The sequence below is a fragment of the Apostichopus japonicus genome, chromosome 19 (genome assembly GCF_037975245.1).
Source record: "Apostichopus japonicus isolate 1M-3 chromosome 19, ASM3797524v1, whole genome shotgun sequence".
NCBI classification, from domain to species: Eukaryota; Metazoa; Echinodermata; class Holothuroidea; order Aspidochirotida; family Stichopodidae; genus Apostichopus; species Apostichopus japonicus.
The window spans coordinates 32,288,911-32,357,665 of record NC_092579.1 but is presented as its reverse complement, the minus strand read 5'-3'; the positions used below and the strand labels follow the sequence as shown (position 1 = coordinate 32,357,665).

The 68,755-nt window shown below is 38.7% G+C and overlaps 1 protein-coding gene across 20 annotated transcripts; it reads right to left on the bottom strand.

Annotated features, from left to right (window-relative positions):
• Positions 1-10,220: 10,220 nt before the first annotated feature.
• LOC139959805 (gamma-adducin-like) lies at positions 10,221-62,515 on the bottom strand. Of its 20 annotated transcripts, none has more exons than XM_071957665.1 (26): positions 62,251-62,515; positions 59,664-59,821; positions 59,030-59,320; positions 58,253-58,451; positions 57,917-58,139; positions 57,134-57,226; positions 54,802-55,040; positions 53,968-54,156; positions 52,070-52,187; positions 51,751-51,933; positions 50,314-50,550; positions 49,778-49,957; positions 48,737-48,888; positions 48,293-48,437; positions 43,016-43,096; positions 41,105-41,883; positions 36,852-37,003; positions 35,681-35,995; positions 34,397-34,506; positions 33,461-33,553; positions 20,234-20,337; positions 19,791-19,985; positions 18,453-18,603; positions 17,436-17,650; positions 12,708-12,780; positions 10,221-11,515 (listed from the first exon to the last, which is right to left on the bottom strand). In XM_071957665.1, exons 16-18 carry the CDS (start codon positions 41,115-41,117, stop codon positions 35,687-35,689), a joined length of 474 nt encoding a protein of 157 aa, XP_071813766.1. In that variant the 5' UTR covers positions 41,118-41,883; positions 43,016-43,096; positions 48,293-48,437; positions 48,737-48,888; positions 49,778-49,957; positions 50,314-50,550; positions 51,751-51,933; positions 52,070-52,187; positions 53,968-54,156; positions 54,802-55,040; positions 57,134-57,226; positions 57,917-58,139; positions 58,253-58,451; positions 59,030-59,320; positions 59,664-59,821; positions 62,251-62,515; the 3' UTR covers positions 10,221-11,515; positions 12,708-12,780; positions 17,436-17,650; positions 18,453-18,603; positions 19,791-19,985; positions 20,234-20,337; positions 33,461-33,553; positions 34,397-34,506; positions 35,681-35,686. The 20 variants fall into 20 exon arrangements, 15 of the variants coding, with proteins under 15 accessions (XP_071813766.1, XP_071813776.1, XP_071813769.1 ...); XM_071957675.1 differs by lacking the exon at positions 57,134-57,226 and adding an exon at positions 13,013-13,105; XM_071957668.1 differs by lacking the exon at positions 57,134-57,226 and having other exon boundaries at positions 41,105-41,333; positions 41,684-41,883.
• Between the last annotated feature and the right edge of the window lie 6,240 nt (positions 62,516-68,755).

Sequence of the window (68,755 nt, the reverse complement as noted above, 5' to 3'; positions counted from 1 at the left end):
TATACATATATACATATATATATATATACATATAAACAATTGTACAATTGTGCTATGAAACCAACTGTGGCTGGTCTCGAACTCGACCGAGTCGTCGGGAACATGATGCATTTTCAGTATTAGATCAGGATCTATATGCGAACTGCACTAGACATATGTCCTTCGATGCAACACTGCCATCCAGAGATAAAATGTTATACTCCGACCTGAATGCTAATTGTTACCCTAAACCTCGTACCGTAACTCATACAATGAATCTAAAAATAAATTCCGCATGTGATTAGAGAATTGAGCACTTCTCCTGTGAATATCATGTAGTGCATGGGGGGGGGGGGGACAGGCGGACGCACCTATCACTTCTTGAGATTGTTCCAATCTGCGTGAAAATGCCCCACCACCCACCCCCACAACCCCTACGCCCAACCCCTCTTATCGCTTCCCAATGGGTTACAAAACTTAAACAATAACCTTCGCCCGTAGTACTAAAACCTTGACAAAATCCGGCAACACACCACTTCATCGATAGATAACGAGTCTAGTGATCGGGCTGTGTATATATATATATATATATATATATATATATAGAGAGAGAGAGAGATCGTGCATATGGCAAGCCGTTTTAACATTTACTTCGCAATTAGACTTCAGTCGAATACATTTTACTTTATTGGAATACATTCTACTTAAGTGAAATGTTATTCCACTTAAGTGGAAATGTATTCCACTTAAGTGGAGTTCAATTTCCCTAAAGTAGAATTCCATTCCACTTAAGTGGAAATGGACATTTCTATTTCACTTAAGTGGAAATGCCTTCCACTTAAGTGGAATTGTATTTCACTTTAGTGGAAATACATTCCACTTAAGTGGAATTGTAATTTACTTAAGTGGAATACATTTCCACTTTAGTGGAATAACATTTCACTTAAGCTAAATAGTCCATCTATTTCACTTAAGTGGAATACAATTCCACTCAAGTGAACTGCTTTTCCACTTAAGTGAAATACAATTCCAGTTGAGTGGAATGCATTTCCACTTAAGTGGAATTGTATTCCACTTAAGTGGAATACAATTTCATTTAAGTGGAATAATATCTTTTGGGTGTCAATTTCACTTATGTGGAATTCTATTCTGCTTAAAAATACAATTCCACTTAAGTGGAATGCATTTCCACTTAAGTGGAATTGTATTCTACTTAAGTGGAATACAATTACACTTTAGTGGAATAATATCTTTTGGGCGTCAATTTCACTTAAGTGGAATTCTATTCTGCTTAAGTAAAATACAATTCCACTTAAGTGGAAATGTTGATATGTGGCTTATATATAAATACAATTTAGGGTAATGTTCGTCGTAACGCATTCAATTGCTCATCACATATGATGATGTAGTCGATCCTCGTTGCACGTGTACATTATGGCTATGGCTAATCATTCACATCTAACATTGCTGGAATGCGATCAAATAATTGTTGTTGTTACAGACACAATTCGAAGTGTTGTTTTCTCACTTGCACAGGGGAACAATCAGTATGATGCACAACAGAGGCCGCTTACATCTTGTTTAAGTAACATAGGCAGAATTCGTAACTTTTTAGATAGTGAAACTTTTGACGAAGTAAAAGATTCCATCCAAAATAAAAAAAAAGTAATACGTTCTCTAGCCCTTGTCAATGCGTTTTCGGCTGTAGCTCCAACCACTTGTAATGTATTTGCCATGGCTTTATTTTGGTAATCGTATTCGTCAGGTACCAGGTCAGGTACGTACGTACTCACCTTGCACAAATGTTAAGTGCTAACTGGATCCAGATGGACAGCCGATATTCATTGTGCACATATCGACACCACGTACGTACACGTATCGCGGCAAGTTGTTTATAATGGCGCGCAAAGGCATGGGCAAAGTTTGGCGTTGAATGAACTAGCCAATCACATTCCATTTAAGTGGAATATACTAGCCAATCACATTCCACTTAAGTGAAATAGACTATCCAATCACATTTCACTTAAGTGGAATTGTATTCCACTTAAGTGTAATTGTATTCCACTTAAGTGAAATAGACAGGACATTCCACTTAAGTGGAATTGTATTCCACTTAAGTAGAATACAATTCCACTTAAGTGAAATGCATTTCCTAAGTGAAATACAATTCCACTTAAGTGAAATAGATTTAGCTTAAGTAAGATGCAGTGACAAGTTGATGAATTCAGCTTAAGTAAAATACAATTAAGCTTAAGTGGAATGGTATTCCACTTAAGTGAAATAGAATTCCACTCAAGTTAAATAGTATTCTGCTTAAGTGAAATTGAATTCCACTTAAGTGAAATGTATTCGACTTAAGTCGAATTGCGAGGTAAATGTTAAAACGGCTTGCCATACGTGCACTGACCTAAATGGAGTGTAACCACTCCCGATTTTGCAATTTCCCAAGATCAGGCCCGAAAAATCCCAAGAAATACCAAGAACACTGTGCTGTATGGATTTCTAGCAATATCCAGCGATATCTAGGGATGAATATCCCAAGATCTTACCTAAACTGAAGGCAGATAGAGAATCGAAACCTTCAGTGAACTGAACTTGAAACTGTGCGTCTTTCGAAATGAAAAGAATGTGGGGAATTGCACAATAAACAGATCAAAGTTATATATTTCAGTCTCATTTCAATTATTCGAATTTGTTAAGCAAACAGCAGATATCACATCATATCAGTGAGCATGAAAATGGCGTTCCAGGATGAACAGCCTTCAAACCATGGGCGCAGATCCTGGTGGGGACAGCAGGACGCGTCCCCATCAACTTTTTTTCAGTAGTGGGGACATAATATACCGTGTCCCCACCAATTTTTCTTGACCAATAGCTGCATTTCAAGTTCCCCTGTATTGAACTTTGGCGCAGTTAGATCCAGCCCAGCCCCTCGGTTCCTACGCCCTTGCTAACCACTGCGTCACTGCAACTGTTGAGAAATAATGCTAATTTTTCTTCAAAATGGAACGGAGGGTGATGTTCAAATGCTGTACAGGATAACTCAAAACGTACACCTTTATTGAACTTCATATTTCAAATGGTCTCAAAATTGGCATTATTTTCAGTGATTTATACTACATGACTCTAGGTTTGGCAGTAACTTGTGAAAATGTTTCATAGTGAAAATAAAACAATGTCATGTTACTCATTAATTATTAAAGGGTTGGCAGAGCTGCTTTTCTTGCTCAAATTGATCAAAGAATATGTCCATGTGCTCATACATAGAGCATCTGTATGTCTTTATATCACATAGGAAGACTGTTCTCTCTGGGTATTGAAACATTTTGGAATATATATTCTACATTTTGAGTCCTTAAAAGATCTTAATTCTTTTGATTGCCTTGTTGCTAAAGTAATGGTCAAGACAACGTTTCCTGAATCTGCATAGCTCATGTCGCGGAGCGGTTGAAAACTATTAATATACAACAACCAGTTAAAACAACAGTATCAGGCAGTATTTTATCACCCTCCGTTCCATTTTTGAAGAAAAAATTACGATTAAAACATTGAACACTTCTATCGCTTAGCATACAATTTCCGAGGAAACAACACCGTGAAACTGGAGAACATTTATGAATAAGAAAGGTTTGATTTGACTGCGTTGAAATAACTGGCAAGATGCGTGGAGCGCTCTCTATCGGCCTCTTTTTTGGTCAGTTTGCAACTTCAGAGGAACAATAGAAACCCGAAAAAACTTTTAAAACGAACAAAGGATTCACAAACCTTTGTTCTGCCTAAAAGATAAGCAGAGGCCAAAAGAGGCCTAAAAGATAAGCAGAATGAAACTGTTAGCAAACTGCTTATCCACTAGAGAGCCTGTGTAATAGAATGTGTAAAAGTTTCGATCCTAGCAAGATCTTCTTCAGAGGCTTAAAAAATAAGATCAGCAGAAAGTTTGGTTTATTGTAGATTTGTGTGCGCGGAATTAGCCCGATTGATACGGGGAAAGGTGATTAATTTGCTCTAGGTGGGATCTGGTACGGTTATCTATAATTCTTTCGGAAATCTTACATACGGCTGGGAGGAGACTATTGGTCGATAGTTTTGAATTTTGGTGCGGTCTTTACTTAGTTTCGGTATTAAAATCTTTTTGGCGGATTTCCATGGGGCTGGGAAATAACCCAGTCTAAGGAGTTCGTTAAATAGTGGGAAAATATGAGAGTTAATGAATATCGGAGGGGAGTTTTTAGGCATTTGGTCATTTATGTTGTCAGGACCAGTGGAGGATGCATTTTTTAGTGGCACTATACCAATTGTTTATATCTATTTTATTGAGCAGAGGGATGTTTTTTGTTGAGACATCCTAATGGGTTGGTGTTAAAGCTGGTTGCATTTCTGATAATTGTACGGTCTATTTCGTGTTTACAGCTGATATCGTATCGGGGGCCATCGTAGATATTGAATATACTTTTAAAGTACGATTCAATTAGCTTTATTTGGTCTTGAGTTTTTGTGATGAGGTTACCTACGTTATCTCTAAGGCCTTGGTCTGTTTTACCTGTGTTTGGGGTTGTAATGGGGTTAATGATTTTTTTAAATTTTCCAAAAGTGTTTCGGGTTTTTATCATTACTTATTAAATCGCAGTTGTTTGGGACGCGGTTTTGTTCATCCGCCAATATTTGTCTGTTTATTGCTATTTAAGTTGGTTAATTTGGGTTTTTAGAGTTAGGTCTCGGGAGATGATATAGGTTCTACGTAGGCGACGTCTGAGTTTCATAAGTGTAAGGATTTTCTTATTTAGTTTTCGTTTTCTGTTTTGTTTTTAAATGACAGTGTCTTTTGAAAGTATTGAAGATATGATTGATGGGCAACGCTGTCACAGTAATTGTCGATGTAATTTAGCCAGGCGCGGCGGAACGGGAAAATTATTGGGGTGCTAATGTGTTAAGATTATCTAAGCGGAGCGCCACCATGGGTTGATGCGGAGCGTACAAGACAATTTTGGGGTTTTCAAACCCCCAGATGCCCGGAAACGGCACTTGCCGAGTGTTTTATGCTGCGAATACCTAGCCCTAAGATATGGGTCTCAAGCCTGCAATTTCTCAGATTGCACCAAAAAATCTGTAAAAGCATTGTAATTTGTATATTCGAGGGTGTTTTAAGAGAGTAGCTATTACTCGTAGTGTACTCGCAAAGACGTTTTTGAGTGTAGTAAATTACTACTTGCAATTAAATGCAATAATTAAATAAATGTCCTAAGAAAAAACAGAAAGCATTTCTTAATGTCAACAAATGGGTAATTCCAAACCATGTGCAGTTGCCAACAAATTTCTATGAACCAAGCACAGTCACGAATGCATGTACCCTATACAGTACAGGTGAAATGCTAATATTGTGTTTTTGTTCGTTTAATAATTAATTGCGCACATAGAGTCATGTTCCACGCCTTGCGTGTACTCGTAGTGTAAACGCAAATTTTGATGAGTGTATAGCGTTTAGCTGATTACACTCTTATTTAAAACACTAATATTCGATGAGGCATGATAGAGACAATCAATTATCATATCGTTTGAATGCTCTGGCTGCAATGCTCCGCACCTACCCTCCCCCCCCCCATGTCCCTGAAGGATATATCCATGGGAAATGTGCTACCATTGGAAGGATATATCTTTCAGGGGATGTTGGAGAACTGGCTGAAATGAGGCAAATCATTGGCCTAAGACGTAGTTGTGTTGCGCTTACCCCCCCCCCCCCCCCCCCGGTTCCGCCGCCACTGAATTTAGCTCGTTGTTTTGGTTGTTGTATTTTGGGAGTCTGTTTTATTGTAATTATACGTCACTTCGTTATTTGGTATGCGGTTGAGGTTTATGTCTAGCTCAAAAACGAGTGGAAAAATTGTCACTGATTTAGTCATCTTCTAGGATTTGTATCGAATGTGTTTAAGTTGCGAGGTGATTTGAGGTTACATGGGTAGTCAAGTAGTTCTGTAATATTGTTTATTGGGTTTATCCTAGGATTGGTACTTTGGCTAATTATCGTTAAGTTGTATTTATCACATATTTCTAAGAGATTTGCCTTTTTCAGAAAAAATAATGTGGGCAATTACTAGGAGTTTTGTATTTTTATTAGAACATATATATGCTATGCTGGATATGGGCTCATTTGGGGGACTATAATCATACCACGAAAGTGTCCATTAGGTATAGGTTGCATTGAGGGTGTGTTATTCTTTCGTCAAATGGCGTACCATGGGGGAGGGGGTGGTCTATCTGGCAGTGGCGGAGCGTCCATACAGTCAGGGGGCGGATACCCCCCCCCCTGACGGACTCAAATAGACTGCTGGCGCCTTTTTTTAGCTTTTTACCACTTTATATGCTATTATTGACGTTTTTATTGCGCTCTCATCTACCTATTGACATTTATCCTTTATCTGCAAATTAGCAAGGCCCGGAAAGTGTCATTTCCGCCGATCTAAGGAGCATCTTTATTCAAAATTTTCGGTACGCTCCGCGCCAAACCCGTGGTGGCGCTCCGCTTAGATAGTTTCGAAAGCGCCCCTACAGACCGTTCTCGCCCCCCTCGACCAATACCCTTAGCTCCGCCACTGCAAATGACCCGATAGAAATACGTGTTCTTTATAAGTGCACAATTTTGAAAAACCCCTCTTTTCAGCCCCCTCTTGTCCTCTCTGAAACACCCATCGACATTAAAATTAGACGTGGAATAGAAGACACCCTTGTCTTTGTTATACACTAATTTCGTGTAATTATCTGACCGGGAAAGGCTTTTTGTTTATATGATTTCTATTTTTTTCATAAATCACAAATCATTTTTTTCCCCTGCACGCCCCCACACAGCACCCAATTCCAAAATAAACTTCAGATTCGTAATCAGCGTGTCGCGAACTACCAGAAAAGATACACATTTATCGCCTTTGCGACAAAAAGTTTTTTCACCTTTAAAAACCGTAAGCAGTTTTTTCCAAAATTTATGCCAAAATTTGACCCATTTATTCATAAATGTCAAGATAAAACTCAAGATGACAAACAAAGGTTTGATTTGACTGCTTTGAAATCACGTATCACTGGCAAGATGCGTCGAGCGCCCTTTTATTTCGCTCAGTTTGCAACTTTTCAGAGGAACAATAGAAAACGGAAAAACTTTTAGGGGCAACAAAAGATTTTAATCCTTTGTTCGTCGTAAAAGTTTTTCGGTCTTACTTTTTCAAGTTTGAGGTGCAAAAACTTGTTGTCGCAAATTCGATAAATGTGTATCTTTTCTGGTAGTTCGCGACACGCTGATTACGAATCTGAAGTTTATTTTGGAATTGGGTATCAAAAAGAAGTACTTTTTAAACTTTTCAGACAAAAAACCTATTTTTGTCGCAAATAAAAATTGCCAAAAATTGACCCCAAATCGATTTCGCCCATATGACGTGACAGGGGGTAACCGATGCTCAGGAGCCCAAATCTGCAACTCCCAGGTCCATATCTGCTTCCGTTCGGGAGATACGTGGTCTCAAAGGACCCGATAGAAATACGTGTTCTTTTTAAGTGCACAATTTGGAAAACCCCCTCTTTTAAGGCCCCTCTCTTGTCCTCTCTGAAGCACCCATCGAAATTAAAATTAGACGTGGAGTAGAAGACACCCTTGTCTTTGTTATACACTTATTTCGTGTAATTATCTGACCGAGTGACCGGAAAAGGCTTTTTGTTTATATGATTTCTATTTTTTTCATAAGTCATAAATCTGGACTTTGAAGTTTAAATATTAGAAACGAGCATTAATTCTCAACAGTTCTAGTGGCGCAGTTGGTAGTGCTCTGGACTGACAAAGTCCGTGTCTCAGGTTCGATTCCCAGACAGAGCATTTTGATTTTTTTCTCTTTTCCTTCTTCCATTCTGGACTTTGAAGTTTAAATATTAGAAACGAGCATTAATTCTCAACAGTTCTAGTGGCGCAGTTGGTAGTGCTCTGGACTCACAAACTCCGTGTCTCAGGTTCGATTCCCAGACACAGCATTTTGATTTTTTTCTCTTTTCCTTCTTCCATTCTGGACTTTGAAGTTTAAATATTAGAAACGAGCATTAATTCTCAACAGTTCTAGTGGCGCAGTTGGTAGTGCTCTGGACTCACAAACTCCGTGTCTCAGGTTCGATTCCCAGACACAGCATTTTGATTTTTTTCTCTTTTCCTTCTTCCATTCTGGACTTTGAAGTTTAAATATTAGAAACGAGCATTAATTCTCAACAGTTCTAGTGGCGCAGTTGGTAGTGCTCTGGACTCACAAACTCCATGTCTCAGGTTCGATTCCCAGAGAGAGCATTTTGATTTTCTTTTCTTTTCCTTCTTCCATTCTGGACTTTGAAGTTTAAATATTAGAAACGAGCATTAATTCTCAACAGTTCTAGTGGCGCAGTTGGTAGTGCTCTGGACTCACAAACTCCGTGTCTCAGGTTCGATTCCCAGACACAGCATTTTGATTTTTTTCTCTTTTCCTTCTTCCATTCTGGACTTTGAAGTTTAAATATTAGAAACGAGCATTAATTCTCAACAGTTCTAGTGGCGCAGTTGGTAGTGCTCTGGACTCACAAACTCCATGTCTCAGGTTCGATTCCCAGAGAGAGCATTTTGATTTTCTTTTCTTTTCCTTCTTCCATTCTGGACTTTGAAGTTTAAATATTAGAAACGAGCATTAATTCTCAACAGTTCTAGTGGCGCAGTTGGTAGTGCTCTGGACTCACAAACTCCGTGTCTCAGGTTCGATTCCCAGACACAGCATTTTGATTTTTTCTCTTTTCCTTCTTCCATTCTGGACTTTGAAGTTTAAATATTAGAAACGAGCATTAATTCTCAACAGTTCTAGTGGCGCAGTTGGTAGTGCTCTGGACTCACAAACTCCATGTCTCAGGTTCGATTCCCAGAGAGAGCATTTTGATTTTCTTTTCTTTTCCTTCTTCCATTCTGGACTTTGAAGTTTAAATATTAGAAACGAGCATTAATTCTCAACAGTTCTAGTGGCGCAGTTGGTAGTGCTCTGGACTGGAGAGACACCGACAAACTCCATGTCTCCGGTTCGATTCCCAGACAGAGCATCATGTCTGCGGTTAATGTCTAGACAGAGCCTTTTACTTTTCTGTTCTTTGGAGGGAGTGGAAGTATAAATATAAGAAACGAAGTTTTTCCAGAGGGAACCGAAATGGTGTAATTGGTTATTCCATCGTTCAGTAAGCGATTGGTTTGGATTGCATCGGTTCAAGCCCCAGGTGAGTATTCACAAAAGGAGTTCTGACAAGTGGATAAGGTGAATCCCGAAGGCGGGCGGTCCCCCTCCTCCTGGCAGGTGGACAAGGTGAGCACCGAGGCTGAGAGGGGGGAGGATGAGAGGGGGTGAGGGTGCGGACAAGGTGAGGTCACCGCCCCCTCCCCCTGACAAGGTAAAGGCGCGGACAAGTGGAGTTCGCCGCCACCCCTCCCCCTGACAAGGTTCAACGCGGACAAGGTGAGTTCGCCGCCACCCCTCCCCCTGACTAGCTAATCGGGGGTGAGGGAGTAGTGGAGAAAATGTTTTTACAAAAAAAGACTAAGTCCAAACAGCAGGATCTTTAAATATTTGTAAAGCTTTAGAAACCAGAGGCCCACCTAATGGTCTAGTGGTAAAGACTTTTGCTTTTGCATCTCAAGGTCCCTGGCTCAAACTCAATCTTTGCTTTTCCTTTTACAATACTCATGTAAAAGGAAGAAAAAAAGGAACAAAAAGAATGATACTTTGAAATAACTTCTTCTTTTTAATGACAAATCAGTTCATGGACAGGATATACCTTCATCCCTCCCACCATAGTTAATACCCTTCAACTACCTGTCCAGAAACAGGTTATCCCTCATCAAATTATTATGCAAATACTAATCAAAACATGCAATACATATTTCATAAACATTCTTAGTGATACCTGCATCTACTATTGAGATGGTTGGGTGACAACAGACAGTTTCTATAATGTTTCTATTATTTATAATATCAGCCTGGAGGGCAGTTATTTAATGATACTAAGCAGTCACATGTACATATGGGATAAGCCTATGGCCTTTTTACGTCACACCAGGTGGCTATCCAATTCACACCAGTACATTCTTTTTGGACATTTTTTTTTAAACATTTGGAAGACCATTTCAACATGAGGGGAAAAAGAATTGATTTCTCCTAGATAAAAATAATAACCCCATCTTACTTTAGCCAGATAGGGCTTGAATCCATAGGTTTGCTTGACGACAAGTTCCCAACAAAAAGGAGTTGGCCTTCCATGGCTGATTGCTGATTCAGTTTACAATACCATGGCGCCCCTGCTACCATCAATAAAATTGTCTTTAACTTTCATTTATTAACTAAACCTGATTTTGAATTAATTTTAGATAACTCAATTTTTACATTTTTTGCCCTCCAGTTTGAAAAAGGAAACGTTACTACCATAGCACAAACAACATATATGTGGAAAGGTTGCTCCCTTTCATTGCTGTCTCAATCACCCCCCCCCCCCCCCGGCTCCGACTACCACACCCCAAATTATATACACGAAGAGTGCATTATTGAAAGTTTCTTTAAATATAGCCTTATCATGCAGCAAACCTGTGCTACTGCAAACTGAAAATTCAATTCAAAGATTCTCCCTCTTCACTTTCATTTCTCCTTCTCTATCCTTCGCCTCACCACCCCCCACCCCACCCCTGGTCCTTCCAACTACCATCCATAACTCCTGCCAATACTAAATTCAGTCACCTTATCATGCCCCCATAAAGTGTCAGTCAGTCAAGCACCACAATGTTTGTAGACCAAGAAATCAACAACCGAAACCCATTTTTAAAACTTTAAAGCCCCATCAAATAAAGATGCTGTTTTTTTCTTCTTTTTCTCTAAACAAGATAAACAAGATAAACACACAAACACCAAATCCAAAATATATAAAATTCCAATTCCCATTTTGAATATTCTTCAAATTTTGTTTGCCAAGCCAGGTTAAAAAAGTGAGTGTTATTCTTTTTGGCCTTCCTTTGTTGCAATGCAAACACAGAGGTGTTTGCATTGCAACAAGGTGTAGTTTTCTATACTAAAAAACAAATAAAATCAAATAAAACTTAAATAAAAGATGATTATAGCACATGCAGGAGAAGAGTGAGAGCCCTCCCAAATACTACCGGCTTATGTATACAAAAGACCTTTTTCCGAAATCCTTTTTCCGACATCGTGGCAAATCGAGAGTTACTTTTCACCCCCGCTCCACCATCCACGCAGGAACCCACCCAGACCCCCCTGCGGGGACGATTTATTCTGTTCCAGTTTCTCATCCAAGGAGGGTAACTCTATATGGTTCAGAGCTATGTCAAAGAAGAGCGGTTTGCACGGTGACGGCTTAAAGTCCAGTGGAAATGTGGTGAAGTTGGGCTTGGCGGCCAGGTCCGGCTGGTTGGCGTTGTACCGGTCAAGCCATTCCGCCAGCGGTCGATTGTCCTTCAGACCGAGTTGCGCCATTCCTTTGCTGATGAAAGGTTCATTGGAATCTGAAAAATGAACGCAGAGAGGTTCTTGGTAAGCCATGTTTTTTTTTTATGTATTCTTGGGTGGAGGGTATTTTCTATGGGTGAGGATAATCTGGAGGGTGGGGGAAGTCAATTCAATTAACTGTGAGAAATGTCATTGAATTAGGAACCACCTAAGGCCTATTCTCATCTTTGTAGTAAGTTTGTCACCTTGAGCTACGTGACAGTTCATAAGTAGGGGGGGGGGTATATTCGAGTGGAATTTGGGATTCAAATCCCTGAATAGAGAAAGTTTACAAAAACTTGTTAATTTGCAGTCATTTTTTGTTATTGCTGTCACAAACAGAAATGGATACCCACTTTCTATTATTTGTAGATGACAGAGACTGGTTCAATCGCAGTCTACAAGGCCAGATAAACTCTTTATATTTTGGCTTTCAATTTCTTTATTCTGACAAATTTCGATAGTACAAAAGACGGCAGTTTTGATCAGGCTTTTGATACTTCCTTGTGATCCCTGAACATCATACATTCAGCTACAAGCAAAAATAACTGTTGTCTGTCCTGTCCACCACAATAATCCTATTGTAATATTTTCAGACCCTAAGGGCTAATAGGTCTCTTCCCCCCCCCCCCCCCCCAAAAAAAAGGTGTGAAAAGGGGCGGTGCTGCTTCCAACCGAATGAATCTTTTCACTCATTGTTTAACCAAAGAGAAAAATTTGGGAAAGAAAACAACAGATTATTAATATAAAGGCCATATTTCTCTGAATCATTGTCTATGCTCTGATGGAATACATTTGTTCCAGTAGCAGGGTTCAATTCCAAGGTTCCAAATGGACACGGCAGTTTAATCTGCATTTTCCTGACGATCAGACCCAAAAGAGAACATCGATATGTCTCTCCACTGTTATCCCAAAGAAGAAACCTTTCAGAAACTCAAGGGTACTAAAGGATTTCTTCCTTTTAAATTAACCAGTGTCCTACACAAAATTAACAGGGTAGTAACATGATGGTCTCTGCCTGATTCCCCCTCCCCCCCACCCAATTTCTTTTCTTAAAGTTTTGGTATTCATCCTTTCATATATAGTCCATCTTGCATTTTGCCTTTTGAAAAACAAGAATCCTTAATCTTCATCCAAAGCAGCAAAAAGTTTCTTTCCAAACACAGTACATTGATTATTATTATTATTATATTATTATTAAGTACATACCTAGAATGGAGGCCGCCTGAGCAGAGTACTTCAAGTCGTTGATATCTTGCGCAAGAGTGTCCAATTCCTCTACCTATTGATTAAATGAAACCAAAATCTAATCATGATGTCTTTAGGGAGTTTAGAGTTTAGGGAGTTTTTAGGGAGTGTCACTACCCGACAAGCCCTATAGGGTTTTTTAATACACTTCCTTTCACAAGTTTTGTTTCTTATCTCCTTCTATGTCATATGTCATACTTATGTCATACTTATGTTAAAATAGAACAAAAATCAATAAATGAAATGAAATAAATGAAATTAGTTACCTTTTTTTTTTAATTCGAGTAAAAGGTTTGTCTTTGTTGTTGTTGATATCAAATCAAAAGGAGTTTAACCCCTGGTCGACCTGGCGAGAGGTCCTACGGGGGATAATAAGTTTGTTTTTATAGAATAGACATTTTTTTTTTTTTTCTTGGAAAGGTTGTCTATGTTCAGTCAGGGAATTGCTGGTAAATGAAGTCTTATATATTTATATTGGACAGGATAGCCATAATCATACCCGAGGTCAGAGTCAAAGAGTCACTTAGGGAGGGATTTCTAAAGGAGAGGAATTTTTTAAGTACTGAGAATTGTGGAGACGGAGTGGTTTCTATTGTTTGGGTAGGGAGTGGTTGTGGTTTCTATTGTTTGGTAACAATATAATCTGTATATATAAGTATACTTGGGCCTAGAACCATTTAGGAAAGGATTTTTTTAATGGAATGAGACTTTAAGTAGTAACAATTGTGAATACAGAAAGGGTTTGGTTTTGGGGTAGTGAGTTGTTGCGACTTTGTATTTCAGGGGGAGGTCTTCAATCAAAGGGTCGTTCTCGAGGTTGTTTTTGTATAACTTGGTGTTGAATTCTTCAAGTCGGGTGAAAGTAGATTTTGTGTTTCCTGCACGGAGAACGTACAAAGTAGCAATATAGGTAGGGATTTTGAGTGCGAGTCGATAAGCTGTGGTGTGGATTCTGTTTAAAATTTGTTTATTGGGATTAGAGATGGTAAGCAGGGAGATGCTCCCGTAACTGAGAATCATTTTTACTTTGGATTTATAGATTTGGATAATGGTTTTCGGAGGGAAGTTATATTTGTGTGAGAGGATTTGAATGGATTTAAGTTGGAACCAGCAGCGTCCTGCAGTTCTGTTACAAAGTAGATTAAACAATAATTTGCTATCGAAAGTGGTACCAAGGAAGGTTGCATTAGGAGTAGCAGTGATTGAGGTGTTGAAAAGATTCATTTTGGCAATATGGTTATGGTATTTTGAGTTTATTATGGAGAAATTGGCTAGGTTAGATATTGAGGGATATATTTTTGTTCTCCACATCGAGCACCACTTTTCGAGATGTGTAATTGCTCTTTTAATATTTAGTTCCGTCATATAGATATTTTTACTGGTGCTCCAAATGGCTATGTCGTCAGTGTACTGACTATAGCTGCATTTAGATAGAGGGGGGATGTTCAAATCATTAACATATAGGGTGCAGGGGAGGGGGCTGAAAACAGCGCCCTGTGGAGTCCCTGCACCAAGTGGAAAAGGTTTTGATTGTTGGTTTTTGTAGCATATTTTGGCATTGCGCTCACTAAGGAAAGAGGAAAGAAGTCTGGTGTAATTGGAGGGGAGATTAAAGTTAAGTAGTTAAATTCTTATGCCGTTGTGCCAAGTTTTGTCGAACTCCTTTTTGGCATCAAGGAAGAGGGCAGTGGTATCATGTTTTTTTATGAAGCCGATGCGAATTTCTTTGGAAAGGTGGAAAGTTTGGTTTATTGTAGATTTGTGTGCCCGGAATTAGCCTGATTGATACGGGCAAAGTGATTAATTTGCTCAAGGTGGTTTCTGGTGCGGTTATCTATAATTCTTTCGAAAATCTTACCTAAGGCTGGTAGGAGACTAATTGGTTGATAGTTTTGAATTTTGGTGTGTCTTTACTTAGTTTCGGTATTAAAATCATTTTGGCGGATGTCCACAGGGTTGGGAAATGACCCAGTCTAAGGAGTTTGTTAAATAATGGGAAAATATGAGAGTTAATGAATATCGGAGGCCCACGGAGGGGAATCTTTTAGCATTAGGTCATTTATGTTGTCAAGACCAGGGGAGGAGGCATTTTTGCATATTCAGTGGCACTATACCAATCATTTATATCTATTTCTTTGAGTAGAGGGATGTTTTTGTTGAGACATCCTTAGAAGTTGGGGATAAAGCTGGTTGCATTACAGATAATTGTACGGTTTATTTTGTGTTGGAATCTGTTATCGTATGGAGGGCCATCTAAGATATTGAATATAGTTTTCAAGTATGATTCACTAAGCTTTATTTGGTCTTAAGTTTTTGTGATGAGGTTACCTACTTTATCTCTAAGGCATTCGTCTGTATTACCTGTGTTTGGGTTGTAATGGGTTTTCGATATTTCTTTAATTTTTCCAAAAGTGTTTTGGGTTTTTGTCATTAATGATTGAATCGCATTTGTTTTGGACTCGGTTTTGGTCGACCGCCGATATTTGTGTATTTATTTGTTTTTCAAGTTGGTTAATTTAGGTTTTTAGAGTTGGATCTGGGGAGATCATATAGGTTCTATGTAGTCGACGTCTGATCTATTTAGTGTAAGAATATTCCTATTTAGTTTTGGATTCCTGTTTTGTTTTTAAGGGGCAGTGTTTTTTGAAGGTATTAAAGATATGTTGGGCAATGCTGTCACAATATATGCCGATGTAATTTAGCTTGTTGTTGTGGTAATTGGCAATAGTGTTGTTTGTTATGATCCCTTTTTAAATGATGTCCAGTCTGCTTTATTGTAATTATACGTTAATTCGTTATTTTGGATGCGACTGAGGTTTATGTCTAGCTCAAAAAGGAGTGGAAAATGGTCACTGATTAGGTCATCTTCTAGGATTTGAATCGAATGAGTTTTAGTTGCAAGGTGGTTTGAGGTTATGGCGTAGTCAAGTAGTTCAGTATTATTGTTTATTGGGTTTATCCTAGTTTTGGTATTTTGGTTAATTATTGTTAAGTTGTGTTTATCACATATTTCTAAGAGGGATATGCCTTTTTCAGATATTTTGGTGCTACCAAAAATGATGTGGTGGGCATTTAAATCTCCTAGTAGTATTGTATTTTTATTAGAACTGTTTTTGATTGTGGATATGGGCTCATTTGGGGACTATAATAGCTAATAATGTGGAGAGATTTATTGTCTCTTTCGAGTACAATTTCAATTGTTTGGGTTTGTTTGGGAGGAGGGTGGCTTTGAGGTTGTTTTTTTCAGCAATAAGTACTCAAACCATATATCGAGAGATATCATGTCTGAAAGTTTGGTAACCAGGGATGCTAAGGTGGGAATTTGTATTTAGTTTAGTTTAAAGAAATGATATCCGGGGAGTGGTTGGCGAATATACTAAGTAGGAGGCTTAATTTTGGAAGGATACTGTTGATATTTAGGTGGAGGAACTTGACCGAAGGAGGGAGTGTGCTTGTCATGTAGGTGATTGAGGAGGGCTAAATATTGAAGGATGGTGGAGACGTTCCATAATTACAGTTTCTGGGATATTTAAGTTTAGGTGTTTTAGTGCTAACACGGTGGCGTAACTGGCAAGGTCGTCAGATTTAATATTAATGTTGGCTGTTTGGAAGGTGTATTGTACTAATTCAATTACAAAGGTTGGGATATTAAGTTTTTTTTCAGTGACGATTTTATTTGTTATTTCAATTTTAGGGGTAAAATTGGTTACATTCGCGTAGGTTCTTTGTTCTTGTTGTTTGTTATTAGCTTCAGTTTTAGCTTCTTTAAATTTTGGGCATCCTTTGTAAAGGGCGACATGAGTCCCTGAGCAATTGGCACATTTTGGGTTTTCTTTTGGTTTGGGACAGTCTTTAACTCTGTGGTTTTTGCCACATCTGAGACATCTGGTTTGATTTTTGCAAGTATGGGGGGTGTGTCCAAAGAGTTGACATTTGAAACATTGAGTGATTTGGGGGGGTTCGTGGTATTCTTCTGTTTTGTGTTTAGAGTATCCTAAGTAGAAACCTTGTTTGATTAGGGGTTGTTGAGGCTCTTGTTCTTCAAACGTCATTTTTACTTTCCAAGCTGTATTGTTTGTGGCATGACTAATGAGTCTTTTAGCTTGTATTGGGGTGTATTCTTGGTCTTTGAGTTCTTGTTCAATATCTTTGATTTGAATTTCAGGGTTTATGCCACAGGCTACTACGGAGAAGTTTCTTTGTCATACTTTTTTGGGGATTCTTGGTTTGGGGTTGCCTAGTTAAGTCTTTTGATTCCATGGTTTCAGGAGGATATTTGCAGTTTTAGGGTCATGGGGGGTGATTAGGATGTTGTTACTACGAAGACGGTTTATATTTGAGATCATGGCATTTGGTTTTTCTTCATTGATTAGTTTAGCAAGTGTTTATTGGGTTTTTTGATAGTTCTGGTAAGATTCCTGATACAATGATTGTTTGAGCGGACTTTTTGGTGGTTGGTTTGGAGTTTGGAGATGGGTTTATTTCAACGTATATTGGACGTTGTCTTTTTCTGCTATTTTTGTACAGGGATCCAGTCATTAATGTCTATGTCAAAATCAGAGAGGTTTAGGTTTTCGACTAAGGGGGCGGTTATAGGTGGGTAAGGGGTTGTCATATTGGCAAAACAGCCCCTCCCTACGGGTTTTAAATGGCTTTTATACAATGAAATTGATCATAAACTTTACTTACTAGAAAGAATTAGTCTCCAGCCTAAGACGGCGGACGGAAAGAATAGGAACTCCTTTTGAAGAGACACACTATGAATCGAAAGTGTACTCTGCAGCGTTGTGTTGGTATCCAAGGAGGCGTACGTTTTGTAAATGGCGGGTAAGTCATAGAGTGAAGGATGATGGGGTGGCGCTATGTCAAAAAGCTAACTGTTGATCAATATAGTCCACAGAACCCTAAGGAAAGGAGAGGAATGCACAAGAAATAGCCAGTTTTCTTCAAAGTAAGTCTCGTACATTTAGCACAAAACATAAAAAACTAATTAGCAACTAATTCCAACAAAGTTTAGACTGTGATTGAAACTTTACTGGTGGAAACATAATTAAATATGTATTTTTATGAACCTTTCTTTCTTATGACTAACCTTGACTGTATATTGCAGCTTTCCAGCTTAGCTGGTGTTTTTCCTTCAAATGAGTTTTCTTGAGTCATCTTCGAGTTTTCTGATCTTGACAACAATCAACTGTCTTTTTAATTTACCACAACCCAGACCACACTAATTGGCAACTCTTTCCAACAATATAAGGCAACAATCATCAATTTAAGACAACCAAATTACTAATTACAAAATGATTCCAACAAACTAAGGCACCGGGTCTCATTAATTTAGCACAAAACAGACCACACTAGTTAGCAAATCATATCAATAAACTAAGGCAAAACTTATAAATTTAATACAAACACACCACACTAACTACCAACAAATTATCACAGTACTCCTCTTCAATTTAGCACAAATAGACCACACTAATTAGCTACTCATTCCACCAAACTAAGGCACAATGTCTCTTTAATTTATCACGAAACAGACCACACCAAAGTACCGACTGGTTCCAACAGGCTAAGGCACCATGTCTCGAACATTTAGCACTGATCTTTACAAGCAACTGTTGAGAGGACAAGACTGATGTTCATGATACTGGCTTACAATGATGTTTCCCTTGAAACTTAATTTTTCTCCAATTTCTGTTAAATCACCTCCAGATAGCACTTCCAGATCTCTCTGTAGAGGACAAGCTTGAAGGATCTTCTCGTATTTGGTGGAGTTGAGATCTTTACCAAACAGAACGTTTCCTCTCACGGTATCATTTTGGATCCAAGCTTGTTGAGCAACATAGGCCAGAGATCTCTGATGAAAGGAGAGGAATACAAAACAAATTAGTCATTTTTCTTCAAAGTAACAGCAAAAGTAAAAAAGTCAAACCCTGTTAACAACCAAACTGTCAGCCGTGAGACAAAACATGTATACTCTTCTAGAGGGGCAATTTGTGAAAGAAATGAAATTTTATGGTCAGATCAAAGTTATTGGACACTGGTTTGAACAACTCTCAAAAAAGACCTCACTAAATACCAACTCGTTCCATCAAACTAGGTACAATGTCTTATTAATTTTAGACAACAAAAATACTTATTACAAATTCATTCCAACAAACTAAGGCAACAGGTTTCATTAATTTAGCACAAAACAGACCACACTAATTAGCAACTCATATCAATAAACTAAGGCAGAACTTATCAATTTAATACAAACACACCACACCAATTACTGACTGGTTCCAATAGGCTAAGGCTGAGGTCTTATACATTTAGCACAAAAATGTCTCCTACATTTCTAATTAAAAACTAATACCAATAAACTAAGGCACCATGTCTCAATAATTTAGCACAAAAACAGACTACATCTCATGCCAATAAACTAAGAAACCAATTAGGTTCATTTTGATGTTGTCATGGTTGCTTGGAATGAGTGGAATGTGTCACTCTGTTCAAACTATATCATGGAATTTGTTCAGCCTTTCTGTAAGAATAGTAGTTTAGCACACAAAAAACATCAAATACCAACTGGTTCCAACAGGCTAAGGCACCATGTCTCATACATTTAGCACAAAAACAAGAACACACCAAATACCCACTGGTTCCAACAGGCTAAGGCACCGTGTCTCGTACCTTTAGCACAAAAACTGACCACACCAAATACCAACTGGTTCCAACAGGCTAAGGCACCGTGTCTCGTACATTTAGCACAAAAACTGACCACACCAAATACCAACTAATTCCAACAGCCTAAGGCACCGTGTCTCATTCAATTAGCACAAAAACACACCACACCAATTACCGACTATTTTCAATAGGCTAAGGCACCGTGTCTCGTACATTTAGCACAAAAACAGACCACACCAAATACTGACTGGTTCCAACAGGCTAAGGCACCGTGTCTCCTACATTTAGAAATGATCTTGACAACAATCAACTGTTGAGAGGACAAGACTGATGTTCATGATACTGGCTCACACTGATGTTTTCCTTGAATCTTACTTTTTCTCCAATTTCTATTAAATCACCTCCAGATAACACTTCCAGATCTCTCTGTAGAGGACAGGCTTGAAGGATCTTCTCGTATTTGGTGGAGTTTATGATCTTTCAACCACTTGTTCTAAACCTGATCCAGCTTCATTACAGACATCCAAGACTCACAATTTTCCTTCAATTTTCTTCATCTTCTTCTTTCACCTGAGACAGTATTGTAAAAGATAAGAAGATTTCATATATTGGAAAGCAGATAGACATTGCAACTAGACTCATTTTTATACACTCCCTTCCTCCCCTCCCTCCCCCTGACTACCTAAACAACCCTGACTGCTGCCTCATTGATATAACAATATATAAACAAATGTATATGATTGTGGTTTAATGGCAGAAATAAACGAAACAAATACCAGAGCTTAAATATTTCTGTGTTACTATAGTAAACTGCATACCCAAACGGAAGCATTACAGAATCTTCAATGTCTCAGACCTCCAGCAGGATGTTACAGTCACAGTTCATGGAGTCTCCTTGTGAATCAGTGTGGCCAATGCAATGCTGTAAAGACAAATATCAAAGCAATATGTACAGTATATATATATACCTTTGGTGTGACATAAATTTAAGTATTTTTTTTAAAGTAGTTTTACATAAGATCATCTTCCTGTTTGCATATGCAGATACCTTTTTGATGAATGTTTACAAACATGAATAAACTGTACCTCTATTTGTTACTAAGTGCCTGTTTATTTTTAATACTTGCAATATGACTCTTTAATAAACCTTACTAGACATTGCTATCAAACCTATGGAGTACTTCGTAAAATGCCAAAACTTCCTTTGATGTATATTGTTCACTATAATGGTCAAGCTGATTGAAAGGAATGGATTCAACACAATTTGAGAACATTTCATCAGTCAAACAATTTGGAGAGCATGTACTAGTTTAAACAAACTTAGCAAGCACATTCATGAGGAACTGGAAAATTGAAAAATGTCTGAAATAAACATCATTCTTGAAACGAGAAACTTGACAAGTGAAATAAGGACCGACACTTAAGCTACAACAAGTACACTTAGCAAAGATGAAAACTGGCTTTTCAGCCAACACACAAGTACCAACAACATATTAGTATATTCATGGTAAACCATCATGTGCTTCCATGACTTCTAGCACCTGTGTAATAATATTCTATATCAACAAGGACAGAGATACTATATATTGTACTTATCTCTCAATACTCTTAATATGTGTTTACCATGAGTTGTGTTCCTCACAGCTTTCAATCAATGTTTTCAAATTGAAAACCAAATCAAAGACAATTACTCAACAATGAGAGGTCGACTTAGCAAAGTTTGAATTCGGTTTAATAATAATCAAAGTTTCAGTGAAACAGTTCTGCAGACCATAAAATCATGCCTTAGGCATCAAAGAAGGCTATGATCTGATAAAGATATGCCAAGAGTTGGACCAATACTGTTAAGCCTAGCTTCAGGTCAAAATTATGCTAGTTGATCAAATTAATACATGTATATCAATTTAGTTGCCTACGCTAGGTAACATCAGCTTTCATGGAGAGTTTTCTCCATACTTGAACCATCACTAACATCAATTAGACCACAGAGCTAGGCCTAATTGCTTGAGAATTTCATTTTACAAAGTACTGTTGCTTGTATAAGAAGCCTAGGATAGGCTAGTTAGTCCTCATCTCTATCTAGCCTTCGCTTTGGTAGGCTAGCCTAGGTTTCCCATTTTCATTTGGTGGTAGGCCTAGCCTGGGGCCATCTGTTCCCTCCCCTAACAACATTATTTTCCTCCCACTTAAAAGTTGAACAACTTACATTAACATTTTCAGGGGAGTTAACTAAGGTTTTTCATGGGAGGCATATTGGCTAGGCTATGTGGAAAGAATAGATGTTGTAAGTGGAATAACTGTAAGAAAAGATTTAAAGGGAGAAAGGTAAAGTTAAGGGTGAAAAATAACACGGTTAAGGAAACTAACATACTATTTTCAAGGGAGGAGACTGTTGTTCTGTAGGCTCTGACTGCATATTCTTGTAGAGTAAGCTAAAGAAAGTTGTGATAGTATGAAAATAGAAAATGTGACCAGGTATCTTCCTTGTGTAACTGTTCAGTGATTGGAAGATAAAAAAGTGTTTGTGAATAGGCCGGATTGTTTGCATAGGATTGTATGCGAACATGGGGTAATATACATGCGTGGAATTCATAGTGGTAATGGGTCGTTTGCTTGTAATGGCATTCATTGTGGGAATGAAATAACATAGAAAATTTAGCCTATAGGTATGCCCTCCTTGGTTCCTCTCCTTGTTTTCCTATTTACCAGTTTCTTCAATTACTACAGGTACAAGTGTCTCTTGAAATATGTTCCTTTCTTTCACCAAACTCTCCTAAATCACAAGACACATTTACTACGTGCAGTTGCTTCACTACCTAAATTAATTCTTTCCACAGCCAAGCCGTCTTTCTTTCCTCCCCTGAAAAACATTGGTTTCAACCCCTAAAAATAATTTCAGGGAGGAAACTATTGTTTTTATTCTTGGAAGTTGGAGAAGAAACCAACGGACTTGCCTGTCATGATGGAAAAAAAAAAAAGGAAAGAGAGCTTTCATCCTAAGCTAATTTGTCCGGCTGCGAGTTAGTTTCTTGTGGATGTGTTACTGTTATTGTTAAGTGCTAGATGGCATAGCCTAGGCTATGGTAGGCTACTCTGGTAGGAATTTAAAGACATTTAGGCCTAGGCTAATTAAGTTAGGCCTAGCCTAACTGTACTAGCCTTAACCAGAAAGTAATTAGGCCCAACCAGCTAGGTCTAGTATTTTGTCGGAAGATATAAAGTGACCTACTTTACTTACGTTAATTGTCTAGTGAATAATCATATTAGGCCTAGATTAGCATTCCAACTAGTATAGACGCCAGTGCCTACGTGAGCTAGCCTATCGTTAGGCCTAAGCTATACTATTATATGATAGGCTAGCGTAATTTCTCACGCTCGCTGACTCAAACAATGTGAAGTACTAACTTGCTCCATAAAACTAATACACAACCTTCGAGCTGGCGAATATATCTGCCATTCACATTCTTTGGCAGTTACCCCCCCCCCCCCATACAGAATAGGCTACAAATTACAATTACGTATGAATTGTTAGCCAACGGCTGCCAGGAAGCGAACTGCACGTACTGCTCGTGTAACCTTTCGTGAGCTTTATATACAGATCATAATTCGCGCTCCGTTGCTTAACCTTTGACCACGACCGTGTGCGTCTATGGCAAGCCATGTGGGACAAACACCGCATAATATATCAACGTATTAATTGAAAAAAAATAAACTAGCAATGACATGCTAGATGCATATCCATTTGAAATCATTACATTTACAACGAAACAATTCAAATGTTCTCATAACATAGGCCTAAGGTCATTAAACATGTTGCATGGTCAAGATAATTTATTGAGTTCGCTGCGAATCTCGTCACAAAAGTTGTTTTAATGACCAATATATCATTACTCGAATGGGTTGGTCTGGCATTAGGCCTAGGCGGGACAGTAGGCGTACTGTCATGATCAACGCGGGGGGGGGGGGGGGGGGGCGAGGGTGTAGGTCTGGCGTATCCATGGGACAGACATTCTAAAGATAATAATTTACACTTTTTGAGGGGGCCGGACTCTTGGGGCGAATCTTGACATAAAAATGTCAACCTAAAATTGTTTAGCTAGCTGCATGAACATTCTCAGATACAACAAATTTTGGCAAAAACTGCTTGAATTTTGTGATAAAATGTCACATTTGAGATTTTTTAGATAAACTGTCTGAATTTTTAACCCATTCCCCAATATAAATGAAGGTATTAAATGAAATTCACTGTTTCTCTGATCCATGTAGAGGTTTTGTTCTTAAAGTACAGTCTTACCTTTTTGTGCAGAGTTCTAGAGCATCTGTTCCTTATGCATGTCTTGAAGTAGAGGTTGGGTAATGGAGAGGTTTGCTAAATTTTAATAGAATCAAAAGTTATATCTACTTCAGTTGCTGTAACTGTATCTTAGGTGCCCCCCCCTCCCTCTGCCAGCTAGGTTTCATCTAGGATGAACCACTGGTGCTGTGATCGAGTGGATAAAGGCAATGGCATTTGAAGCAATGAGGTTTGGCAATCAGGAGGTTCTATGTAAGGTGGGTTTATCATCCAAGAGCAGTCTACAGTTTTCCCATCTGAAATGAGTTTCTAAATTTTATATAAAATGTTGAATTGGAAGCCACCCGTAGTGTAAGTTGTGATCCATACGCCTGTGCGCGGGCTTCTCCCACATTTGTGTTTGGTTAAGCTTTGTAAAAATAACTGCTCATTATTATTATTACAAGGGCCGTGTAACCCCATTCTTATCTTTGGTATGGTTGGAGGGGGTATCTGCATTTGTTGGATGTGTAGTGCAATTGGACACCAAGATCGATTAAGAAACAGAAAACCACATTTACATAATGTTACAGCTCTGATATAAATCTTTGCTTTATAAGAAACTCAAAGGACAGCCATTTATTTTACCACTCCGTGGAAGCTGGAATCCTTTTTATTTATCAACAGCATACATACACACCATAAATGAATGATAATTAAACAGTAACATAAAAGATAAAAGTACTAAAACTGAAAACATGATAAGAAAATGACATCCCTTGATCAAAGTACAGTGAACTGGAGCCTCTGGAGAGAGATGTATACTAATACAAGCCTTTTAATTAGGTTGTGATATTGTGTGTTCAATCACATCTATAATAATCAACAATGTGGGTAATCATTAATAAGTACTCATTTGAGTGTGAAAATAAAGCCTACAGGTTGTCAAATAATTCATTGTTAACAGTTAGATCATATAGCAAACAGAACAAGTAGCTACAAAGGAACGTACTTCCTTCATAAAATATCGCCCCAAGTGTCTTGCAGCATATATTATGTAACTTAATTATACTCAACTATCAGAGTGAACAATAGAGTTAACAACTCTACAGTAAAGGCTACCATTTGAATACTGTACTATTGTTACGCCCTGGGTTGTTCGGGATGCGTGTACCCCGTATTTAGAATGCGCCCAGGGCTACTAAGAATATGTTTTCCCGTTTTGTTTGAATAATTTACCCTGCGATTTGTTGTCCATTCATTCACCATTCCATTTACTTTTGTTTTATTATGCAGGTCTCTTTCGCTCTCCCCGTCGTCTGCCATCACCAGCATTCCAGGCATTCGCTCTTTTATTACGCGAGTTGTTCTGTTTACCGTTTATCTATTGTACTTTCACTTGCTCTCTTTACCTTGTTTAATTAAGACGTTGTTTTTCTTATGTATTTTGTTTTGTGGACACTTAATTTATTTCGTTGAAGTTCGGGCAGAGAACTGGAGACCAGCGGTGAGCAGCACGGCAATTAGAGTATAGTATTATTTTAAAGGCAAGGTTCATTTATTTTAGAGAGCGGGTCCGGGAGTGAGGGCTGACTACCGGGCGCGATTCCTTTTGTATTGTACAACTAATAATTTCCCGTCCTGGTTGGCTTCTTTGCATGTTATAGACTCCGGAGGTAGGGTCAAATTAAGGCTCTCCCCGGAGGTATTGCAGAAGTTAATCGGGGCGGGACCACATTAGGCAGTATTTCTTTAGTCTGCCGTTGGCGCCACGTGTCAGGTATTCACTCTCGTGATTCTTAAGAGCCGTGCTGCCCACGCCCTGGTATGTAGTGTATTTGTTATTTATTTAAACTGAATCTCTGCCCGGAACGTTGTTTGCTTTTATATTTGTGTACGGCAGAAAGTCACTGCCTTATTTTTGTTAAGTGTATGTTTAAAGTTAATTAAGCTATTAAATTGTTGATTTGAGACCCAGTTCTCTTTAACTATATTCTTCTCTCTTTTTTGTGTATTGGTTCAAGCCCTGCTAGCATAAGTCTTCGCCTCCCCCCTTCCCCTGCCCTGACATCAGGTGGCCTCCAGCTGCCTGATTTCCCACGCTACCGCTCGGCCGGGGTACAAGGGCGTTACAGAAATTGGTGTCAGAAGTGGGATTATTTTTGTCACCCCACCTCCCTATTTCAAGTTTGCTGGCAGGGCTTTGGAGCCCCATGGTATTTTGACAATTTAATATCATACCAAGTTTCTTTACCTTTAAGTAAGCCTGGTTTCTGGAAGGAGGCGAGATGGCTGCACGACGAGAGAGCGAGGGGGACTCTGTGGAGAGGCTTATTGCCGAGATAGAGGCACTGGAGAGAGAAGCTGAGGTTTGTCAATTTAATCTTACCAGGGATAGGGATTGGTTATATAATAGGGGTACTTCGCCAGGCAGAGGGGTTCGTAATTCAAATGCCTTAGGTGACTCGTTCCGTAAACCTATTATTATGCCAGATAGTTATGATGGGAGAAGAAAGTGGGATCATTAGCTGACTCATTTTACAGTCTGTGCGGAGATTAATGGGTGGACGGAATTAGAAAAATCAAAAATCCTGGTAGCTAAGTTAACTGGGCACGCCCAGGAGGTATATATGGGACTATCATCTACAGACCGTGGTAGTTATGAGACCACTGTAAACGCACTTTCTAGATTTTTTGCTCCAGCAGCCCTGACTAGCGCTAGAAGGGCAAAATTAAGATCTAGAGTACGGGCAGAGGGTGAGACCTTACCTGGGCTGTGCTCTTCAATCCGTCGGGAAGTGATAGAGGCTTATCCCGGCCTTGATATGCGAGCACATGACGAGTTAGCTCTAGAGTCTTTTTTGGGTGCTTTACGTGACAGGGATGCTAGGATCAGTGGCGTAGGAAGGTACTTTTGAGTGGGGGGGCTGAAGATTGATGGCCAGCCTGGGGGAGGGGTCTAAGGGGAGGGGGACCGTTTGCATTTCCAGGTGGTCTCAGATGCAATTTGGTGCAATATAGCACACTTCAACACCCACTCCGTTTTGTAAACTTAATTTTGTATTTTCACCTGGCCTTAGATGCAATTTGATGCTCCAAATGAGATTTTTTTCTCATTTGGAAATGAAAAGGGGTTTTCTGACTTGCGAAGTGGGGGGGGGGGGGGGCGGAATGATACTTCCGCCCCTCCACATTTTTCACTGGGGGCTGGCACCCCCCAGCCCCCCCCCCCCCCCCCCCCCGGTTCCTACACCCTTGGCTAGGATTGTTGTTCGAAGGGGTAGACCCAAGACAATAGAAAATACTCTGCATCTTGCCCTTGAGGTGGAGGCTATTGACCAGGCAGAGGGAGTGATGAAACCCCGGCGTTCTGTCTATACTGTTTCGGCATCGTCGGATACGGTTGGCGGAATTACTGAAAGATTGGATAGGCTGGAAGTACAATTGGGAAAAGGTTTGGAGGACAATGCTAGGTTAAGTCAATTTGTTCAGCAAGGTCCGCCAGCGCCACCCCCTTTAACTGGGTCTGGGCCTGGTCCCATGCAGTGTTGGAGGTGTGGGCAGTTAGGTCACATTAGCCGGTACTGTCCCTCTAAGCCAAGTAGACAGGGATCGGGAAACTAGAGTCAGTCGGGGATGAGGGGTGCCCCTCGACTGAGCAAATTGAAGCCCTGCAACGTTTTGGAAATGGGGAGAAGGTCAAGTCAGGGGGAGCTTTGTGTGCAAATATATGTATCTCTAATACCGAGATTGCTTTTTTAGTAGATACTGGCGCTGGTACTACCATCATTAGTGTTCAGACATGGGAGCATTTATGCTCTGCAGGTAATTTGGCTCCACTTACTGAGACGGGAGCCAGTTTTGCCGATGTTGATGGTAGGCCACTCCAAGTAAAAGGTAAATGTAACTTAACCTTCAAATTTCACACCCTGAAGATTCCAGTGCAAGTCCTAGTTGGCGGTATCACTGCCCCTGGTTTACTTGGAATTGACTTTTGAGAACATGAATGTTTGATACAATTGGGAGGTGAACCCCTATTGTTTGTTGGTAGGACCCGCTTAGCTGTTCCTCTTTGTGAGACTCCGCTGGATCAGCCAGTTAGGGTAGCACTGGTTGAGACAGTCTTTATCCCTGCAGAGAGCGAGATTATGGTGTCAGGGGTGTTAGAATTGATGTATGGAGTGCCCCCGGGGAAGCTGAATGGGCCAGGCCTACTGGAAACTAAACCTGGAGTGCCTGAAAGCCGCCATGTTATGGTTGGACTTGCTTTAGTTGATACTTCTAGAAGGACTGTCCCTATTAGACTATTAAATGGTACTTCGAATCCTGTAACATTGTACAAAGGTACCCATGTAGGCATAGTTTCCCCCATTGCCAACGTTGTGGAGGTAGATGAGGTAGAGAACAATTATACCAGTGGGTTACCGGCCGAGATGGAAGATTTGCTCCATCGAAGTGGGGAGGGTGTACCCAATTGTGAGCGTATTCGTTTGAGGCAGTTTTTGCAGGATGACCGTAGTGTGTTCTCTTGCGAAGGTGACCCCTTAGGAAGGATTGGGTTGGTTAAGCATTGCATTGATACGGGTGATGCAACCCCAATCCGACAGCTCTCTAGGAGACTCCCCTTTCATAAACAGGTAGAAGCACAGGCCGAAGTGAATGAGATGTTGACGCAAGGCGTCATTTTTCCTTCTAAGAGTGCGTGGTCCTCCCCAGTGGTTCTAGTGAAAAAGAAAGCTGGCTCTTTATGGTTTTGTATAGACTATCGTAGGTAAAATGACGTTACTAATAAAGACGCCTTTCCATTGCCTAGGATAGATGATAGCTTAGATGCATTATCAGGGGCTAAGTGGTTTTCTACCCTTGATCTAAAAAGTGGGTACTGGCAAGTCGAAATGGACCGTAGAGACAGGGAGAAGACAGCCTTCTCAATGGGTAGTGGTCTTTATGAGTTTAATGTGTTACCTTTTGGATTGTGCAACGCCCCTGCCACTTTTCAGAGATTAATGGAGCAGGTACTTCGTGAGTTACATTGGCAAATATGTCTTATATATATCGATGATATCATAATATATGCCACCACGATAGAGGAGCATTTAGTACGCCTAGGAGAAGTTTTCGACCGATTAAGGGGGCAGGGTTGAAGCTTAAGCCTTCCAAGTGTGACTTGCTCAAAAAGGAAGTCAAGTATTTAGGTCACATTGTCTCTGATCACGGGGTGGGTACCGATCCCAGTAAGATCGAAGTAATCACAGATTGGCCCCCTCCCACAACACGTACTGAAGCAACTAAGGGGATTTCTGGGACTGTGTTCCTATTACAGGAAATTTATTAGGAACTTTGCAGAAATTGCCAGTCCCCTACATGCACTAACAAAGAAAGGCCAAAGGTTTCTGTGGTCTGAGGAGTGTGAAGAACGATTTCAGACTCTGAAATCTAAACTGATGACAGCTCCCGCATTAGCCTACCCAAATTTTAGTCAGATGTTTATCCTTGATACTGATGCTAGCAATACAGCAATAGGGGCTGTGTTGTCTCAGACCATTCGGGGTGAAGAACATCCTGCGGCCTATGCCAGTCTTACGCTAAGCAGTAGTGAAAAGAAGTATTCCATAACACGTAGAGAAATTCTTGCTGTTGTAACTTTTATTAAGAATTTCCGCCACTACCTTTATGGCAGGAAATTTTTGTTACGCACGGATCATGGCTCCCTCCGTTGGTTGTATAACTTTAAATCCCCCGAGGGTCAGGTAGCTAGGTGGCTGGAAGTGCTGGGCACATATGATTTTCAGATAGAAACTAGGCCTGGCAGAGTGCATGCCAATGCAGACGCTTTGTCGAGAAGTGATCCCCCCATGGTGCATTCCGGAGCATTGCCTGCCAACCCTCCGAAAGAGACCCCAGGGTTATGTAACATAGTTACGGCGGACTCTAATTAGGTTGAGAGCTGTACCAAGGAGCAGCTCAGGGGGTACCAACTAAAGGATAGTAATATTGGGCCAGTGTTGAATTGGAAGGAGAGTGGTTCTCGTCCTCCCTGGGAGCAGATTAGTGGGTTAGATAGGGCGGCAAAAGCTTACTGGGGCCAATGGGACCTGTTAAGCACACTATCTTCTAAATGAATGGAAACAGTTAAAAAGATAGTTCATACTGTTCCAGTCTTTGATACACTGTGTATGAAACCGGTGGGGATTATAAAGGTAGGTTTTACACGCTTCACCATGATGTAAGAAATATAAGGGTAATAAAAGGAATATCATACCATCAAAGAATATATAACATTAACTCAAAGGTCACTGTACATCTTGTCCTTTGATGTTAAAGTCTCACTATGCATTCCATCTGGACGGTCTGAATAATAATGTTTTGGAGGTTTCTATTCTCGCTCGTTCTCTGAGATTCAGCCAAAATATTTGGCAAACAATGCACCTACAAGATTGTCTGCTTATTAACTACACAATGGTACCAAACTAGGGTTAGGGAACAGTTTGTTCGTGTTTATAATGGAAGGCATAATGGGGCTTTATACCTAAATATCACATGAAAGTAAGTACAAACAATGAAGGATATTCATCAGAACACAACTACGAGGCAAGTTATAAAACCAACCGATTTACTCAGTTTTGAAATGTAAGTAAAAACAGAGGAGCTGTGTGCTATTCATGACCAACATTTTTGTTTGTGTTTACGTCGTATGAAAAACTCAAAATACCCATATCCGAATGGATTTAAAGAAAAATTGATACCATAGAAAATAAGTTGAGTCGGGTCAAGTAGCTACTAGCTTGGCATGGCAAAACATGGATGGGACAGATATTGAGACTTTCATATTTAGAGAGGACAGAAACAAACAAACAAGCAGAGACTTAAAGTTGAATCCAGATGTCCTTTTATCACTGAATGGAGAATCGGTTGAGAGAGCATTTCAGAGACGAAGCCTGAATTGAAAGCTAAAAGATCAATCAATTTTGTGAAGTAGCATTTAACGTACTACACTTTTCATTCAATTCTAATTACCACCAGGTGAAGGCAATATTATGCAATATTTCTGTACGAAACCCTTGGTGTATTTCTCCCCCTCCGACCCACGCCCAAAGAGGTGCAACTTCACATGGCTAATTAGCCTGATCACCTCTGTCCCTTCTGCTATATGAAAAGTCAAGTAAGACATCTTGATCCTCTCTTACATTTGATCTTTCTGTGGTTTTAAGAATTTTGCATATTTTAAATATTCAGGGTGGCATTTAACCCCCCACTTCCCCACACCCATCACCCTTCACCACCAAGAAAAATGAAAATGGATGAAGTAAACAGGGTGAGAGAGAACTTCAGTTGCTACTGATGTTTGTTCTAATAATGTCCTCATAGATAATACAGAAACCTCAAGTCTGCAATATAAATCCACCGTGACAAAATGATGATATTTCGGTTGCTTTTATTCCCAAGATGCGCTATTGTCCTTGTTTTGTTATTAAATTTATTTCCTATTCCTGTTGGCCTGGTTACATACCGTCACGAGAATCCGACAGTGGCGCATCCTGGTCGACCGAGTGAGGAAGGAAACCAAAACTTGCAACAACATCAACGACAACGACAGAGTAAATACAGACTTGTGACACGTTGTGACAAGTTGTGACAACGTCACAGCAAAATCACATCATTGTAGCAAATGCCCAAAAAGATGGCTGAATTAAGAAAGAAAACAGTTTCTCCTTTCTCCCCTCTTTTTGGTCGAGGCAACATCGTAGTTTGGAGAGAAAGTCAAGCAATTTTGGGGGATCTAGTTTAAGGAGATTGAAGAATGACAGGGTTTAAAGGTGACATGCACTACTGTAATTTGACTAAAAGTGGAGCTATATTCCATGCAGGCAATTTAGATTAAAGGAGCACTTTTTTCCAAATTTTTTTTGTTTTAAACTGTTTGTTAGTCGAACACTAAAACTAGAAACAGTAAAAACATGGTAAAGACTAACGCTAACAGCTAATATGGACATAGTCGGAGGTTAAAACTTCCTCTTTGTGTAATTTCTATCATTTGCACATCGATTATGTTCGTATTTGATATGGAATACATGGTTTGGTGTTTTATTGAGATTTTTCAAGCTGAATGCTACTTTAACTGAACAATAAACATAGAGTCTGGCAGGATCAGAACCGATGCTTTCAGAAAATCTGGCAAATCTAAAATAATATTCTTTGAGAATCTCTTGGGTATTAATTCTCTAAACTATAGTTTCATTATGAAATTATCTTCTTGTATTTTTTTTCTTTCTGATGTTCAGCAAAGATACACACATTACCATAAAAACATTTTTTCATGCAAAAAAGGGTGAAAGTGAAGCTTACGAAAACAATATCACTTCAAAAATAAATTCAAAACAAAACACTCAATTGAAAAGTAAACAAAAGCTGCAGGCAAGTCTTTCAAACATGTGAGTCTAGTCAAACCGATCCGAAAACAACTGCAATTTGGGGGGTGGGGATAGGTGGGGGTAGAGGTTGGGTAGAACAGCACTGATCAAACCGAGTTCACCAACAAAAGTAAAGCAAAGCATTGATTTATGACTCACATAAAAGGTGACATGATTTCTACACTTAAAACCAATCACTTTGTGTAATCATTAATGAAGAATATCAAAACAAGCCATAACTGAAAGATATTTGTTTCCGAGTAAGCTGGCTTCAGTAAGTTGAGATTGATCAATTAATTCGATCTTATCAATGGAAGTTTGTTCAACCTATTGATTTTAACATGAAGTGCAACTCCAGTGGCATGTCCAATTACTAGCTTCAGTGTCAATTTACCCACACATTTTACTGGGTGGAGTGCAGGGGTGGTGGGAGGAGGGCTAATATCTCAACTTTTCCCTGTAGCTCATGTACTTTCTTGTGGTACATTCACTGATATTACTTACATAGAACCTAACGGCAGGAATGTGGAGACCATCCGTCATTTTCACCACACTTTAATAAGTACACATGAATCGTATCCTAACGACTGTCACACCAGGCACATTGATAAAACAAAATTGCCCCCCCCCCTTCCTTTTATTTTCTCTCTTTCTATTACTTAGTGCTTGTTTTGGATTAATGATGAAGATTTTTACAATTTTTCTAAGCAAGGATACTTAAGTCTTTGGCAGCCCATTGGTAGGTGCGGTCAAGATAATGCTTAATCAAATAACATAAAAATAAGTGTTGGGATTGGGGGATAGGCCAGCCAAGCTATTACCTAACTACAGACAGAAAAAAAAAGACTTTCTATTCTTAAGTAAACTGGTACCTTGATCAAACTTTACCATATTATTAGATCTTGATCAATGTTTACAATATTATTAGAGGGTCATCGGGCTGATACAAGTGGTTTACTCTCGAACCAGTGTAAAAGCTTCAATGAAACAGGACACTGTTGTGCTGGTATGAGACGCGTTAGAACACAACAGGTAGCGAGGGCGCTTTATTCTGTCCTTGTCTACAGTAGCATACCCGTACAACTGCTATATAACCCTACACCAACTTATTACGGTCTTGTCCATGAAACAAAAAGCCTTATCAGCTGACATACTACTGAACTTAGTCGGTATACTTTATACTAGTATGCAAATCATAAACAATCTATAAACAGAAATAGGTGGGTGGCTCTGCTCTTCATAATCTAAAACAAGAGATATCCTTTAAGAATGTGGACTTAATAGATAAATGCAGAGGGGGTGGGGGGTGGGGAGAAGAATGGAAGGTAGGGGGGCCAGAGACAAGGAAAATTCCAACGCACCTGTGTTCTGCAAGCATCTCCATAAGTTATACCTGCCAGAACTTCAGAGATGGGTCCAGGGTGTGTCTTATCCCCAAAACGCTCTTGCCTAATCTGAAATTCAAAGAGTAGACAACATCCTCGTTGGTAACATTATAACACTTCTATTCATAGTCTCTCTGCCATTAAGGATGAGGCATTAAAAATTCATGCCTTTTGCCACCGCGGTCCTGGCACCAGCTGCAAGGAGCATGTGGCATGAGTGCTAAATGCCTCGTTCTGTTGGATGCAGGTGTGACCTCATCAAATTTTCATTTCTGGGTAATATGGTTACGGAAACTTCACCGGCAGACACTCTTTGGGACATCTATCAAAGATGTCAGAATGACAGAACACATAACATAGCACTAAGAAGACACATAACATAACACTAAGAGGACATTGAAGAGTGATACTAAGGAGGAGAGATTTAAGAATGTTTAAAGTTCTCACAGCAAATTTTTGAGGCTGGCTAAGGGTCTGCTGTGTGTAAAATGATCCTGGGTGGGAAGGGGGTCGGGGGCGTGAGGAAATATACACCCACCCACTTCAACCTACCATAAAAATACAAAAGTAGTAAATACCACATCTTAAAAAACTTTCTTGGGTGAACCCTCCCTACATGTGGAAATGGCTCCCTAAATGGGGAGTCCGCTCCCTCCAAGGGGAGAACCCTACCTACGTGCGGAGTCCGCTTCAACGAATCCAGGGCAACACCCACTGATACACTTTTACATTATCTTTTTTTTTTTACCACTTTTTCTATAACATACCAGATACATCATTCACTCCTCGGAAGACCGAATTAGGGGAAAGGCGAAAAAATGGGAAAGAAGTGAGAGGAAGGAGAAAGTGGTGAAAAATAACAAAAATAAAACAATCAATTAGAAATAACAGTGTATAACGTCATCAACGTACAGTTTAACCTTCTTCTTGTACTCCTTATGACCTTGTCCCTGTCTTGCAAACTGTTGTGGATCGGTGATAGCGCCTGCATCACCACTCTTGGGGTCCTTGTCACCTACCCACTGTGAAAAATGTAACCAGAGAGAAGAGTTACTGGGTTTCCATTTGGCCTGTTTCCTACAAGATTTCTAACCGCAGGAGCGTAGCCAGGGGGCGAAGGGGGAGACCGCTCCCCCCCTCAATTTTTTTTTTGTATTTTTTTTTTATGATATGGAAGTTTTATAGTAGCTGTTATAAGAGGTTTTAATATCATTAACTGTGTCTGAATTTTCGAAACTTCCCTGACCAACATTCTTCATCATACTTCCCTCTACTCGTGCAATTTTGACAGGTCTGTTAGGGGTTGAAGGTTTTTTTTCTATATATTGGTTGTCCATAGATGATATTTTGTGCAACATTATGGGCATGTTTGAAGTGAATTTTTTATTCAAATTCTGAACAAATAATGGGCTTTAAAACCTTGAAAAGTGGGGCTGACGGGTATTTTGGGCCGTTACGTAGTATTACCTACAAAAGCAATGATCCACAGGAGATGCAATGAGGTCCAACATGATGTGTGACTGGTGTCAATCTTAAAATAGGTAATGGATGGAAAAAAAAACTATTTGGAAAAAACTTGGTTCTCAGGCAAAAGTGTACATCTGGTTGGTCATTTTCAAGCCTGAGAAGTGCCATTTTCGGTGATCTGGGGGCTATCAAAACCAGAAATTTTCTTGTACGCTGCTTGCCAACCGATGGTGGCGCTCCGCTTAGTTAGTAATATACAAAATATCACAAAGCGCGAGAACAATTTGGGGGATGAAAGTTGCTACGCACCTGCACCCAAGCAAATGTACCCCATCAATATTTGAAACAAATCACCGCCCCGGATCACATTAGATAGATATTTATAGATAGATATTTATTCAGCCAATCAAAGGATGACTAACATTGTCCAGAATGGTGACAATCCCGCCTCCCCCTCCCCCCAACAACCCTTCTATCCTTGTTCTCCCTCTGAAAAGATCAAACATTTGCTAAATAAATAGCAAACAAACAAAGGATGACTAACTTCTGATAATTCCATCTGTAGGACATTTTAGATTTATATTTTTTTGTTTCTGGAAAGTGCTAAAATCAAAACATTTTCATCACCTTGGCAAGTGCCTCTTTGATGTCTTGAATTGTCAAAGTCCCCAAATTGCCCAAAATTAAGGATTGTGTCGGGTGATTCTGTCAAACAGATGATGTGCCTACCACCAATTACATGTCACTACTACTCAGGTGTATCTTTGTCTTGTAGCCCTCGTCTTCCCCTTCCTCTCCCCAGTTGGCGTACTCTTGGGCTACCTTCACCTTGGAGTATGTGTTTGGCGTGTTCAGCCATTTCGTCTTCTCCTCTGCCTGCCTCCTGTTCAACATCTTGATCGGTGACTCGTATCTGCTCTTCTCAAATTTGTTGTCGTAGATGTAGATGAAGTTGGTGGAGGCGGCTGGGTAGGCGACGTCGCTCTTGGGCTTCAGTTCGTGTCTCACAAACGGCTGGCCGTACACGTTGCCTGTTATGTAACCCTGTAACAAATTAAAAAGTTCCTGTGATCAAATTTTTGTGCTGGTTGCAGATCTAAGTCACTCTTACATCTAACATCAGCAGCACAACATTCCTCCATCTTTGCTGTTTTACTTATGAAATGATTACATATCAAGTCTTCCACAAGTATCTCTTTGAAAATCTCACACATTCGCTGTCTTTGGTGCATTCAGGACAAACTAATTGGAACATTCCGTTTCTATGCCATTTCCATGAAATATTGCACAATTTTGGATGCAGGTGATCTTGAAAATAGTTTCAAAATGGGTGGGGTGTGCAACAGCTCACATGGGGGAGCTTCATGAAGTTCCCCAAACCGATAAAGTATCGATTATGTTCAATAGCGTATGAAACCATTCTGATTATTAAGTCAAGAGCTTGCCAATACTATATATTTATATATATATATATATATATATATATATATACATATATATATATATATATATATATATATATATATATAGTGAATCTAAGAGAGTATCAAGCTGTAACAATTAGAGTTTCAAGTAAGACACAAATCAAATCGAATGGTGTATCCAACCATCCTGATACGTCACAGCTGTTTACTTTGACTGAACGAAGCTACCTGCTTATCCACACTGACTTCCTACAACTCACTTCTCACTGAATTATCTCACTTAATAAAGCGTATTAGCTTGGTACACATATGATCAAAAACCTCATACGTTAACTAGCGACGCCATCGGTTGGCAATTAGCATAGTAAATGCTAGCTATGTTTGCCCAGATCTTTAAATGCAAATAAGGCTAGTTGGTCTGCTGCACAGACGTTGCAGGCCAAGTGAGTTGGAATTTTTGCATTTTGAAATCTTACCATATTGTCCAAATGTCTCATCATGGCTTCAAACTCCAGTTTACCGACCTTCAGTTTGTGTCCTGTCTCACTGACCCCACCTGCGTCCTTGGCAGTTGCTTCGCCGACCTTGTCTCTGACTTCATCCGGTAGGTGGATGACACTATCCAGGCCTACGGCATGTATATGTCACGAATAATTAGCATACGGTAAAGCGTTTGAATGCAGTTTGTTGCTACATTATCGAACACAAGTCTTACGAGCGACTCTTTTAATCTCTCTTATTCCTCCTTTGTCGTTTCTCGTTGCCGACTTTGCTCTGCTGGTCCTAACACTACTAAGGAGATTCTTATATTTGTCATCTTGTATATGCCATCCGAAGAATGAAACTCAACAATTTCATATAAGAGGACGACAAAATCGTACATGATTTGCCGAAGAAACCATCCGTTTGGCATTTATGCTTCAAAAATACAAGACCCACTAAAGAGTCGTTTTTAGCTTAAATCTGGTTTGAAATTTCGTCCTTTTGATGAAACCTTTGAATCCTTCTCAATTGAAGCATTTTGTCTTCCATCTCTCTGTCAAGGGACAAAAGAGCTAAATACTGCCATTACAGAACAAGCACAGAAATGCACTTCTCCTTCAACAGGCAAATATTTGAGCCAACTGTCTGTCTGGGCAATAATACTTTATTTGTTCCTATCCAACAAAATTGTTTTGTCTGTCAACAAAACTGGACCAAACTTGGCTATTTGATTATTTGCTCTTTAATGAACAAAAAGATGTCAACTTCTCTATGGTGGATATAACCAATGCCTGGATTCTGCAAAGCACCTTGATAGCAAACAGGCAAAAGCATTATGTACAATATGTATGAGGTACAATAGAAGCATTGTAACACTATCAGGAAAACGGATGTTTGTGTTTATAAGCCTCTTCTCCAAACGATTTGATACAGAATCCTGTGGACGCCTGCGGGCACAAGCTGAGCTCATCAAACTTACAAAGACCCTCAGGAGCATCCCAGCTTTCCTTTCATGATGTTAGTGTCATCACATTAGTATTTATAATACACTTTCTGGCCAAGGTGAAGTGCACAGGCACGGCAGTATTTGAATATACCGCGGAGGATTGAAAACTGAAGCCTTTCCAAAATCTCATCGATCATATTCATAGACTTACTGTTTTAGTATTCTGTGCTTAATACTCCCTTTTGAACAGATATTTATTCCTCTTGAATTTTATTCAACTTTTATTAGCAGATTGAATTTGAGTTCGCAGAAATAAATGTTTCAGTTTTTGAGTCGGACTAAATTTGTTCCAGTCCTTGCAGCCCGACTGAACTTTATTAACATTAGACTGAAACTTGGAAGAAAATAAATTTTATCCCACAGCGATAGGCCTAGGCCTAAATATCCAATAATGGATGTTCAGAACTTGCTGCAGTTATCCAAGAATATGGAAAATATTGTTGACCCATCGAAGAAGACCAAGCCTAAAAAATGTGTTATTTATTGGATGAAAGATCAACAAGTTAGTACAGAGTCGGTGATGGACAAAGAAAATGCAACTGAAAATGCAGTCTGCTTGATAAAGTGGAGAGGAAAGCGGCCGTATTCTAGAAAAATCATCAAAATAAGTGGTATGTTGACCTTTTTTCTGTTTCATTTCTATGTGTAATCATATGAAACTTTCTGACAGTGGCACAATAACCAAGATCAACTTCTAATTTTATCCTGTCTTGTGCAACGATAAACAGCATATTTGCAGTTAATAAAATTAATAATCAAATTAAAATAAGACAAGGCTACATGTGTAGAATATTTCTTGTTTAGGCCTAAACTTATAAGGTTACTACAGTTAAGCTTATTCTTATGGGTGCATGGGGCAATACCTATGTTTGGTAATTATTTGGACATTCAGTACTTGGATTAGTTTCCTAGTTTTACCTAGTCAAACTTCACGTTCAAGTCTGACGTTTCTCTTACCGTACTACAGAGATTTTACTTACCATTGAAATAGCGTTATAAAAATGCAAAACATTTGAGTGTTGGGCATGCAGGGTTTAATGTGATTACATTTCTGTTTTTCATATGTGGTTATATGCAATGGCCAAATTTTTTATCATTTTAATAATTATTACAGGGGGGGAGGGCTAGTAAGGTTATATATAAACTTTGTGACATGTTGTAAGACATGTGTAAACATGCTTGCTTGCAAAAAAAGTGGGGTCTAAAGCCACCCATCTCTCCCTCGCGTTGCGACGTCCATTATGCACTGAATATTATATATTATATTTTCCGTTTCTGGTGGGTGGTTATTGTGCCAATGTATATTTGTGCCCTATCATTATTAATTATTTCTATTTGTTTTATGTTCAGAGTACATTCACAGTACGTGTGGCAGAAACCAGTGGACAGAGCCACAGCCACAAGAGATGAACAAACGGTTTGCATACAAGTGCATGAATGCTACAAGAAAGATACATGAAATTGAAGAAGCTGTATTTTATTTTTGTTTTGTTTTGTAATTTTATAGTTGTTGCATAAAAAGGAGACTTCAGAATTCTGGTTATTCTCATTATTTGTTTGGAGAGTTTTAATCAATAACTAGGACAACAAGCTGGCCAAATTCCTAACTCTCCTTACTTGGAACTGATTAGCATACAAGTATTCAATAAGTATTTGAGTAAGTATTCAGAAACCTGTTAAGCCTTCATAAAATAACTAATTAGCATACAAGTATTCGAATACTAGCGAATAAGTATTTGAGTAACTATAAGTATTCGTCAGAGCCAAATTATTTAAATGAGCGAATACTTATATGTAAATGAGCTAAGTATTCAAATAGCTATTCCAAATCTACTCGAATACCTATTCGAATACCTATTTGAATACCTATTTGAATACCTAACAGGTATTCGAATACTTCACTCATTTACATATTTTGGCTCTGAGGAAGGCTTATAGTTATTCATATTAGTATTGGAATACTTATTTTGTACTGTGTGTTATATGGTAAATTTTCTGAATACTGAGGAAATCTTTGAATACTTTTTGAATACTTATCGAATATATTTGTGTAAGGTAAGGGTGGCTTTATTAGAAAGCAGATAATCCGCTTTGTAACGACCATTATTTGTTACCCAGACTCGACAAAAAAAACCACACACACACCGATTGATAAAATTGTAGGTTGACAAAACCCAGACAACCAGCTCTTGATGCTGCAGGGAGAAGAGAGGACCAAGTACTCCCATTCCTGCCCATCAACACCCCCCACTTCCCCCACCACTTGTAATCCCAACCCACTAGTAAAGTGTGTTGCTGAACCTTCAAGACAAACAAATAGAAAACTCAATTATGACTTTCATAAAAGATCTCTAAGTGAGATTTTTCCCACAGTTTCAACTGGTAGCTTTTCTAAGGATTTACAGTAGCCAAAAGACCCTGGATTCCAAGGTCAATAATGAAACACATCTCCCAGGTGGGTAACCTTGCCCTTGGGGTCAGACATCAAAAGGAATATTATGGGAATTTTATCGATGAATGTCAACATTATTAGTGCCCATACATGTTAGAAAGCAAACATCTCCCTACTATGCCTTCATCTAAATCCATAAATCCGATTTGGAGTCGGCAAGTCGCATCAAGACTAGCAATTATTCCAGTCAAACATACTTCTTCAACCGCTGTTCTTTTCGTTTCATGGAGCAGGCTTTGCTATTGCAGGTGACTTTCTGCTGTTACTCAGAGCCTAGTTTGACTCGGAGAAAAGCAAACAAAAGTTTGTACAGAAGCAGAATCTTCAGAGGTGGAGAGAGTTAGAAGAGTGTAATGACTACATATTGATACAGAAGTAGACTACGCTAATGGCAAAATCAAGTTCCGTGTAGGCTAGGAGATACAATCATTCCCAAGACAATAAAAATTCCAAATTGATTATATTGTTTGGAAACAGTTTGAAAATTTCAGATAACTTTTCTCAGAGGAGAGGGTCATAACAAAGATTAACTCAATCCATACCATTTACTTTGTGTTTGGAGTTGACTAATCTTGTCCATTTTCATCCCTCAACCCCCTTACCCCATTCCCGGCTCTTTAGAAAACAGCTTAAAAAAGGAAAACTCTGTAAATTTCACAGGTCTCGAAAATATTCTGAAATGGAGGAGAATGAACAAACTGTAATATAACCAGAGAACATTTGGCCTCACACTGCTAAGTTTTACAAGCAATCCGACCACGTTGGACCAAGTCCAGCTAATTCTTTACCTGTATCTCGCATGCTGCTACACAGTTGAGGGATAGGAAGTACGCCTCCTCTATGGACCCACCACAGCAGACGATACCATGGTTATGCAAGAATAGGATCTTGTTTTTGATGATTTGATCCTCCTGTTCCTCCTCGACCATGATCCCCGTGAAGTCATAGTGTAGAGATCTCACCACAAATCAAGGCTTCTTGACTCATCGACAAAAGGCCACACTTCATAGTTGAGACCTGTCAAGATTCAAAGCAAAAAATTCAAAATCCTCCATATTCTATGACATCTTTGCTTTTAAAGATTTGCTTTGGTCAACAACTTGCAGGAAGGGTAATGCTAGGCAAACATATTGAATATTCAAAGAACATTTAAAAATCCTCCATAATCTATGACATCATTGCTTTTAAGGTAGTTTTTTTTTTTTTTGTGGTCAGCAAATTTATAAAGCCAACTGGGTATTAATCAAAACAAATCGAAATGTGACAAGTCAAGCTAAAGATGTTAAAGAAAATGATCAAAATCCAAGTAAAGAAAAAAGGAACCTGCTCTAAGAATCATGAAAGTAATTATAAAGGTGGATACTCACAGCAGCGGCTGCCGAAGTGTGCACATGTTAAATGCATTTAGTACCTGGTGTGGATTTATTATTACTATTGCTTTCGCAGACTTTTAACTTTGAACACTATCTATCAATATGTAGCAACTGCTTTGAAGTTGATGAGAAAAACATCTTTTGGCCGAGAAGCATCCAACATTGGGGTTATTCCACTCATCTCCAGAAGTTATCTGTTGATCCAAAAAAAATCCCTTAGTTCATTTTTGCCTTTAAATAAAACAGTGAGTGACTTAATTAATTAGATTACACAAAAGAAGGCAAAACTATATCAAGAAAGACAATTGATCAAGTTAGCCATTAGCTAGCATTTGAAAGCAGTAGAGAAGACCAGCATATGCAGAGAAGTCTCCTAGATAATTGAAACAAACACTGTTGTTCTATAACTCTATAAACACTACCTGGCAATTGATTGGACATTGTTTATATGTAAAGGATTGGGTGGTTAGAGGAGTCTGGTTGCGACATCCAAAGGGGGGGGGGGGGGAGATATAGTATGGCAAGGGAAGGCAGAACTCAGTTTTTCTCTTTAAGCGCTGGTATTTTGTTCCCCACTAGCAAGCTCTACATCAAAAAATAGGAGGAAAAGGAAAACAAATGTGTAATAAACAATGCTTGATAAAATCATAAACTAGCTTTTAAATGTTGGAACACTCCTTTAATGCTCAGAAAATATTAAAGAGTGAATGGCTTCTTTAATATTAAGGAGTAGAAGGCTCTTTTAAATGCTTATGCCATGCAACCCACAATGCTTCTCATGTCAAAAATTAACCTTCTATTCTAAAAATCATGGCTATAACCGACATATGATAAAAAAAAATAAGATATAAAATCTTAAATTTGTCCAAAATCCATAACTATCTAAAAAAATATTTGCTTTGTCAATAGATGATAGCTAAAGGGAATCAATACAGCTTATTTATTACAACTCTAAGTGTGCATATGACCAACTAATCCCAATGCCATGGAATACTATTATGTACCAACGCCAACAACAATATGAACACAACAGTTACCTTTATCATACACATGGACACGGCCATCTTATACTACAAAAACTTGTGATAAAACTGAGGGCGTACTGGCAAATACTGCAGAATATGTACAACCTATCTAGCCTTATGCTGTCTACCAACAGAAATCACCTACAACATAAAAATGAAATGCAAGCAAATATGAATACTTGTAACGTCTTCTGTCACATACTGAAATAATTATTGGATCTAGTACAGTAGTAGCAGGCATATCACATAATATAATACATGCTTGGACCTAAGATCTTTAAAAAGTGAGGAACAAACTTACCTGATTGTACCTGGTCTCCATAGCTGCCCTCAGCATACACTGCAAACGTACATTTTCTGCAACACCTAACTTCACGTCAAACTACAAAAAAAGCATCATATCAGTCAAAATCTTAGAAAAGTTACAAATGAAACATGTTATTACCTCATAGAGCTTTTGATGATAAACTGACGCAGGGAAAGTTAATTAAAAATAACAAATTTTTTGGGATATATACATAAATCTTAGGTTTCGTGTATAAACTACATTGTCAATGGTCCTGACCACAAACTTTTTCAGGTTCCTTACCCGCAACTTCCTGGAGTTTTGAAGGCTGAAATTGCAAATAAACTAGTGCATATCCCTACACCAGTTTGAAGGGTCACATTGCAAATAAATTAATGCATATCCCTACACTAGTTTGGAGGGCTGAAATTGCAAATAAACTAGTGCATATCCCTACACTAGTTTGGAGCGCTGAAATTGCAAATAAACTATTGCATATCCCTATAACTAGTTTGGAGTGCTGAAATTGCAATTAACTAGTGCATATCCCTACACTAGTTTGGAGGGCTGAAATTGCAATTAACTAGTGCATATCTCTACATATAAATAGACCTATCAAAAAGCCCAATCCTTGAGATCAATTTTAAGTTGGTCTGACTTCATTAAATCAAAAAATTGGATAACCAACCGTTATTGGATAACCAACCGTCAACCTGTTGACACTGTTCCTTGAGGAGCTCTTATATATTCTACTCTCTAATGATCTCCGAGGTTAAATAGAGTGTGGTTTTCACTACATCTTGCAAATTGTATTATTGGAGACACTAATTGAGACAACATTTAGCAGAAAATGTTATTTTGTTCCAATTTTGGAATACTTTTTCTGCTGGAGATCTCGGCAACGACGTCCTGCGACGTTCGTTAGCCTACAAGATTGTTAGTATGGATTCTGCGACAGTGGAGAAATTAAAGGAGTGTAGCATCAGAGTTGCCGACAGTTCATATAAAGATACTGAGATTTTGTATGCTATCATGAATGATGTTGGTAGAGATGGAATTGCAAGTTGTGTGAAATCTTTAGGATGCTGGATTATCACATTAAAAGCAAAGGAACAAGCTGATCTTACTGTATTTTGGACAGTGGACTCCTCATGAATGGGAATCAGTTTCTACTGGTGTCAACAGAACGTTCCTAACTGTTAGTGTTTTCGGAGTACCTTCATTCATACAGGGCGAAGATCTAACAGGAAAACTTTGTGAGTATGGGTGTAAAATAAGAGGCGAATGGAAAGGAAAGACCTTCCCCAGATTCCCAAATATCGGGAACGGAATACGATATGTACAGTTAAAACTACCTGAAGAACACAAGAGCTTGCCTTACGCAATTAGAATTAACGGGATTAATATGAACTTAACGCACAATGGTCAAACTAAAGTATGCAATTTGTGTTTGGAAAGCGATCACATCAGGAGAAACTGTCTTAACTACAAATGTTAAGTTTGCGATGTCCAAGGGCACCGGGAAGCTAATTGCCCAAAGGTCAGATGCTTTAAATGCCAAGAACGTTTGAAGAGTATCGCCATGACAACACAGACACTGGCTCGACCCTAGATACACATGAAAACGAAACACAATATCAGTCTGAGGGATAAGTCACTGGGTCGGTTGAACAGGACGATCACGCTATTCACGAGGTCAGGGCACAGAAATCCGAACAAAACACGGATTCAACAGCAAAGAAGAACAATAATGCGAAATCCAGACACCCGAGTAATCCTAACCAGGAGTTAAAGAAAACCCACCAACAACAGCGAACTGAACAAAAGACGACATTGCCAACACAAAAAGTAGTAGAACAACGGAGAACACAACCGGAGACTGGATCTCAGCAGATGGAGGGGGCAAGCACACAAGGGGGAAACATCCAACCCCACAAAAGGCAAATATCCCTAGACGAAGACGGCTTTCAAACTATCAGACTAAAGAAGAAATCATTTATTCCTAATCTCAGCAGAGCGAGAAATGTCAGAACAAAGGATTCTTCGGCCGAACCTATGCAAAGATGATGGCGTTCATGTTATACGGTACATTTATTTATTTATAGCGATGCAAGCTGCAAAATACCTTGAAACAGGGGAGGAAGCTATCGCATGCAATTACTACGATATTGATTCATACAACAAGATGTCTCGCGAACACATATTGTCTTTATTCCACCATAATAGTCGAAGCCTTAACAAAAACTTAGACGACATAACTACATTTACGTCTCTATTGAAGGATTTCTCTGTCATTGGATTTACCGAAACCTGGCTTACTGCAGATATATCCCCCTTAATCCATATCAATAACTATACGCTTGTTGAAAGACATCGTCCCGAAAGGAGAGGTGGTGGTGTTTGTTCATTTTTCAACAAAGATCTAAATTTCAAACTCAGAAACGATATAAGCATTTTCAATGATTCTGTCAATGTTCATAGAGGTTGACATAACATCAGCAATGAAAAATTATACCATAGGCGTAATTTATAGGCCTCCAAAAAGTTCACTGCATATTTTTCTGACACACGTAAACAAAATTTTAACCCAACTCTCCAATGAACGACATAGTGCGTACATTATGGGTGATTATAATATTGATCTTGCTGACAATATTAAATCTGCTGACTTTTTAAACTTACTATATGCCAGTGGATTTTTTCCTACTATTACCAAACCTACCTGTGTGGGTTGCACTTCTGCAACTGTTTTAGATAATGTTATAACCAATGATGACTGCAAACTAATAACTGGTATCTTTGTAAGAGATCTCAGTGACCATTATCCAATATTTCTCCAAACTGCCATACACAAAAGTAGACAAAGGGGCCCTATGTATGTAAGGAACTACTGCAAGACAAATGTACAGAATTTCTTCTCAACAATCCGAGATGCTTCTTGGGAAAATGTTTCATCCCAAACTGATGCACACATTGCCTATTCTATGTTTTATAACAATTTCAATGCCATATATAATCAATGCTTTCCTGAGCAATGTGTCACCAAATCTAAGAAACGTCGAAAGAGACACCCGTGGATTACTGCAGGTATTCTAGTTTCTATCAAAAGAAACGATAAGCTATTTAAAAGACATATTAAGAACCCGTCTGGTGTAAATAAAACTATTTATTCTCAATATCGTAATAAGCTCAATCATGTTATCAAATTTTCTAGAAAATTATATTTCAACAATAAATTTTATAATGCGAGGAGTAACCCAAAAGGCACATGGGATACCATTAACCAATTACTCCATAAAGGTCGTAAACAATCATCGTATCCCTCTTCTTTCAAGGATGGTGACAAGGAGATTAACACCGACCATGATATTGCTAATAAAATTTAATGACTTTTTCGTCAATCTGGGGCCATCACTGGCAAGTAAAATCAACCACAAACGTAAATCACAGGAATCTGTTAACATTGATGTTAACACTCATTCCATGTTTTCTCATCCTGTCAGTGAGGAGGAGTTGTTAAAAACAGCAACCTCTTGCATGAAACCTGATAAAGCAGCTGGATACGATGATTTTAAGCCTGGCATTGTAAGACAAGTTATCTTATTTATTACCAAACCATTAACCCATATTTGCAATTTGTCGTTCAGTACCGGTATTTTCCCTGATATGCTAAAAATTGCCAAGGTCATCCTTGTCTTTAAGAAAGGGGATTCAGAAAACTTTGAAAATTATCAACCTATATCACTATTATCATGTTTTTCCAAAATAGTTGAAAGGCTTCTGTATAATCGTATTTTTAACTTTATTTCAAAATATAACATTTTATGCCAGAAACAGTATGGATTCCGTCCTGAACACTCCACTGAGCTAGCACTAGCTGATGCCATTGACAATTTGTATAGTAATCTTGACAAGAATAGTACCTGTGTCAGGGTTTTCCTGGACCTCTCAAAGGCCTTTGACACAATAGACCACACAATTCTGCTTAATAAATTACACTGTTACGGCATAAGAGGAACCCCCCTAAAATGGATCGACAGTTACTTAGCAAACCGCTACCAATATACATCCTACAAAAATGCTCATTCCCAACCGGAGAGAATTCAATGTGGTGTGCCACAAGGCTCTATATTTGGTCCATTGCTTTTTATCCTATATGTTAATGACATTACCAATGTTTCTGATAAAGTTAAAGTTGTTTTGTTTGCTGACGACACAAATATTTTCTTCGTATCACAATCGAGAACTTTATTTCATATTTAAGTATCAACTGAATTAGACAAGTTCAGCGACTGGTTCGCTGACAACAAATTATCATTGAATATTGATAAAACAAACTATATAGTTTTTAATACTTATAAAAATTTTACATGGAATGCTGATATTACTATGGGTGGTAAAAGACTACAACAAGTCAATAGTACTAGATTTTTAGGCGTATATATAGATCATGAACTTAAATGGTGTGACCACATTACAACTGTCTGTAAAAAAGTTGCAAAAAACACCAGTGTTTTAGCTAAGCTTAAGCATTATCTGCCACACACATATTAAAGATTCTCTATCAGACATTAGTCCAGCCACATATTACGTATTGTTGTAACATATGGTCTGGTACTAGATATACCAATCTGAATCCCATTTGTATTACACAGAAGAAAGCAGTCCGCCATATAACACATGCCAAACCAGAGGGACCACACAAATCCTCTTTTTAAGCGTTCTAAGTTGTTAAAAGCTGATGACATTATTAGAGTTAACCTTGCTACATTTGCTTATAAGGCCTGGAATGAACTGTTACCAAATGCTTTTAATGACTACTTAATATGTAACAGTGATATTCATCATTACAATACCAGATCTTCAGGCAATGCACATTATAACAGGTATAATTCTACAATGGGGATGTTATCACTGAGGGCACGTACAATCAAAACTTGGAATTCTCTATCAGGCAATATTACAAATAAACCTTCTGCAAAATCATTCAGAAGAAACTTTATTCAAAAAATTATTGCGTCTTATTAATTGAACATGTTCATTTTTTCTTATATATTTAGTTCACTTTTTCCTTTTCTTAACAGGGAGTCCTCTACTTTGTTAAGCGATCTGAAGATTTTTTAGAGGACTTCCTATCACATTGTATATATTCACGTGATAAAACAAATAAATCAAATCAAATCAAATTTGTGAAAAGGACTGCATAATGCAATTTTAGCCTAGTATGTTAATTATTTAATGTCTATTCTCCTCAAGATGAGCTTCATTCTCAAAAGTTATACCTGAACTTACATTTTATGCCTATGTTTGCTAGCTGGGTCATCTACTTGGTTAATTTCAGTGGAACAGGTGCCCCCAATGTTTCTTCTCCTCTTTTCTGCTTGCATGTGTTCCTCTCATTCCTTAATTTGTCCATCAACTTCATGCTCCAGTACTCCTGTTTCAAAAGGAATTATAAATAATATCGAATGCTGTATGTTCACATACTAGGTAATCACCAATCACAATAAATCCCATTCCAACCCCATAGCTTCAAGCACACGCACATCTAATCAAATACAAGCACATGCTGTTTGAAAGCCGTTATTTCCTATTCACAGTTGGTTTGGTCTACCAAACACTCTGAAATTCTCTACAAAGACAACGATGCACAGAGCTGACCTTGGCAACCTAGCATAAGGAATTATATTTTACCCAGCCCAGACACAATAGCATGTGCATATCAACATTACTTACTACAGGATGAGCTCCAGGTATATGGCTGCCTTTCCCAGGAATGGGTACCCCCGCTGCCTCTGAGTAGTGGGCAGTTTAAGTGCAGCTCGTAGATTGCTCAACAGCATGTCCCTTCCCAGTCCTGCTGTCAGTGCACTACAACCAGTTTGTACCTACAGGTAATGAAAGAAATTAATGAAAAATAATATGGCACAAAAGAGGGGTATAATTAAGAAGACACTGCAACTGCGTGGCCTCTCCAAAGACTTTCCAATTCAGGCAGAATATGATCATATCACAACCCTATGAGTATAATGCAAGAAGTAAGACTCCATTTGCTCCAACAAGCCAATGCAGAGATGTAATAGTTGCGAATGTCACCATGGATACATTTGTTATTGATTACCATCACAGTAACAAGTTGTGCTTAATGGGTGAAATGAAAAGAAGAAGGGATCACAAGGTACAATGTCCAGGCAATGAGAGCTGTTCAGCAAAGATGCCCTATTTCGGAGATCATGAACAAAATGGTGGAAAGATTTGTGAATCCAAATTACTTACAGCTAAGAATCCACTAATGGTCAAGTGTCTCACAACTGATGCTGATGGCAAGGCATGTAAAGGGTTCAGTAGTACAATGGCTGTAACTACTCATTCTGAAAGTGAACTTAACCTGTTAGATCAAGTTCACCTACTCAAGTCACTCCGCAGAGCACTGACTATATTAAAGCAGTATTCTCCTCTATGTTCCTGCAAAAACTGTGACTAAGAAGCACTTGACAATCTTATAAATACCTGGGAGAAACCATCACTGATAAATTGGAGTGGGATGAACATGTAAAACGTACTCTAGCAAAAACTAATTAGCGTATGTTCCTATTACAGAAGCTTAATTTATTCAGACTAGACCAACTCTCATTTCTCTATTCTATATTAAAATCGGCAATCAAGACCACCATTACATTCTGTTTAGCAGCGTGGGGTGAAAATACTACTGCTAGAGACATGACCAAGTTAAATAGACTAGTTTCTAAAGCAAGGAAAGTTTGTCGGTCACATTACCTCAGTTCAGTAGATGAATTGCTTGTCAGAGTATCACAGAGTAATATGAAGTCAATCATGTCATCCCAACATCCTCTGGGGCATCGGGTAGATTACAGCAATCAAACGGGCAGACTAATTGTCATGAGATGCTGAACCGAGAGATACAGGCGTTCTTTCTTGCAAAGGGCTATTCTCAATCTTGCCAATGAATTATGTAGGAAATAGGCCAAATATATGTGTCAGAACATGGACTTAGTAGTCTTAATTTTTCGTTTTAAGAATCAGATTTTTATGTGTTTCGATGTATTTATGAATGTCAATTTTTATGGTCAATAAAGATCCTTATATCTTAAATATCAAAAGCACTTTATCAACATGTTTAGACTGCCTTGCAAAGTACTACAGTGGAAATCATTCACATTGCCCAAAGCATTCATTTGTATGCAAGAGGCCAGGAAGTACACATTTCCATGTATGCCAAATGCTACAAAGGGTTCTCTGCTAATATCGCACACTGACAGCAGGAAGCTAAACAAAATATCTGAGACACCCACCTGCAGCAAACATTATGGTCCACTCGTTTTGAGACTTAATTCCACTCAAATGTAGATACCGTCAATTAGGCTTTCACTGTGACCAATCCAAAACATAGTACCACATTTTCATGCAATGGTCAGTACAGGGACTACAGTTCCATACACATAACATATAATGTGCCTGGAGAGTCCATAGCCAGGAAGATGGAAGGTGCAGTATTAAAGGTGAGGTCAAATAGTCCATGTATCCAGACTCTGAAATAGATGCAAAGAAAACAGCAATGTGATGAATTACGTAAGAGAGGCAGCTAGAATATACAGAAGGAGGAGAGCACAACTCAGAGAGAGAAAGTACAAGCTACATGGTAGAACTATAAACATAAACCAGTCCAGTATCTATAAGAAAGATCAACTGATTCATGACCAGTTACTCTAGGATGAAAAACTACACTGATGATAAAGATGACAATATTTATCAGTGATGCCAGTAATTTGTAAACTGAGTCTATCCACACTCACTGTTATGAGTTAAAACAGTATCACTCATTCAGGGAAGTAGGCAATCAAGCTGATGACCATAAACTTGGCAAGTGCCATCAAACTTTCAAGGCTTTCTGCTGTGTTGCACTGCAAGATACTGTTGAGAGATGTGACATCTCTCTCCACATGTAGGCTGTTGTGGCATATGTAGGAGATGTCAAATGGTTTGGTCCTTAAGATTTCTTTACTTTGCACAATACTTTGAAGAGCATATATGTCAGAATGTGGACTCTGCTGTTAGCATTGTGAAAATAATGCCATATGCTGGTGCCCCTGGCTTACTGATGGTGTAGGCACCGTCCACATTCTGCATCCCTTTGTGTAACTTGCTGGGGCTAACGTATGTTTTGCCAACTTTTCATTTATGTCATCAGCCCATGCCATCCAATCTGAAATTGCAAAGGTGTGAGCTTTCCAGTTACATATTTCTAAATGTATATAGGCCTAAGCTTATTCTGAATGCAGCTTGGGGCTCAGTTCAGCTGATTCTTACACCACATTGAGTAGTAATATATGCTTTTAAACTTCTGACTGTCACTTTTGCTCTACTAGGTACACTGCACAGAGAAGGCTACTCACCAGATGAACAACTTCACTATCAAATAAGCTACATGTACTACTTAGTGAGTGTAAGTCTGTGATGGTATAAGCTCTGAGGTGATGGGTATTACTTTCACTTTTCCCCTTTGAGGTAGCTGAGAGGTTTTTCACACCTACCCATGCAATCATCCCATTCTTTATCATAAAGTTGAAATTTGATTTCTTCTTGAATATGAAACTTTTTCCTAATTTTAAGTTGCTAACTCTTCAAACTCAAAAACTTGTTTCTGATCTTTTATGGTGAGATCATAGATGTGAGGAGTTCATAAATACTGATTTAGTTTCAGAACCAATTCTACATGTTAATCTTCTTACAACTGTTTATTCAACATCTATGAGAAAAGGTTTCCTCATGTAAGTGAATGAGGTGTCAATGTTCCAAAAGTTTATTGAACCTCTCTGTCCAGCACATTTTCGGCATTTATATGTAAAATTCCACCTGTTTTCTGCCATACTTCCTCTGTTGGAAATGGTGTAGTGCAACCCTGCATTTCTGTACTGTAAAGAAAGAAAAAATAGATAACTAAAATCCTGGTTATCAGTACTGAAGGGCTCATTTATTAAAATTACAACTCATTATTCTTAATCGTAGTTCACCATAAACATAGATTGAAAAACAGATCTTGTCTCTTACTATTTTCATAACCAGAACTGCATGTGGATTCCTAACATAGTTAACGATCAGCTATCTGCAGTATTCTGTTCGTAAGGTGTTTGTGTAATGCGGCTGAGCAAGAGTCTTTCCAGTAAAGCTGTTGGAAAAGGGAAGATCACTAATGGAGTAAATGAAAAGAATTAAATGATACCTTAAATAACTGTTGACTAGCTGATAAACATATTTATATTCTTAAATGCAATTTCCCCAGATTAGTGATAGTAATATACCTAACATGTGTTCATCCGTGGGTGCGAAAGCAATTATTTACTCTGTCACTGTGAATTTCCCTCATGCAGTGGCATTGCTGGCACGACTCTTGCTCAACAGTGTTCGTGTTACATTTGCAAAGAAAAAGTTAAGCTTACCTTCTAAAAGGTTAAGTTAACCTTAAAAGTGCTAGTTCAAAAAGGTTAAGGAGATTGGCTTCTGCAATTGCGTAGGCCTAAGCACACATACTTTATGCTTGACCTTATTAGTTTAGATTAGTTTAGTAAAGAAAAAGGATCAGGAGGGACACTCAAGTCCCCATCAAAGACCCTATAGGAGAGGGAAGAAAACTGATGACACAAACGATCAGACCCGATTACAATGCTTAAAGTGCTTGTCCAAAGCATTCTTAAACCCATTCACACTACAGTACTTGCAAGTACAACTTTCTCAGGCGAGCCATTCCACTCATTCACAACCCTATTAGAAAAAAAGGTATGCCGAATATTAATACTACTTTGTGACTTGTGGGGTTTAAGACAATGACATCTGGTACAACCACTATTAGCAAACATGGAAAAGTCAGTGACTATCAAGATACTTAATCAAGATATCACTTTTATGAAACCTACGTTTGAGTTGAATCTTGGACTGCATAATCTAGATCTATGGGAAGACTGTCCATGAACTTGTGTTTGAGTTACTTTATTACTCTGAAATTTAGTGACTCTAGCCCTGACTCGTTGCATAACTGGTAATAGTTCCTGAAAACTCCACATGAATTGAATATGGACCACTGAATCAAGAACTACTGGAGACTAATAATTCTTCACATCCTTAGCTAGATGAAGTAATGGTTTCTAATACAAACGGTATACTTTATCAATCCCGTTCTTGAACCATTGACCCAAAATTGTGTCCTTTCTGGAGAGAAGTATTGAAGGAGAACCGGACGGATGGTGTGCTATTTATAATAATCCCTCTGCCTAATACAAATACCAAGGTATTTAATTAAAAAATAGTGAATTGCACATAAAGCACCTAAGGCGACACCTTTGTCGCCCTAGGCGAATTCATCTCTTTTCACAACACTTAGGACGACATAGCATAAACTCACCACTTAGGGCGACGATGGTGATTTAGTGTAATTTCGTCACACTGGACCATTGTTCTCCAGTATGTGCACTATTTATAATAATCCCTTTGCAAAGTACATATAGCAAAGAATACAATTAACTAGTTAATTAATTTCACATATACATGTCACCCTATGTGAAATTAACTCTTTCCACAACACTTTAAATAAATAAATTGAGAAAGACATAACACCAGAGATCTACAGTCAATATGAAAAGATGCCTGTATACAGTATTTAGAACTGCTCAATGGGATCATTACAACTCAAGCTGGACTCTAAACCTGAAAATTTTCAACGTATGAATTCTGGCCATTAACTTACATCACTAATAGTTTCAGAATTTGACTCCTGTTCATTTGTCAGTTTATTGAGTTATTGTAATGACAGGCTGTTAGCATTACACTCATAAACACACATACTGCTACTTCACAAAAATGCATTGTGTTACATATTGAAACAATTTTACATAACACAAAACAGCATGGAATGAAAACAATATGACAAAAACAGGGAGTTTGCAGGAACTCACCAGGACTCACAAAAGCCTTCAAGATCTTTGCAATCTAGACACACCTCAAGGTGCCCCTGCATACTCAAGCATGACATATAGCCCTTGTTACTAGGATATATCGGAATTACTGGATAGGAGTTTGCCCGACAGTGCCAAGTCTCATTGCAGGAAGTCCACTTCATCTCATTTGTTGTATGTAAGAAGTACCTGGAAAGGAAAAAATAAGTTACTCATTACAACAATGTTGCATTTCTATTGCAATTCCCATTTGTTCCTTTACCCTCTGGATTATCAGGTATAAATGAAAACTTTCATTCAGCTTTTACTTAAAATTATCAGAATTATTATTAAGAGCAACAAACTTATCAATCAGATACAGACTATCATCTAAACCCAGCCTTACAAAATGTGCATCCTCATTGTATTGATGCAAGTTTATCAGTCAGATCTAACTGGTGCCATAATACCTCTTTCAAAAATGACTAATTCCCTGCAAACCTAAGCAAATTCCCAATCAGTTTCAATGTTAAAGGTAGTCTGTATATGCCCCAAATTATAGGATGCTATAATTGCTAGAAGTTTTCAACAAGTTACTTTCATGGAGGCCCTTAGTCCAAATTGTTCTCAGACATTCTTAATGAACACACAAGATGACTGAATGTCCCCGTGAGGTAAATTTCATCAAAAGTGGTAATAAAAACAGTTTATAGAATTTTGACCAAAGGTGACCATATTTGAATATTTGCATATTTTGGGCCAACATGGCATAATTTTAAATAATATATTGAAAAGTTCACTTATTTTTGTTTGTGTTGCTTTGATGCTTTTCACAGAACGATCTATATCTCTTACTCATCTAAAAGTTTGCACTGGCTTTGGTTACAGGAAGTGCATGATGATGTGTAAACTGCACCAAGAAATTCTAATGCATCCTCCTGTGCAGTTGAATCAAACTCTGGAAGAATCTGTTTCAACCTTGCGAGACAGGAGGCCCATGAAGTTCAGGTTGAAATTGCGCGGAAGAGAGCTTTGATTACTTCCATTAATTCAGAGCTATGTCCATTATAGTGTCGAATGATGCTGCAAAGAAGCTAAAAAAAAAGAAGGAAAATTTAGATTTGTAGGAAATCTACATCTGACATGGGTGGCTCATCAATATAAGTGGAAAAGATTTGGGTTGCAACCTTCATTTTTATCTATTTTTTGTTAATGATTGCTTGATGATTCAAAGCACTTTCTTGGAAGTCTGTCACTAGCTTCTGTAGCTGAAAAGTTACTCTCATCAAGTAAAATGATAAACACATCATATCTTAATAACCATTTGTTGGAATATGCTACTGGGAGAAAGGAGTAGAGGTATCATGAACTTGACAAAGAAGAGTGCCCATGTTGGAAAATCTAGTATATTTGGGGGATAATAAAACTTAAAACCCTTCATTGTTGAAGTGAAAATTATGATATTCTGCAATAAGTGCCAATCCTTGGGATGGGGTTGGAACATCACAAAATGCTCCTTGCAATTGTGCTGATATAGGTTGGGTTTTTCCCTTTACTTCTCCAGGCATAAGGTTTTGTCAAGGATATGGTCCTGGCACAGTAAAAGTCTTTCATTTTTCAACATTTCCAGGTGGGGAGGATCAAGTCACATGAAGTCTTGCACCTCCATAGCTTGCAATCCCTGCCTTAATGAATTATTTCTAAAGCTGCATGGGTTGTCTTAGGTTACTTACCTTTAATTTGAATTTGAAGGACCACTACATGCTTTTAAGACAAAATTGCAAACTGGACAAATTAAGAAATATGATGTCCTTTAAGTTGGCTGAATTGGGAAAAATTCATTCCAAAGTCATGACTTGTTTTCTGAACTTTCTCTGTTCTTTCAACTTCCCTGTACATATTGGTCAAATGGTTTAAAATGAGTTGTATGAATAGTTGATAAAGCTGATATATTCTGACAAGTTGTCAACCAGTTATTTCAATTGAATCATTTTTAATGAATTGTCTCACTGTAATTATTGATTGAGTGAGTGATCAGTCAATTAATTAAATCGTTAATTGAGTTAACGTTTAATTAAAATTAGTTAGGGGAATCAATTAAAAAAAGATGAAAATTAGATGACCTCTATGACTGAACTTTTCCTTTGAACTTGTTAGAGCAGTTTAAAACCTGTATGTGGTACTTCTAGCAACTGTCAAGTTGGAAAAAAAAAAAATTCTCTTTACATTTTGAATAGCAATTTGGATTTTAGAGGACAAATTATTCCTTGCAAATAAATGCTTTCTTGAGTTCATTCATTGCAATTAGATGGCATATTGTTAATTGTTGCTGACAATAAAATTCAGATTTCAACTGAATCAATTTGAGAAGCTATACAGTATTAAATTGATTTTCATATGTTGGATGGTTATTTGCTAAGAACCAATAAATGCAGATCTATACCAATAGCATGGGTACAGTCTTACAAGTATAGCTGGTACTGTAATAATTTTCAGTCATGTACCAACAAGTTATCAAGTTATCCCAACCACTGCAAATATTACCATTTTGGGGTGATATATGTTGAAAATATCTCATGCATGGAAATTATTGATTCAATATAGTTGCAAGCAAATTTGAAAACTCGAGTATACTTACACATTGCTTAATTACAACGTTTTTATCTGTAAAACATGGCACCATATAGCAAAGTTAATGAAGTGTGATGATTATGTCCTAAGAAACTGGCCAGCGTCACAATATCCCTGTATCTGTTACGTCCTGAGATATTGGCCACGTAACACAACATCTACTTCCATACTTGTATAATGCTGAGCTGCAGACACTGGCCTTTGTGGCAAGATCTTGAACACATATATTATGTATACTGTCTATCAAATATACTGTATGTATAAAATGTATCCTTATATTTTTTTAAACTAACAGAAATTTAAGATGGTCAATATCAGTCCCTATTCTGGAACTGCCTCTATGAGGATTACTGTGATGATAGAATCAATGTTGATGAAAGAATAAATGTGACTTCATGCAGTGTTTTACAACCTGTATAAAATTAATACTCCAACCACACATGCAAAGTGCAATGTGGTTCCCAGCTACACCACTCTATGGGGAAATGGTAATTTGATGGCTGTTCTTCCTGCAAACTCAGTCTAGAGAGTGTGTTAGATTATCAACTCAACCAACTTTGTCCAAGTTCCTGATGTTGTCGGCTGCAAGCCAGGAATCTCATTGGGTTGCTGCCACCACCATGAAGATTTAAGCAGTATATCATTTCTCCTATAACAACAACATTGGAATAGTAAAGCAACATTACCGTAATGATGCTATATCGCAATTCCCTTTTGAATTAAGCAATATGTTAAGGGACATTTTCTTAATATTAGTTTGTTCAATATATGAAAAATCAACCAAGTTAAAATGCATTATGGTTTCCATGATGTAACATGAGTAATTTGTGTATGCGTTTGTTTGTGTGTGTGGGGGGAGGGGGGAGGGAAGGGGGGTTGCACACACTTAATAGTAATTAAGGTTCTACAAATATTAGAAAAAGCTAACAATGATGATTGAGATGCAACAAACATGGGCGAAAATGGAAAATATCTGCCAAGAAAACGAGACGGACTATTCCTGCAGGCTATGAGGTATCATTATGTTAAGTATCAACTCAAATGGAATAAATTTCTTCCGATTCTGTGTTTATAAGGAAATTTCAGCTGAGCCCTGTTTTGTCACACATCTCATCAATATGCAGCAAAATCAAAATAGCACTGAAAACATTGCATTGGGTAACCAACCTGCTCAGCCCAATAAACTTTAGTCATACCACATATGGTTGGTGAGCAATTGCAGATCAGGTTTTAATGTTAAGCCCTGCCCACTCATTTCGTTGCACGATATCTGCACCAAAAGCAATAACGACCCTCCTTAGCACGTCATTGCTGCAAGGATCACCTCAAACCAACCTACCATTCTTCAGATTGGAGCTAACAAGAGAACGTCAGCTAAAATCTATTTTGGTCCTATTTCTTCTTCAAAGGAAGGCCTGTGGAACTGTTAGTATGTGTGTACAGCCCTTTCTCATTCACAGCCTTGACTCCATACGGCTCAAGCCAAGAGTTTCGAACTTCCCTCCTCTTCGGGCATCCTTTCCTGCATTCTGGACGAGAACACTAGAACCAACTTTGAAGGTCTGAATAAAACAAAATCCAGCAAATATACATAAACATCATAATACAATGTATATGTTGCCATTCATTTAACTACAGTCAGTTTTCAATGCACAACATAGCATTATGTAATAACCTGTTTTGATTGCTGCCTTTAGTCAAAATTCTTTTTCTTGCCGTTCTTGGGCTTTGCCAATATTTTCTTTCACAAAACCTTTGATTATGTCCTGCGACTGTGACATGAGTTGTAAAACCCTCTCCCTCTGTGCATCGCTGCAGCAAGAGATTCTGGTTGGACAATGGAGTCTTCAATGTCCACTGGTAACAATGGCTCTCTGGATATATGAAGATAAATTAACAATCAATTATTCCCAACACTTTGTTGACTGAAGAATATTTAATTTTTTTTATATTTTATTTTCGCTATTAAGACCCTGGAACCATAAATTTGAGTCACATCACATACTCAAACCAGCAGAAATATAAAACCAAAGTATATTCTGTGCTGTTATAGGTCCAAATTGCATACCAGCCCAAAATATGATATATAGTATATGAAAAACAAAACCAATGTCAGTGGCATTAATTGCATGTATCTTAATTAATTGGCATGCTTTTATAGTTTAATGAATGTTCATCTTTTGTACTTGCTGAAGAGTGTACCATATACAGAGTTAATCTGTTTATTTGTTTAGGTGTTGTAACTTACATAGGGTTATTGGTGGTCCTCTATTTAGCAGTTTTTCCCTGTACCTGGGATGTGTCGAATGAGATTTTATCCTATAGAGGATCAGTGTAGCTATGCAGGATTTGTCCAAACTCTCTTGTCCCTGATTGCTTTTCTCTGTACAGTATATGACCTTTACAAATGTAAACCTCTATTCAGCAATGGTAGGTTTGAATTATTACAAACCTTCCAAACATCACAACGAAAGGAGAAAGACCTGTTGAACCATGTTTTGCTGTACGGTACCCCATGAGAATGGAAGACAGTGTTTCATCCCAGTCATCTTGGTTTTGATTGACAACTTTGATGAGTGACATTTGCAGAGTTTGGTTGAATCTTTCATCCAGCCCATTGGTCTGTGGGTGGTAGCTGAAGGATACTCTGTGGCTCACCCCTGTCATGTCAAATAGGGACTTGTTCAGAGCATTAACAAATTCTCCTCTCTGGTCTGAGATGAAAATTTTCATGCACACAAATCTAAATAAATGGAAAATTAAACAAGTTGTTAAAGTACTGGTTAGAGTAATGCAGTAAACTATTGGCATCTTCAGAGTGGCTGCGTGGTTTAATCAGGAGATTCTTTTAGCACTGATTTCAAAACAAGTAAGTTAAGCACTGACATCACACCTGGTCTTGGATGCACTGACCGTTATCCCACTAACATTTTATTAACATTAACTTATAAAACAACTTCAAGAAATTTCTGTAACCATTTTGCCGCTTTCTGGGTCACAGGTAAAACTGAGAACAAATGCAGGTCTGCATAACTAACTTCAAAAGTATGTTATGTAAAGTAAAAACAAAGTACATGGATATATACCTGGCCATGGTTTCAAACAGAAAGTTTGCAACGGTTTATGCTGTTTCGTCTCTTACAGCAACAGCCTCTGGCAATTTTGAAAAATAGTCACATAGGGTTATGATGTACTTATTTCCATTGATGGTCTCTGCAAGGGGTCCAATCATATCCACACCCACCTAAAAAAAAAAGGAAAATAGCATTCAGAACCATACACAATCATACCAACAACATTCTTGTACAGAACAGAATGCTGTATCAAATTTCGCAAATACTTTTGATACTGGACAGTGAAGCTTTTTTAATTTCAATGATTTAAATTGCATGATTTTGGCTTTTCTTGATTTAAAACTATTACTGCTCACACTTTTCAGCACAAAGCTCGGTGGCTGTTTATTGCTCCCGTTAGTCTAAACTCTTCGATCTTTTCCGTATCGATCTTTTTACATTTAATGTTGAATTTTCAGGGCACAGTCCTGACAAACGATATTTTCCAATGATACTGTACTCTTCATCGGTATCCAGCTCAGGAGAAGTCATCTTGTAATATCAGATCGGGCTAAGTAAGTTAACGGTCTCAACTCCTAATGCTTAACCGAGGCCAGAACAGTGCGTGCAAATATGCAACTACTAAGAATTTTGTGTGCCTGCGTGTTACACATTGAAATGTATTGCTTAGTATTAACAAGCATGGCCTGTGTTTAATAAATTTATGTCTTGTTGATCACTTTTCTTTGTTTCGAACTTGGAACCTATTAAGAGTTTATATATCTTTTTTAGTAAGGTTATCAATTAATAACATGTTTGTTTACTCATTATTATTGCCTTTAAATGAACAATATATGTTTTATTACTAAGTATTAGGTTATATTAGGTAAAGCATTGGTGGTGATGTCTGAAACAAGATCTATTTGGATAGGTGATGTTCGGAACAAGAGTCATGACAAAAAAATCTGAGAGGACATTACCCAAAACTGTCAGCTTTTGGTTAATATATATATGCTTATGTTGTGGTTTGATTTTATGGTATTTTGTTTCAATTACTTTCAATTTTGCTCTTTAAAGAGAAAAGTGTAATTCAGGAAAAATTGTGATTTTTCTCACGATACTCTAATTTTTCTTTGATAACATCATCAATATCATTGAAAACTTGTCTGATTATAGTAAATTTTATGTTAATAAAGGAACTAACGACAGAATTCCCAAAATGTAGCAGTAATGGAGTGGCACCACCATTAAGAAAAGAACCACTTTTGGAAAATTTATAGATTGTCACACTTTTCTACCATCTTGAATATAATTTCCGGAATAGTTTAAGGTCTGGTCAATTCTAATTCATAATTGCAGATATTAATTATGTTTTTTTTATTTAGAATAGAAGTTCTGTACTGTAATTTGAAAATTTGCTACCTTTGGCAACCGTGAAACATGAACAGACCCAATTTCCAAAACGCTGATGTCAAACTCAAAGGTATAACAAACTTTTGTAAAATTTTGAAGACTTGCAGTGAGAGTTGTACAGTAAACCGCGAGAGTTGGCAGGCCTGCAAAACCCTACAGTAGCAATAGTCATCGACTTTTGTTGTAAACGATTTTTGCTGATGTACTGCATGAGCCTAGTCTAAGTCTTAACCCTATTGTTTTAAACTCTAGCCAGTGGCAGTAGGCCAAATTGTATTGGCCTAATGGAATTTTTGGCTGAAACTGTAACTGTGTAAGGCCTAGCTAATTTAGAACTAGCCGTATGGCTGATAAGTCTGTTATCAAATCTTCAATCAAAACGTTGTTGCATAGCATGCTAGGTGCTTACCCTAGGAGTATCTTAGGCTAAGCCATTACAATCTTCCATATACTTATTGCAATACCACCTGACTCCCCTGTCATTGGCCAAAAAAGGGGATATTGAATATCTACCCCATTTGGTAATGCTAGGCATACTTAATGCTCCTCTGCACAAATTCATGATTAATTAAGCACACAGAGTATTTTTTCATAGGGCAAGCCAAACATGTCTTCATGCACAGGAAAGTAGTGCTGGCCATTATGTTTACAACCATACATGTTGACTGGTGAATTAATTAGGTGAGCTCAAGGATGAATCCTAGTGGCAGTATTGGGGGTAGTTTATGCTATCAAGTAACAAGTTCTTAATGCTCGAGTGAATTTGAGGAGGACTGTTTATCTATAGACAGTCTTGGCCTTCATGCATAGCATTAGACCTAGTATGTATTGCTATGCCCATAGTAGTAGTAGGCTACTTCTTATGGCCATATTCAACTTCAATTCCTATGATCGAGATACACAGCATATAGGTCCATTAGGCCTAACTCCAGCTACAGTCAGGGTTGCACTGGCATAACTAGGTCTAGGCTAGGCTTGTTATAACTCAGTCGTAGGCCTAGACTAAGCAAGGCACAGGCCTAAGCTTGTTTGCTTTGATCTCAAATAAGTAGTAAGCCAAGCCTAAAATGGAACTGAACAGGAAATCCTGGACTTTATGACCAAAACATGCCGATCTACTCTTACTGTCGTAATACTAGTTGTTGAAGCCTAGCCTAGTACCGAGTAGTAGTACTAGTAGTGCGTATGGCCCTATGCCTATCCCCACCTCACACAGCTTGGTAGGCCTCTAGACCGTCATGCAATTGAAATTTTGTCTCCCAAATCTTTCGTCTTTGTACTTTGGTAGGCAAACCAAAAAAAACGAACTCTATCTCCATTATGCTGGCTACATTAGGCCGCACAGCAAGGCAAGATATTTTCTTTAAAACAATACAAAACCATTTTTAGCCTAGCCTACACACGTTTTATACAAAATATGTGTTTGTATGCCAGTGTCGTCTGCACATTGCAAAAACTTAAAAGTTTTTGATTTAGGGTGGCATACTCCTATTAGAGTCTATATCAATCCGCTCGATTGTTCTCCTATCTCAGGAAAAGTGCCAAAAAGCAGCGGGAGAACATCTTTTGTGACCTGTTATCAATCATAATCTAGATTTTTGTGGCTTGCATGTTGAAGAGCATGAATGGAAGTACATATGGTGAGAAAATTGGGTCAATTGAGGCAATTTTAGACCTTTAGGCCTCCCGGGAGCAGCGTAGGAAATTTGTTTACCACTGAGTGAAGAGGTTTGTTTACAAGTGACGAAAACTTCCGGCTCGGATAGCAAAAAATCTACACGGTCATGGTACGGAAAATTGATGGTGCCATGAAAGGCCAACTTGTCAGCTATCCGGTGATGGGTAGCGTTTAGCTAGTGAAAACTTCTATCTAGACTTAAGGCCCGGTCACACTATACCGATATTTTATCGGAATACTATCCGATTTTCCCAGAGGAATCGAAACAGACAGTTTTTCGTTCGGGTCTTCTAGCCACAGTGATAAAGGACCTGATTTGCTATCTGTTGAGCCATTCCGATGTGGAATAGCCCTCTCCTAACTTTTGATATTGACTCCGTTTCCTTTTATCGGTTAGCTATCCGATTTCTCTTCCGATTTTTATCGCTTTTCGATGTGACGTCACTTCAGAATGTAGTCAGTTCTAGAACCCCTCAGATTTGAAGTAGGTATTCGAATATTCTACTGCATTCATTACATTCACTACCACAAACCTCACTCTTTGGCCTTAAATCGGAAAAATCGGACCGTATTTCGATAAAATATCGCTGTAGTGTGACCGGGCCTTAAGAGACCACATTACTTTTGTGATTTAGTGTGTAAGTCAATGGGGCTTTTAATGGGCGTATGCTACCTTAGGGTGCAGATGGCATACTCCTATTAGAATCAATATCTATCCGCCCGATTGTTATTCAATCTCAGGAAAAGTTCCAAAAAGCAGCAGGAGAACATCTCTTTTTGACCCGTTATCAATCATGATCTGGGTTTTTCTGTGGCTTGCATGTTGAAGAGCATAAATGAACATACATATTGAGCAAAAATTGGGTCAATTTAAAGGCATTGAAGAGTCGCCCCAAACCGCGTGCGGCCATCTGAAACAGTTAACTTTCCGTGGCTTGCAAGTGACGATTTGTTCGTGTCGCTACAAAATGCAGACAGTACAGTAATGAAATGTGTTAACGTGTTATATAAGATGTCCAGCGCTGTATTGTCTGTACGCTATGCTGTAGGTATTGACCGCAGCTGTATGTACTGACTGTACACTAGTGTCTAATTACCGATGGTAGCAAGCTGTGTGTATTTTCTGGGATCGATGGTGGTGTCTAACACTTTTGTTACATCTCATTCGAAACTAGGTCATGTTACCGGCATTATACGTTTCTTTTTGCGCGAGTCTTCACACCCTTTAAGTCCCCTCTAGGCCAAGAGAGGAGATGCTTATCCAACCAATTTTACATAACTCTCTCTTACGCGAAGAGAACGGTGAAACTGTTTTTAACAGTATTTTTATTGATGAGGATATTATTATGGTTGGCGACCTTATATATGAGGTCATCCCAACACAAATGCCATCAGAAACCGTTCATGAATGTATAACACTTACTATTCCCGAAAATCCCATTTCCTTGAATGAAGTACAGACGATTATTTCTATGGTAATGAATGTATTACACTAGAACTGGTTGACAGAGATCTATTCATCCGACAGAGTGGTATCTAGACAATCCGACTTACACAGGCGCGTATCCAGGGGCGTTGAGGTGCTCGCTCCCCTGGGAGGAAATAGATGAGAGAAATTTAGAAAGAAGGAAAAAGGGAAAAAGAGGGGGAAGAGGAGGAAGGAGAGCAAGGAAGGGAAAAGAAAAAGAGGAAAGAGAGAAAAGGGAGAAAAGGAGGGAGTACAAGACTTGAAAAACGCCAAGACACCGGGAAGAGAAAGAGGAACAGTGACATAATTACAGCGCTGATCCCTATAATATACACAAGGTAGCCAGTGACGGATCGAGGATTTCGGAAGGGGCGTGCGTCTCACCCTACCCCTTACACCAACAACTCCTTTTTTGACGTTTCCATTTTCCCTCTCTCACTAGTGTATATGTACATATATATATATATATATATATATATATATATATATATATATATATATATATATATATATATATATATATATATATATATATATATATATATATTTATATATATATATATATATATATATATATTCATTCATTCATTCATTTATTTGTTTTTTTTTTCACATAAATATTACAATGTGAATGGAAGTCTGCCTATGCTGGCAAAACAGAAGACTCCCATGATGAAAAGATAGAAAATAGTGAAAATAATGTTAATAACAATACGTATACGCTTCAATATGTGAATATGCTGCTTTGCGACTATGCAGCTAAATCATAATTAATAAGACATGATAATTTCTTTAGCAAGACATTTACTAAATGTGGAGCTTGTTTCCTTATTTTTTAAAGTTATTGACAGTGAATTCCAAATGTTGGTTGCACGGTTTCTGAGGCTTAACATACCAGTGCGTGTTTTATATGATTTATAATGTGCGTTGCTAGCCGTTCTGGTATTATGATTATGGAAATCTGTGTTGCTATTTATAAAATTTCGAAAACTGATTGGTAATGATCCATTCCAAGCCTTGTATGTAAATGTTGCAATATTAACTTTTATAATGTCATCTAATTTCAATAAATTTAGTTTTTTTTTCAAAAATTTCAAAAAATATATATATATATATTCTATTACTGACATTATTAAAAATAAATTATCGTGTAGGTCATTTAGCAAATGTTATATTAAAGAAACAATTGCATCATATTAATTAAAATATCATATAATTGATTTATTGTCGAAACGTTAAATTTGATCTTTAATTTTTTCTTCTCTTTTCTTTCTTCAGGGAGTCTTCTACATTGTTAAGCTATTGTATGATTTATAGAAGACTTCCTTTCACCTTGTATATTTGCACGTGAAAAAACAAAATAAATCAAATCAAATCAAATATATATATTTCATATAATATTTCATTCATATAATATTTCATATAAAATTATATATATATATATATATATATTTCAAAAATTTCCAAATATATATATGGTCTATCATAACGCGCGTGTGCGTATGGACGCCTTAAACAATTGTACAAGTGTGCTATGAAACCAACTACTATGGACGCACCCATCACTTCTTGAGATTGTTCCCATCTGCATGAAAACGCGCGCCCCACAACCCTACGCCCCACCCGGCCTCTAATCGCTACCCGATGAGTTACGAAACTTAATTAGAGACCTCCCCCCCCGAGTACCAAAACCTTGACAAAATCCGACAACACACAACTTAATCGATAAAAGGTGATCGGGTTGTGTATGAGTCACGTCTAGAGGTCGTCCTCTGACCTACATGGAGTGTGACCACTCCCGATTTTGCTATTTCCAAGAACAGGGTCCAAAAATTCCCAAGAAATCCCAAGGACACTGTACTTTATGGATATATAGTAATATCTAGCGATATCTAGGTATGGATTTTTGAATCCTGGGATCGAGACCAGGCCGCCGCAGTTTGCTTTTGCCGCGATCTTATACGGTATCGGGAACTTTAAGTATTAGAAACGAACATAGATTTATATCAACTGCTGTCGTGGCGCGGTTGGTTGTGCTCTGTACCTCGAGAGCGTGACGTATTTTGGATCAAGGGCTCGAGACCAGGCCAGGGCAGTTTGCTTTTGCCGCGATCTTATACGGTCTCTGGAAATTTAAGTATTAGAAACGAACATAGATTTATATCAACTGCTGTCGTGGCGCGGTTGGTTGTGCTCTGTACCACCGAGAGCGTGACGTATTTTGGATCGCGGGCTCGAGACCAGGCCAGCGTAGTTTGCTTTTGCCGCGATCTAATACGATCTCTGGAACTTTAAGTATTAGAAACGAACATCTGCTGTCGTGGCGCGGTTGGTTGTGCTCTGTACCTCGAGAGCGTGACGTATTTTGGATCGCGGGCTCGAGACCAGGTGGGGGCAGTTTGCTTTTGCCGCGATCTTATACGGCCCCTGGAACTTTAAGTATTAGAAACGAACATAGAATTATATCAACTGCTGTCGTGGCGCGGTTGGTTGCTCTGTACCTCGAGAGCGTGACGTATTTTGGATCGCGGGCTCGAGACCAGGTGGGGGCAGTTAGCTTTTTCCGCGATCTTATACGGTCTCTGGGAACTTTAAGTATTAGAAACGAACATAGATTTATATCAACTGCTGTCGTGGCGCGGTTGGTTGCTCTGTACCGCGAGAGCGTGACGTATTTTGGATCGCGGGCTCGAGACCAGGTGGGGGCAGTTTGCTTTTGCCGCGATCTCATACGGTCTCTGGAAACTTTAAGTATGAGAAACGAACATAGATTTATATCAACTGCTGTCGTGGCGCGGTTGGTTGCTCTGTACCTCGAGAGGGTGACGTGTTTTGGATCGCGGGCTCGAGACCAGGTGGGGGCAGTTTGCTTTTGCCGCGATCTTATACGGTCTCTGGGAACTTTAAGTATTAGAAACGAACATAGATTTATATCAACTGCTGTCGTGGCGCGGTTGGTTGCTCTGTACCTCGACAGCGTGACGTATTTTGGATCGCGGGCTCGAGACCAGGTGGGGGCAGTTTGCTTTTGCCGCGATCTTATACGGTCTCTGGGAACTTTAAGTATTAGAAACTAACATAGATTTATATCAACTGCTGTCGTGGCGCGGTTGGTTGCTCTGTACCTCGAGAGCGTGACGTATTTTGGATCGCGGGCTCGAGACCAGGTGGGGGCAGTTTGCTTTTTCCGCGATCTTATACGGTCTCTGGGAACTTTAAGTATTAGAAACGAACATAGATTTATATCAACTGCTGTCGTGGCGCGGTTGGTTGCTCTGTACCTCGAGAGCGTGACGTAGTTTGGATCGCGGGCTCGAGACCAGGTGGGGGCAGTTTGCTTTTGCCGCGATATGGTACGGTTTCTGGGAACTTTAAGTATTAGAAACGAACATAGATTTATATCAACTGCTGTCGTGGCGCGGTTGGTTGCTCTGTACCTCGAGAGCGTGACGTATTTTGGATCGCGGGCTCGAGACCAGGTGGGGGCAGTTTGCTTTTGCCGCGATCTGGTACGGTCTCTGGGAACTTTAAGTATTAGAAACGAACATAGATTTATATCAACTGCTGTCGTGGCGCGGTTGGTTGCTCTGTACCTCGAGAGCGTGACGTATTTTGGATCGCGGGCTCGAGACCAGGTGGGGGCAGTTTGCTTTTGCCGCGATCTGGTACGGTCTCTGGGAACTTTAAGTATTAGAAACGAACATAGATTTTTATCAACTGCTGTCGTGGCGCGGTTGGTTGCTCTGTACCTCGAGAGCGTGACGTATTTTGGATCGCGGGCTCGAGACCAGGTGGGGGCAGTTTGCTTTTGCCGGGTTCTTATACGGTCTCTGGGAACTTTAAGTATTAGAAACGAACATAGATTTATATCAACTGCTGTCGTGGCGCGGTTGGTTGCTCTGTACCTCGAGAGCGTGACGTATTTTGGATCGCGGGCTCGAGACCAGGTGGGGGCAGTTTGCTTTTGCCGCGATCTGGTACGGTCTCTGGGAACTTTAAGTATTAGAAACGAACATAGATTTATATCAACTGCTGTCGTGGCGCGGTTGGTTGCTCTGTACCTCGAGAGCGTGACGTATTTTGGATCGCGGGCTCGAGACCAGGTGGGGGCAGTTTGCTTTTGCCGCGATCTTATACGGTCTCTGGGAACTTTAAGTATTAGAAACGAACATAGATTTTTATCAACTGCTGTCGTGGCGCGGTTGGTTGCTCTGTACCTCGAGAGCGTGACGTATTTTGGATCGCGGGCTCGAGACCATGTGGGGGCAGTTTGCTTTTGCCGGGTTCTTATACGGTCTCTGGGAACTTTAAGTATTAGAAACGAACATAGATTTATATCAACTGCTGTCGTGGCGCGGTTGGTTGCTCTGTACCCCGAGAGCGTGACGTATTTTGGATCGCGGGCTCGAGACCAGGTGGGGGCAGTTTATTTTTGCCGCGATCTTATACGGCCCCTGGAACTTTAAGTATTAGAAACGAACATAGATTTATATCAACTGCTGTCGTGGCGCTGTTGGTTGCTCTGTACCTCGACAGCGTGACGTATTTTGGATCGCGGGCTCGAGA

What these genes read in the sequence shown, in the direction of transcription:
- LOC139959805 (XM_071957665.1), bottom strand. An exon ending in TGAGACATTTGGACAATATG is followed by an intron (nt 35,996 to 36,851) that starts GTAAGATTTCAA and finishes AATTTGTTACAG; the next exon opens with GGTTACATAACAGGCAACGT.